The 56,607-nt window shown below is 31.2% G+C and overlaps 3 protein-coding genes across 4 annotated transcripts; all 3 read left to right on the top strand.

Moving 5' to 3' along the window:
• Positions 1-201: 201 nt before the first annotated feature.
• On the top strand, positions 202-18,052 carry LOC144834942 (acyl-coenzyme A amino acid N-acyltransferase 1-like). The gene is made up of 8 exons (XM_078689945.1): positions 202-361; positions 515-666; positions 856-972; positions 1,160-1,245; positions 1,539-1,638; positions 2,071-2,275; positions 2,369-2,466; positions 17,966-18,052. The coding sequence occupies exons 1-8, from the start codon at positions 202-204 to the stop codon at positions 18,050-18,052; spliced, it is 1,005 nt and encodes a 334-aa protein (XP_078546071.1).
• A 294-nt stretch (positions 18,053-18,346) lies between these two features.
• On the top strand, positions 18,347-20,633 carry LOC144834935 (acyl-coenzyme A amino acid N-acyltransferase 2-like). Its single transcript, XM_078689931.1, has 6 exons — positions 18,347-18,563; positions 18,835-19,004; positions 19,200-19,316; positions 19,503-19,588; positions 20,024-20,123; positions 20,397-20,633. Exons 1-6 carry the CDS (start codon positions 18,347-18,349, stop codon positions 20,631-20,633), a joined length of 927 nt encoding a protein of 308 aa, XP_078546057.1.
• A 1,135-nt stretch (positions 20,634-21,768) lies between these two features.
• LOC144843175 (cGMP-inhibited 3',5'-cyclic phosphodiesterase 3A-like) lies at positions 21,769-53,098 on the top strand. Of its 2 annotated transcripts, XM_078699937.1 has the most exons (13): positions 21,769-22,667; positions 28,562-28,819; positions 31,668-31,743; positions 36,378-36,784; positions 37,990-38,130; positions 41,637-41,748; positions 45,716-45,838; positions 47,083-47,285; positions 47,513-47,716; positions 48,395-48,556; positions 48,826-49,012; positions 49,507-49,620; positions 50,305-53,098. In XM_078699937.1, exons 1-13 carry the CDS (start codon positions 21,864-21,866, stop codon positions 50,589-50,591), a joined length of 3,078 nt encoding a protein of 1,025 aa, XP_078556063.1. In that variant the 5' UTR covers positions 21,769-21,863; the 3' UTR covers positions 50,592-53,098. The 2 variants fall into 2 exon arrangements, with proteins under 2 accessions (XP_078556063.1, XP_078556072.1); XM_078699946.1 differs by lacking the exons at positions 47,083-47,285; positions 47,513-47,716 and having other exon boundaries at positions 45,716-45,790; positions 48,414-48,556.
• The last annotated feature ends 3,509 nt before the right edge of the window (positions 53,099-56,607 follow it).

Genomic DNA, 56,607 nt, shown 5'->3' with positions numbered 1-56,607 from the left:
ATTTCTATATATTTTCATACTCTCTGAAAAAAAATATTAAACGTTTTTGGATTAGAGGACAGTATACCTAATTAGGTATCAATGGAGGCCGAATTATTAATTTATTGGTATCAACTATAGGGTTGGACAATGCTGGAGTCTTCAATGTATGAAACAAGTTAAGGCTACAATCTTGATAGAGATGTTCAAAGGCCATTGAAGATGGTCTTCAGTCTTCACCAAGGTGCACTAACTAAACAAGAGATCGACAAGTCAGATGCAATGACATCATGTCAATTAAATAGGAGGTTTCTTTCTTACCATGTAAAGACATATGATGTTTCAAATGGGAATCTTCGAGGAACAGTTTTTATACCAACTGGTAAGTGTTGCCAGAACCAGGAACATAAAAGTAAAACATAGTCCTGACATGTTATATATTACATGTATATTTTTGTTTTTAAAATCATAGCCAATTTGTAATTTACTTGTTATGCAATACTAATGTACATATTTCGTATTTTGTATTATAAAGGAAATGTATGTATGTATGGTGTGAGTGGTGGTTTAAAGCCATCCAGGGCAGCTCTGTTATCTTCATATGGTTTTGTAACCTATGCATTGCCATACTTTGCTTACAAAGATCTTGTAAAAGGCGTTGCTGATGTCGATTTCAGATATTTTGAGGTACTGTAATTTTTACTCGGTGTTTTTATCAAACCATTTTCATAAGCTCAATTGTAATCAAGTTCTTCCAAAAAGATATGAACCTTTACATTTAAAATCATTTCACATCAGATTGTGACTACGGGTAATACCTGTGCCTTCAATTTCATAAACAAAAAAAAGTTGTCTACTTTGCTTATATTAACTTAGGAAGCTCTAAAGTGGTTCTCTTCTCAAGAATATGTGGATTCTTCTAGAATAGCACTTGTCGGTACGTCACTCGGAGCGATGCTTAGTATTGTTATGGCAACGTACTGGCCTGATATGGTAAGTTTCTAGTTATAAATTATCTATCCACTATCTGAGAGAATATGGAATTTTTGCAATTAGAATGCCTTAAGGACATAAATCAAATGTTGTGAGCATAATAACAGTCTTTGTCCGCAATTAAATAAATTATCTTGTTACTCCAACATACCTTTAATTATTGTAAAGAAACTCTAATATTTTACAGATACGCGCAGTAGTTTCGTACAACGCTCCCCATCATCGAACGATTACACCCCGTACATATTATGGAAAAACATTACCTTACATAAAGTAAATATCGGTACAGTATAACAGTATTTACACAAGACTTGTGTTAAAATATATATATATACAAGTATGAAATGCATCCGGCAGCGAGCTCTCATCAGTTTAAGATGGTTCTGTACAGAATCAGTGCTTCAGGATTTACGATCCTCACTGGTGACATGCACTGATGGGATAGTGAATTAGAATCAAAGATGAACCAAGAGAATGATAGTCTCCAAAGCAAACAATGCCATCTTAATTTTCATCTATTTAAGTGCTAAGTTAAACATTTAAAAAAGTTTTATCTTATTCAACAGCAGCAATGGGAATCCAGTTGTAAATATAGATGGTGCATTAAATTACCTAAAATCTTTTAGTTGTAAATTGTTGAACAAAAGTGAATCAACTGCTATTCAGGTAATACTAAAAATAATGCACAATAATAATTGTATTTTTAAATTACACACTTTTTGCGGATCCATGGCAGGAATTTTTAAACGGAGAGAGCAAACATTAGAGTCTTCGAAATAGATATCACAAATAAAAGTAGTTCATAACTTCATTTTAGATGTGAAAAAGAGCCCATACACACTCCCACCAGAGGATCTGATCCAGTGATGGTCTACATACTTCATTATTGTGGTTGGGTCACTATTGAGTTTGGGTTTCTCAACTTAACTTTACAGTATCTTATACTGCTTTTCTTCATTTCTTAAAAACCTAAGATCGGCTCGAAAACAATCGATTTACTGTATAGACAAAAGAAACGTTATTACAGCAAACAGTTTAAACTTTAATGAACCATTTTTTCCCTCGAAACATTTATTATAATTAATGTTGTTATACTAGATCGAAAAAGCCAAAGCTGATTTCCTTTTTATTGCTGGAGAAGATGATCAAATTATTCCAAGCGTATACTGTACTTCTATGCTGACTGATAGGTTGAATCAGCATGGCCATCGCAATCACAGGACATTGGTCTACCCAGGAACTGGTCATCTTATTGATCCTGGATTACTACCAGTCACTAATATAACGAGGAACCCATTTAACGGTGACTATTTTACTTTTATATGTGTTTTATACATCTTGATGTTTTCTTTTGTCTGTGAAATTTACTAGAATTGTTTTTAAATTTGTATTGTAGTCGATACAACAATTACTTATGGAGGAAGATTACCAGAGCATGCAAAGGCACAAGAACATTCATGGAAAATATTGAAAGAGTTTCTAAGGAAAACATTGGCCATTCAACATTATAATAATAAAAATAATAATAATAATAATAATAATAATAATAATAATTCTCAAAAAATTTCATCTGGTTTCAAATATATATTAAATAAATCAATGTTAACTTTTTGGTTAAACCAGTTGACAAGTACTTACTTGCTACGTTTCAGCTACTTTCAGTAGCCTTGATCACGCAAATGACGTTGACATGATGTTCTGTCATTCGTCATAGTTCGGTGACTTGCGCCATCTTTCGTCTGATGTTCAGCTTTCTGCTGGTGTCCCCCTTTGGATGCTCGGGTGTCCCTTTTTATTAAGTCATCATAGATGTGGCTCAGTTCATGTCCTCCCTGGTCTCTGTTGATGTTCATATTTGTTTTTCTTATCCAAATGGCTTCTTTTATTTTTCTTGATAAGTAGTGTTGTTCTTTGTCTAATATTTTTGTATTTTCAAAATCCGGTATGTGGTTTTCTATGGTGGCGTGATCTGTGATAGCTGATTTGTGTAGAATTTTAGATTGTGAGTGGCGAGCGCTCCTGGTTCTTGTCCCTACCGTATTTTTTTCCACGTCTGTTTTGTGTTCTATTATTCTTGTTTTTAATGCTCTGCCTGTTTCCCCTATGTATACCTTCTTGCAGTTGTGGCAACCTACTTGGTAGACTATACCACACTGTTGATCTTTGTCAATCTTGTCTTTAGGATGAACGAGACTTTCTCTTAATTTGTTTTTGGGAGTGATATATAAACCACATACCGGATTTTGAAAATACAAAAATATTAGACAAAGAACAACACTACTTATCAAGAAAAATAAAAGAAGCCATTTGGATAAGAAAAACAAATATGAACATCAACAGAGACCAGGGAGGACATGAACTGAGCCACATCTATGATGACTTAATAAAAAGGGACACCCGAGCATCCAAAGGGGGACACCAGCAGAAAGCTGAACATCAGACGAAAGATGGCGCAAGTCACCGAACTATGACGAATGACAGAACATCATGTCAACGTCATTTGCGTGATCAAGGCTACTGAAAGTAGCTGAAACGTAGCAAGTAAGTACTTGTCAACTGGTTTAACCAAAAAGTTAACATTGATTTATTTAAAATAATAATAATAATAATAATAATAATAATAATAATAATAATAATAATAATAATAATAATAATAATAATAATAATAATAATAATAATAATAATAATAATAATAATAATAATAATAATAATAATAATAATAATAATAATAATAATAATAATAATAATAATAATAATAATAATAATAATAATAATAATAATAATAATAATAATAATAATAATAATAATAATAATAATAATAATAATAATAATAATAATAATAATAATAATAATAATAATAATAATAATAATAATAATAATAATAATAATAATAATAATAATAATAATAATAATAATAATAATAATAATAATAATAATAATAATAATAATAATAATAATAATAATAATAATAATAATAATAATAATAATAATAATAATAATAATAATAATAATAATAATAATAATAATAATAATAATAATAATAATAATAATAATAATAATAATAATAATAATAATAATAATAATAATAATAATAATAATAATAATAATAATAATAATAATAATAATAATAATAATAATAATAATAATAATAATAATAATAATAATAATAATAATAATAATAATAATAATAATAATAATAATAATAATAATAATAATAATAATAATAATAATAATAATAATAATAATAATAATAATAATAATAATAATAATAATAATAATAATAATAATAATAATAATAATAATAATAATAATAATAATAATAATAATAATAATAATAATAATAATAATAATAATAATAATAATAATAATAATAATAATAATAATAATAATAATAAATAAATAATTTATGCTTATAGCGCATATAAGCAAGCTATCAATTCGCTGTACATAAATAAAATAGGCAAGAAGTAAATTAATGAAAAACTTGAAAAGGAAAGACTTCGACTTGGTGTAAGAGTTTAGAGTAGTACACTGATCGTACAAGTTGAAATGGTTGATTATTGTACACCTAGATAGAATAATGTAATAGCGCATACAGTATAGAGTAGCGTACTGGCAGAAGGGTATGGCAAGCCTCAGCTGTCTGAAGTATTCAAAATATTATATTATTATATCATTTTTTTATTATATTATATATTGTATTGTAATGAATTATACGTTTTGCATTATATTACTTGGTTTTAGCATTATATTATATCTATTTCTAATATATTATGTGAAAAATGTAACAAATTATTGACTTTTTGTATTATATTATTCGGTTTTGGCATTATATTATGAACATTTACTATTATATTATTAATAAAATACATTATATTATAATATAATTGTATTATATTAAACGCATTTACCTTACTTTATAACATACAACATTATTATATTATACGGATTCGTTAGTTATATTATTATTTTGTATGATGTTTATTATACGTCACGACTTATTTCAGTTCTTCTAACTCTTTCTCTCCCTCCCCCTGTTCACTAGCAATCAGCGGCAGAATCTGAATTGTGTGACTGTTGAAGAATAACTAATTATCTTTACTACGTACTAGGCCTAGGCCTACTAGGGGATCTAGCCTAGACGTAGCTAGTTAGACAAGTGACCAAGGACCACCGGACAGCTACAACTAATACTACAATACAATAATACTACTACAACTAGATTTTAACTCGTCACTTCGACGAGTTCGGGTTATCCGCGCAAACGCAACATGCACATACTTTAAACTATATGAACTTCGTCAATTATTATACCATCCTATGACATGAATGAAGTATGTTTACAGTGCTGAATTGTACCTATTTTGTAGCATACAGCATATTACAGTATTTACAGAATACACTGTATGTTAAGTTATATACAGTGTAGCATAGACGAAATTACGAGACCCATCTTTTAAATCCAATTATTAACACGGTGATGTCATCAAATTGACATAAGGAAAACAATTTTAGAAGATAATTATCTAAATAATTACATTAATACAAATTTGAAGAATTTTGAAAACGTAAAAGAAAGATGCGCTCTCGTTTAAACGCAATGAACTTTTACGCAAGAGATGAAAATATGACTTTTTGAATTCAACTGGCCATAATGATGACGTCACAACATCTGATTGGCAAAATATTCACATGAATTCGTATCTACAATCCAATAGCTTCCAGAAAACGTTTTAATCATGATTATCACTTTTTATTCTGACGAGCTATAACAGATTGAAATTTACTGTAAAGGTAAAAATAGGGGACCCACGTTATTTACATTTTTAAACATGATGACGTCATAAAAATTAAAATATTTTTAACTCATGCGAAAGACAGTTGATTGACCTAGAGAGTATTAAAATATCTGTGGAAATGGAATACGTATTAGCGAGATGCGCTCTATTTAATGTGATGAGCAATAACGAAAGAGTAAAAAATCCTATATTTTAGATTCGTGTGGCCATACGATGACGTCATAACACCCGAGGGATAAAGATTCTGCATGAATTCATATCTACAACATATCTGCTTACATATTAAATTTAAAAAATTGGGTGTCATGGATGATCCTGAGGAGCTATAATGGATTCAAAATAGGCATAATTTTGACAATATTTTGTCATTTTTGTAACTAAAACGCGCGCAAATTGTCTAAATCAACGTGTTCGTATGACGTCATTTTAATTTGAAATGATGTCAATCTTTTTTAAAATGATTAGGAAAAACTGTAAAATCATAATTCAAGAGAAAAACACATGATTTTCATGCTCCGTGCGCACCTTACGCGTAATTTTTTTCGCGCGCGTGGGAATTTTTGACATGCTCAAAATGTCATGATCAGGGTAGAAAGTTGATTAGAAATTAATTTTGCGCATTTTGAAATTTTAAATGCGCGTGCGCGCGTAACTTCTTGTGAAACATGCCATTTTTAATCCATAGAAAGTTCGCCCTTGATATGAATTAAATTTTCACCAAGTGTCAATACAAAATGACTTTTGGTTTATAATCTATGATCAATCATTAAAATTCATAAAATCGCACGTAACTTACGCTGCGCGACTCTAACGTCATATAACGAAATTGCTTGCACATCTACAGCTACAGGTCAATCTTATGACAAAGTTATGCAATCTTATGTTGACCATAATTAGAGATACGCTGCGAACAAAATTCCGGGAAAGAAAGAAGAATAACAAAGAAGATGACTAGACATGAAACTCGTCACTTTGACGAGTTAGTTATCCGCACCACGACAAACGCCACGTTCACATCATACGTTGGAATATTGCACACAGATAAAGATTATGGCATTATGACAAGAACTGAAGAATATGATATGCTGTTAGTGCTGAATTCTGTCAATTTTGTGTCATATAGCATATACATGCAAACAGTATAATCTGTATACATATTACATACAGTGTAGAATAGGTGAAATTACGGGACCCGCCATTTATTCCAATTTTTAACATGGCGACGGTATCAAAATGAAACACTTGGATAGCAATTTCAGAAGGAAATTATCTCAGGAACAACATATTAACGTGTAGAAGAAATTTGAATACATAAAATATAGATGCGCACCCTTTTAAATGTGATGAACTATTACGCAAAATATGAAAATTTGACCTTTTTAATTAAACTTGTCATATGATGACGTCACAACATCTGATTGACAAAATGTTCACATGAATTCGTATCTGCAATCCAATAGCTTCCAGAAAACGTTTTAATCGTGATTATCACATTTTATTCTTACGAGCTATAACAGATTAAAATTTACTGTAAAGATAAAATTAATGACCCACGTAATTTAAATTTTTAGGCATGATGACGTTATAAAAATTAAAATATTTTTAACTCATGCGAAAGAAAATTGATTGACCTAGATAATATTAAAATCTCGGAGAAAATGGAAGACGGATAAGCGTGATGCGCTCCATTGAATGTGATGAGCAATAACGAAAGAGACAAAAATCCTATTTTTTACATTTGTGTGGCCATACGATGACGTCACAACATCCGTAAGGAAAAAATTCTGCATGAATTCATATCTACAACATATCTGCTTACATATTAAGTTAAAAAACTTGGGGGTAACGGTTGATCCTGAGGAGCTATAATAGATTCAAAATAGGCATAATTTTGACAATATTTTGTAACTTTTGCAACTAAAACGCATGCAAATGGTCTAAATCAACGTGTACGTATGACGTCATTTTAATTTGAAATGATGTCAATCTTTTTAAAAATGACTAGGAAAGGCTGGAAAATCACAATTTAATAGAAAAAAACATGATTTTCATGCTGCGTGCGCACTGCACGCGTAAAATTGTTCGCGCGCGCGGGAAATTTTGACATGCGCAAAATGTCATGAATGGCGTAAAAAGTTGATTAGAAATTAATTTTGCGCATTTTAAAATTTTAAATGCGCGTGCGCGCGTAACTTCTTGTAAAACACGCCATTTTTAGTTAACTAAAAGTTTGCCCTTGATATGACTTAAATTTTCATAAAGGGTAAAAAAAAAATTACGCTTGGTTTTTAAGCTATAATCAATCATAAAAAATCATAAAATCGCGCGTAAGTCACGTTGCGCAACTCTGACGTCATTCAAAATAGGAGGTGCACAACTTCACGTAAATGCCCATGTGTTGACAAAGTTATGAAATGTTATGTTTACCCATTTTAGAGAAACGCTCCTCACAAAAAGGAAGGAAAGAAAGAAGAACTAGACATGAAACTCGTCACTTTGACGAGTTAGTTATCCGCACAACAAACGCCACGTGCACGTCATACGTTGGAATAATAGCACACGGAAAAAGATTATAGCATTATGACCTGAACTGAACAATATGATATGTTGTTAGTTTTGAATTCTGTCAATTTTGTGTCATATAGTATATACAGTATAAACGGTATAATCTGTATACATATTACATACAGTGTAGAATAGGTGAAATTACGGGACCCCCCCGTTTATTCCTATTTTTAACATGGCGACGGTATCAAAATGAAACACTAAGATAGCAATTTCGGAAGGATATTATCTCAGTAACAACATATTAACATGTAGAAGAAATTTGAATACGTAAAATATAGATGCGCGCTCTTTAAATGTGATGAACTATGACGCAAAAGATGAAAATACAATTTTTTTTGTTCAACTGGCCATATGATGACGTCACAACGTCGGATTGGAAAAATGTTGATATGAATTCGTATTTACAATACAATAGCTTCCAGAAAACGTTTTAATCATGATTACCGCTTTTTATTCTGACGAGCTATAACAGATTGAAAGTTACTGTAAAGATGAAAATAAGTGACCCACGTTATTTACATTTTTAGACATGATGACGTCAAAAAAATTAAAATATTTTTAACCCATGCGAAAGGTAGTTGATTGACCTAAAAAATATCAAAATCTGGGTTAAAATGAAAAACGGATAAGCGAAGATGCGCTCTATTAAATGTGATGCTCTATGACAAAAGATACAAAAATCCTATATTTTATATTCGCATGGCCATACGATGACGTCACAATGTCCTGTTAGCAATATTGATGCATGATACGATATCTACAACTCATCATCTTCCAGAATACGTAATAAAAATAACTTTTACCGTTTAGTTTAGAAACTACGACTGTTTTAAAAAAGGTATAATTTTGACAAATTTTAAGGAATTTTTGAACTTTTTCATCAAAAACGTACGTAAATTATCCAATTCGACGTGCTGGTATGACGTTAATTTTAAGTCGAAATTGTTTAAAAGTTGGTAAAATTACTTGAAAAGGCTGGAAAAACATAAATCACGCGAAAAAAATTGTTTTTAACGCTACGTGCGCACCGCGCGCATAAAAATATGCGCGCGCGTGGGAATTTTTGACATGCTCAAAATGACATAAAACGCGTAGAAAGTTGATTAGAAATTGATTTTTCGCATTTTGAAATTTTAAACGTGCGTGCGCGCGTAACTTCGTGTAAAACATGCCATTTTTTTCTCACAGTCAGTTAGCGCAAGATATAACTTAAACTTTTTCTAAGTTTCAAATTAAAATGTTATATGGTTTTCGATCTATGTTAAATATGCGAAATTCATAAAAACGCGCGTAAGTCACGTTGCGCAACTATGACGTCATTCACAATAGCGGGTGCACAACTTCACGTGAACGCCCACATGTTGACAAAGTTATAAAATGTTATGTTTACACGTTTTTGAGTTACGCGTGACACAAAAATGACAGAAAGAAAGAAGAATACAGAAAAAAAAACTAGACATGAAACTCGTCACTTTGACGAGTTAGTTATCCGCACCACGACAAACGCCACGTTCACATCATACGTTGGAATATTGCACACAGATAAAGATTATGGCATTATGACAAGAACTGAAGAATATGATATGCTGTTAGTGCTGAATTCTGTCAATTTTGTGTCATATAGCATATACATGCAAACAGTATAATCTGTATACATATTACATACAGTGTAGAATAGGTGAAATTACGGGACCCGCCATTTATTCCAATTTTTAACATGGCGACGGTATCAAAATGAAACACTTGGATAGCAATTTCAGAAGGAAATTATCTCAGGAACAACATATTAACGTGTAGAAGAAATTTGAATACATAAAATATAGATGCGCACCCTTTTAAATGTGATGAACTATTACGCAAAATATGAAAATTTGACCTTTTTAATTAAACTTGTCATATGATGACGTCACAACATCTGATTGACAAATGTTCACATGAATTCGTATCTACAATCCAATAGCTTCCAGAAAACGTTTTAATCGTGATTATCACATTTTATTCTTACGAGCTATAACAGATTAAAATTTACTGTAAAGATAAAATTAATGACCCACGTAATTTAAATTTTTAGGCATGATGACGTTATAAAAATTAAAATATTTTTAACTCATGCGAAAGAAAATTGATTGACCTAGATAATATTAAAATCTCGGAGAAAATGGAAGACAGATAAGCGTGATGCGCTCCATTGAATGTGATGAGCAATAACGAAAGAGACAAAAATCCTATTTTTTACATTTGTGTGGCCATACGATGACGTCACAACATCCGTAAGGAAAAAATTCTGCATGAATTCATATCTACAACATATCTGCTTACATATTAAGTTAAAAAACTCGGGGGTAACGGTTGATCCTGAGGAGCTATAATAGATTCAAAATAGGCATAATTTTGACAATATTTTGTAACTTTTGCAACTAAAACGCATGCAAATGGTCTAAATCAACGTGTACGTATGACGTCATTTTAATTTGAAATGATGTCAATCTTTTTAAAAATGACTAGGAAAGGCTGGAAAATCACAATTTAATAGAAAAAAACATGATTTTCATGCTGCGTGCGCACTGCACGCGTAAAATTGTTCGCGCGCGCGGGAAATTTTGACATGCGCAAAATGTCATGAATGGCGTAAAAAGTTGATTAGAAATTAATTTTGCGCATTTTAAAATTTTAAATGCGCGTGCGCGCGTAACTTCTTGTAAAACACGCCATTTTTAGTTAACTAAAAGTTTGCCCTTGATATGACTTAAATTTTCACAAAGTGTCAAAACAAAATTACGCTTGGTTTTTAAGCTATGATCAATCATAAAAAATCATAAAATCGCGCGTAAGTCACGTTGCGCAACTCTGACGTCATTCAAAATAGGAGGTGCACAACTTCACGTAAATGCCCATGTGTTGACAAAGTTATGAAATGTTATGTTTACCCATTTTAGAGAAACGCTCCTCACAAAAAGGAAGGAAAGAAAGAAGAACTAGACATGAAACTCGTCACTTTGACGAGTTAGTTATCCGCACGACAAACGCCATGTGCACGTCATACGTTAGAATTTTGCACACAGAAAAAGATTATGGCATTATGACCTGATCTGAAGAATATGATATGTTGTTAGTGCTGAATTCTGTCAATTTTGTGTCATATAGTATATACAGTATAAACAGTATAATCTGTATACATATTACATACAGTGTAGAATAGGTGAAATTACGGGACCCGCCATTTATTCCATTTTTTAACATGGCGACGGTATCAAAATGAAACACTAAAATAATAATTTCGGAAGGATATTATCTCAGCAACAACATATTACCGTGTAGAAGAAATTTGAATACGTAAAATATAGATGCGCGCCCTTTTAAATGTGATGAACTATTACGCAAAATATGAAAATACGACTTTTTTTATTCAACTGGCCATATGATGACGTCACAACAACCGATTGGCAAAATGTTTACATGAATTCGTATCTACAATCCAATAGCTTCCAGAAAACGTTTTAATCATGATTACCGCTTTTTATTCTGATGAGCTATAACAGATTGAAAGTTACTGTAAAGATGAAAATAAGTGACCCACGTTATTTACATTTTTAGACATGATGACGTCAAAAAAATTAAAATATTTTTAACCCATGCGAAAGGTAGTTGATTGACCTAGACAATATCAAAATCTGGGTTAAAATGAAAAACGGATAAGTGGAGATGCGCTCTATTAAATGTGATACTCTATGACGAAAGATACAAAAATCCTATATTTTATATTCGCATGGCCATACGATGACGTCACAATGTCCTGTTAGCAATATTGATGCATGATACGATATCTACAACTCATCATCTTCCAGAATACGTAATAAAAATAACTTTTACCGTTTAGTTTAGAAACTACGACTGTTTTAAAAAAGGTATAATTTTGACAAATTTTAAGGAATTTTTGAACTTTTTCATAAAAAACGTACTTAAATTATCCAATTCGACGTGCTCGTATGACGTTAATTTTAAGTCGAAATTGTTTAAAAGTTGGTAAAATTACTAGAAAAGGCTGGAAAAACATAAATCACGCGAAAAAAATTGTTTTCAACGCTACGTGCGCACCGCACGCGTAAAAATATGCGCGCGCGTGGGAATTTTTGACATGCTCAAAATGACATAAAACGCGTAGAAAGTTGATTAGAAATTGATTTTTCGCATTTTAAAATTTTAAACGCGCGTGCGCGCGTAACTTCGTGTGAAAGATGCCATTTTTTTCCCACAGTCAGTTAGCGCAAGATATAACTTAAACTTTTTCTAAGTTTCAAATTAAAATGTTATATGGTTTTCGATCTATGTTAAATACGCGAAATTCATAAAAACGCGCGTAAGTCACGTTGCGCAACTCTGACGTCATTCACAATAGCGGGTGCACAACTTCACGTGAATGCCCACATGTTGACAAAGTTATAAAATGTTATGTTTACACGTTTTTGAGTTACGCGTGACACAAAAATGACAGAAAGAAAGAAGAATACAGAAAAAAAAAAAAAAAGATGATGAAACAGGACAGTTACAAGGAGTTATCCGCTACTAAGCGGATAACTAATAATACAGAAAAATATTGATCCAATACAATCACAAGGAGTTATCCGCTACTAAGCGGATAACTAAAAAAAAAAAGATGATGAAACAGGACAGTTACAAGGAGTTATCCGCTGAATGCGGATAACTAATAATACAGAAAAATATTGATCCAATACAATCACAAGGAGTTATCCGCTACTAAGCGGATAACTAATGAAGATGAAAAAAAAGATATTTACAATCACAAGGGTTATCCTGCAACGGGCCTGCAACTAAGTTGCGGATAACCAATAACTAATACTGCTACTACCTAGGCCTAGCTAGTAGAGTACTAGGTAGCTACTACTAGGCTCTAGTCTAGGGCGTATGTATGATGTTAACTACTAGGCCTAGGCCTACTAGTACTAGGCTAGGCCTAGACTTAAGTTGTAGTAGGCTAGGGCCGGGCCTGCTGCCTTAGGCTAGGCTACTACTACTACTACTAGGCAGTCAGCCCATGATGGGTACGAGTAAGCCAAAATGTTGGATAAGTAAACCAAAATTTGGGTACGAGCGAGTTGGCATGGGTACGGGTTGACCTGTATCCTTCTAGCTAATTGTACTAGGCCTAGGCCTCAAGTAAGTCTACGCTACCCAGTCCGGCTACAATATGGTTTATTTTGTTTTATAGCTTTATTGATAGCTGGGTTCAAATCTGGGTTGGGATGGCTTTTTCTCATTCAAAAACAGATTTCCTTATCATAATAAAATAATATATGAATTTATTTGTAATATTGTAATGTATACATAATATAAGTAATTGCCATTGCATTTATTATTATTTATTATATATTATACGGTTACCCCTTAATTATACTATAGTATAATTTCCTTGTTATATTTTACAATATTTTCTTCATAATTCTACAATTTTGTCTTTCACAGCACAAATTTATCATACTGAATCATCACACACCAAGTCTCATAAATTTCTACTGTATTTGTCCAAGCTACTCCAGCTACATGGTATTGCCTTGAGGCTAAACTACACGGTATACTGGCACTACCATTATTCCTGGCTCGTCAACCTGGACCACATAAGCACAGTTTCAGTTTCAGTTTATTTACCATTTCAATTTCTGAACATAAGAGATGAACAACTTATATGGATGGATAACCGTAAGAGCGAAGCTCGTTTACCGGTCACCCGTTAGTGCAGTAACATTACGGACAACATAAAGACAGGACAAAGGTGCAATACATGTGAACACTTGTGTTTGCAACCCCTTGGATAAAATAATATATTTATATAAAGGAGAAAGTTAGATATTATAATATTTCTTTTCGATCATACAATGATAATTTTAAAATTAATTAAATCCTAAGAAGTCATACTACTGATTCAAAATAGTGACTGACTTACACCCTGTGGTCAAGACTTGCTCTTATGCTTATTTCCTCCAACATACAGAGTACATAGGACTATTTTTATTCATAACTGTTGAATTGCATCCCAATACACAGTACCTATTGGTATTACAGTATAACTAAAAATACAAAGGCAACTAACACAGATAGTTCCATATATACAGTACTCTCTTATAAATAGATGTATCTCTCCAATCTACTCCCAACTACCTAATCTAATAATAGTACTATTAGCACACTACTATACACTTTGTAGACAAGAAGTAAGTTGTATACACCTAGAGGACTTATGGTAGTACAGTCGAACGCCCTCTCACTGGCCCGGTCAACATAATCTATACCTAGATTATTGCAGTAATTAAAGTACATTATTACAGAGATTTTTTTTTGTTGCAGAAATCAAAGTTATGTGTATAGAAAGCAGTACTCGTATTAAAAACTAAGCAGGTTGTACTCTTGAACGCAAACTGGCAGGATATTTTGAATATTTTTTATTGTTGAAATGAATGGAATCCTAACTTCATTTTCTACGAACTGGAGACGAAGACATATTATGACCCTTTTATTTAAATTTATTTGAATAGACCTCCATGTAAATTCATTAAAGGCTACATGATTGTTTTATATTTTAATATGTGATACTAATAGTAGAAAATTATTGTGTATAATGAGGACTAAGAATCTGATATTCACTTGCATTCTCATCTTTTTAAAATTTTATTTATAATGCTGGTAATGAGTTTAAAATTTAATTATATTGACTAGTTTTGATAATAATTATGTCCTTATAAATTCATTTACATTTCTTTTGTGTAATATAGTTCATATATTATGTATTAAATAAATTGGTAAGGCCCTGTACTGTTATTATTTAAGGAAAGTTTATATACACTTATTTTATGCCTACCAATATTAGTATAATTGTTTATATAAATATTTTGTCTAATTGCCTTGATTTTTTGTATAGGCCAATGGCATTAATGTTTTTCTCAAAGCAAATTAGCCTAATAATGCCACATTTAGACACATGATTCATTGATTTCTGATATTCTGTACTTGTGTATGCATTACTAAAATAACCTAGTAGTTAATATATTTCATTTGTAATGTATGTATAAACATTCATTTTTTTTTCACATTTTTAAATTTAAACATTATTACAATACCTACCTTTCTGATATTGTTACTATTGTATGATATTTTTTGAGGCAGATTGTTTTCAATAAAAAAAAATTTTAACAAACAATTATTTTGACTTATACTGTACTATGTTAGTTCAGGAGATGAAGTGTGTGTGGGCAGAATCTGGTGTGAGGTGTATATTTGTCACTTTAAGACCTAAATTAGATGTTTTCTGAAGAAAAGAAGTAAACGGATACGCTTTCAAACAACTCCAAGAAGATTCACACAAAAATAATTACTTTCCAATAAAATAGTATAACAGTGTATATTACAGTACATTGAATAAACTCGAGCGGAAAAATAACGCACATAAAAAAACATTCATTTTCTTGTCGAAAGGTGCCCTCTCTAGTTTTCTATTAATTTATTAATAATTATTATTAATTAATGAGTAATATGAACATATTTTTAACATTCAATGCTGGAAACTGGTTCTACTCCTAACAAAGTTTCATACCTCCAAATTTCATCAACGTATTCAATTAATTATTCATATTCACTTAAATAAATATCATTTAACATTACAAATCCAGGTTTTGATAGAATTTTGCTTAAAAACATATACAAAAAACATCGATAAAAAATACTTTTCGTATTCAAAAACATTTGATACTTGGTATAAATGTTCAATATAGGTTGCTCCATCCATATTGCAAAAAAAAAATAACTATCAAGCCATATCACTGATTTTTTTAATTTACGTTTTTACAAAATGTACACTTATGAAAGACTATACAATTCCAACTCATTTTTTTCAAGCTAATAACTATTTTGAAAAAACAACCAACAAAAAACGTTCATGAATGCAATTTTGTTTCTGTGAATAGAGCAACCTATAGTGAACATTTATACCAAGTATCATCTGTTTTTGAATACGAAAAGTATTTTTTATCGATGTTTTTTGTATATGTTTTTAAGCAAAATTCTATCCAAAACCCGAATTTTTTATGTTTGCTAGTGAACAGGGGGAGGGAGAGAAAGAGTTAGAAGAACTGAAATGAGCCGTGACGTATAATAAACATCATACAAAATAATAATATAACTAACGAATCCGTATAATATAATAATGTTGTATGTTATAAAGTAAGGTAAATGGGTTTAATATAATACAATTATATTATAATATAATGTATTTTATTAATAATATACTAGTAAATGTTCATAATATAATGCCAAAACAGAATAATATAATACAAAAAGTCAATAATTTGTTACATTTTTCACATAATATATTAGAAATAGATATAATATAATGCTAAAACCAAGTAATATAATGCAAAACGTATAATTCATTACAATACAATATATAATATAATAAAAAAATGATATAATAATATAATATTTTGAATACTTCAGACAGCTGAGGCTTGCCATAGAAGGGAATCATCTCGAATGTTATCCTTCTAACGTCCTAATTTAACGGTAAATTAGTAATCTCTTATTTTTGTAGAGGTTTATGTATGTTATGTATATATTCTGATAGAAATAACAAATTTGAACCTAGTGGTTGTGTCTTCTGTTGCTTTTACCATTTATGTACACCAAAATCAATTCAATTCATCTTTTAAGTATATTTTGTTCTAAGCGAAAACACATTCAACATTTTTTATTCGTTAGTTTAAATGTATGTTTTATCGTGTTCAAATGTATCTTAAATGCTTTTTCTTTTATAAATTTTAAATGTTTTAATATCTTATCTCTTGCCAAACAAGAGAATTTTCAAAAAATGGTTACATTTTATACGAATAAGGTTTATCTGTCTCTGTCTATTTTGGTCCACTCATTACACAGTATTATGGTTCCCATATTGAAATCAGCATACAATCGCATGTCTGATTAACATTTTAAATAGCTGTTTTGAAATAAACAGATTGACGTACCTGCCATTAATTAATTGAGATATTTAACAAAACATACAGGTATTTTTTAAAAATTAATTATTGCATCAATTGTTATTCTTGTAGAGGTTTATGTATGTTATGTATATATTCTGATAAAGATAATACAGTACTGTAATACCAAGTCTGTAGCCTTTGTGCTTCTCGAGATATACACTTAAACGCGCAAACATGTTTAAGTCTCTGGTCTCCTACACACGTTTGTGCCAAGCATCGTTTGGCTTGACAAAACATAATTCTGCACATAAGTAAGTATACATTATCTGTTCATGTTGTTCATTTATTTGGTTAACCGTCCTCATTAACATCAGGTCGTCATTGACTTATGGTTTTCAGTTGGCATATGCATTGCCTTTGAGAGTGACAGAGACCAGTATGTGTGCCTTCCATTTGTATGAATGTTATCAAGTTTAGATTTCATGGACTGTCCAAAGGTAACCAGCGTTGGCTTTTTCTTTTGGTTTCTTTATAAATTATAAAGATTATAAAAAGTTGATTTACACTATACAAATCGAATTCATTTTGTCATTTTATTACAGGTTTGCCCATAGATTAAACCAATATATGTCAATACATATACAGGTTTCTCCTTCTTCTTGCTTGGTGGATGAATGTCCAAGGATCCGTGTAACGTCTGCTGAGCCAGATTCACTATACACCATAAAATGAAGTGTCCGTAATCTCGACAAAACTTTCGTTTCTTACGGCCACTTCAAATCATCCGCAACAGGCGAAATTGATCTTAATCAGCACTCGTCATTGGGCGGTACTTACACAGGTAAACAATTGACAATTTTCTATATAATTTCTATATATTTTCATACGTCTCTTGAAAAAAATATTAAACCTTTTTGGATTAGAGGACAGTATACCTAATAAGGCTTCAATGGAGGCCGATTTATTAATTTCTTGGTATCAACTATAGGGCTGGACAATGCTGGACTCTTTTGGAGTCTTCAATGTATGAACCAAGTTAAGGCTACAATCTTGACAGTTAGAGATGTTCAAAAGCCATTGAAGATGGTCTTCAGTGTTCACCAAGGTGCACTAACTAAACAAGAGATCGACAAGTCAGATGCAATGACATCATGTCAATTAAATAGGAGGTTTCTTTCTTACCATGTAAAGACATATGATGTTTCAAATGGGAGGCTTCGAGGAACTGTTTGTATACCAACTGGTAAGTGTTACCAGAACCAGGACTTAGTAGCGCCTAAAAGTTATATGGTTGATTGTTGTTTTTCTAAACTTTACTCTTAAAGGCGCCAAACTAATATTGAATAATCACCAAACGTAAAAATAAATAAAAACTCAATTATTGCCCCTTTATATTAAATCAGTTTATTAGTACGTATCGTACACATTTCAAGGCATAAGACAATGTGTTATTTGGTTCACTCGTGCATTACTAATACATATTTTATCTTTCAAATTCATCTTGTATTATAAAGGAAAAGGGCCATTCCCAGGAATTATTGACATGTATGGTGTCAGTGGTGGTTTAAAGCCATCCAGGGCAGCTCTGTTATCTTCATATGGTTTTGTAACCTATGCATTGCCATACTTTGCTTACGGAGATCTTGTAAAATACGTCGGTGATGTCGATTTAAGATATTTTGAGGTAATTTTGACTCGGTATTTGCCATTTCTATACGCTCAATTTAGTCTAATTTAGTACATGTTCTTTTTTATAATGTATATCTTTGGTCCATTTCATGATATTATTTATGACTACGGTTGATACATTTACCTTCGTTTTTATAAAACAAAATATATAATGCATTCTAAATCATCACACTTTGCTTATATTACTTAGGAAGCTCTAAAGTGGTTCTCTTCTCAAGAATATGTGGATTCTTCTAGAATAGCACTTGTCGGTACGTCACTCGGAGCGATGCTTAGTATTGTTATGGCAACGTACTGGCCTGATATGGTAAGTATCTATAGGCCTAGCCTCCACTATCTGAGAGAATATTGAAAATTTGCAATTGGTATGTCTTCGCTTACGGACAATAAATTTGTCTGTGTCCGCACTCAAGCTAATTATTACTTGTTATTATTTATTACAATCAGACTTACCAGTAATTTTACTAACCAGTAATCTTACTATATGTTACAGATACACGCAGTAGTTTCGTACAACGCTCCCCATCATCGAACGATGACACCACTCACATATTATGGAAGAGCATTACCTTACATAAAGTAAATATCGGTACAGTATAACACACAAGACTTCAGAATAATATGTACAACAAGGCCATGGCTGCAGTCGCGTGCTCAAATGTGTTTACCGACCAACCGACCGACCAACAGACCGACATAGTGAGCTGTAGAGTCGCGACTAAAAATTGTTAAAAGGCAATTGAACCTGTAGCCGGTAGTGAGCTCTGTATCAGATTAGGATGATGAGCAAGCAAAGATGGTTCCGTACAGAATCAGTGCTTCAGAATTTACGAGTCCTCACTGGTGACATGCACTGATGTGATAGTGAATTAGAATCAAATATAAACCAAGAGATGGCAATAGTCTTCAAAGCAAACAATGCTAAGTTGACCTAGGAGCGTATTAAAGAATACGTCGTAATAATACGATTGAAAATGTATAGAATAACATTATATACCTTTACCTTATTTACAGCAACAACGAAAACCCAGTTGTGGATAAAGATGGTGCAATAAATTACCTGAAATCGTTTGGTTGTAAATTTTTCGACAAAAGTGAATTAACTGCCATTCAGGTAATACATTGTATTTAAATTATACATATTTTAACTGATGATTCTGATATGCTTAGTGAATATTCTATATTACTACACTTGCCAAACCTGTTTACTATTACGGTATTTTTAACTTGTAGACCTATCTTTAATGTTTTTGTCTTGGTAGCAGCCTCAAATCAGCTCGAAAAAAAATCATGTGTTTGTGTAGACAAATTCATCTGAATGAATCTGAAAACAAATCTAGAATGAATCATTTTCAGACTTTTAATAATAATAGAGAAATGTTCACAGATCGAAAAAGCCAAAGCCGGTTTCCTTTTTATTGCTGGAGAAGATGATCAGATTATTCCAAGCGTATACTGTACTTCTATGCTGACTGATAGGTTGAATCAGCATGGTCATCGCAACCACAGGACATTGGTCTACCCAGGAACTGGTCATCTTATTGATCCTGGATTACTACCAGTTACTAATATAACGAAGAACCCATTTAACGGTGACTATTTTACTTTGGATGTTTGTTTGTAGGCCTAAATACATGTTAATGTCTTTTACTGTCTCAAATTGTTTTTTTTTTATTTGTATCGTAGCCGATACAAAAATTACTTATGGAGGAGGCTTACCAGAGCATGCAAAGGCACAAGAACATTCATGGAAAATAGTGAAACAGTTTCTAAGGAAAACATTGGCCATTTGACGTTATCATACAATTTAAATGCGTTATTGTATACCATGTCATTGACAATTAAATATTAAGATTAATTTTTTTTCTCTCTTTGGTGGGTGTGTCCCACATTTATTCTTTCCATTTAGGCCTATACATAAATTACATAGAATATAGCTTTTTAAACTTTCTTCTTACACACATAATTCGTATAGTATTATATTTTTATACACATTAAATATAAGTAACATGCATGTATAATTAATTATCGAACTGTCAGAAGGGAATGATCACTTGATGGTCGATTCCATGTAGGCCTATAATTTTGAAAGTAATGGACATTTTGATAAAAGGATTGTCTGTCTTTAGGAATCTTGAAAAGGAGTTATCATAGAATAAATAATATTATATACTATGAATAACTCCTTCAAATGAAATCAAATGTTATTTAATATTTGTTATTATTCATAATCATCATCATCATCATCATGAAAATACAAAAAAAAACAACAAACAAGTCGATACAGAGTTGAAAGGAAACACAGAACTCAAAAGATTTTGATGAATTGTGTACCTATTAGCCTATAGTTTATAGTATATCGTTTGTAGTAGGCCTAATAGCTTTATATATATATTTTTTTTTCCATTGCTTTTGTTTTGTTTTCTTTCATTATTATTGCTCATTTGTTTTATTTTGGTTGCACCATAAACGACAGTGTGTGCCACTGATAAAAAAAAGTGATGACCAATAAATAAATAAATAAATATTACAAGAAAAAACTCGATCCGTGTCAGAGTTTTATTTGCTCTCATAAAACCCGCAATATTTACACCTTATTTTTACTGATCGACAACAATAATATTTTTTAAATCAGAATATCCGTAAATTATTATTGTAAATATTGTTACTGTATCTGAATACTTTGATATAATTATGACGAACGCCCTCAATTTTAAGCAGCTGGTAGGAAGGTTGGAACAACGAGTACGTACTTACGTTAGCCTCGGTTCCATGGAAGTCGGAGAACGGACGAAAAGACCATCGCGAAAAACGACTGAATCAAGCCTATTGTATCATTTTGGAAAATTAAAAAATGGCGACACGAAAAAGTGGCTGTGTTCGCTACGGAGGAGTACAGAAGCCTCAAAACTATGACAGAGATGCCGAGGATAATAATGGATATATGAAATCTACTGTTTCACCGATTGAATACAGTTACTATAATCCGTATTTACCGTGGTTAGGTTTGAAGCCTAACCATTTCACTCGAACACAAACTGCGGCGTTCCTAGCGGCTTCTGTTGGCTGCATCAGTTGCGGAGTTTACTTCTTCCAAAGCAGTGTAATGAATTTTTTTCATCTATTATGTGGATTGTTCGCTCCAATGTTTAGTATTGTATGCGCATTTTATTGGCTCTCATTCTATCTGCGAAAAACATGGACGAGTACAAGTGTATATTTACTGTTTCTGGGTTGCAATATTGGAGAAATTATGGGCCAAATTATTTTTGGTACAGATACTGTTCTGAGTACATGGCTCGTTGCAACTATGCTAGTGTTCTCATGTTTAGCTAGTACAACATCTAGCCTAAAAAATTCATACAGTGTGTTTGTATTAATTTTTTTAAGTATCATGCGCTTTTTGAGTGTGTCCACACTGGGGTCTCTACCACAATGGTTACGCCCTTTTATTGCCTACTTTTGTGGAATTTTTGGTTGCATTCTTGCAAAATACATGGAAACACGTATGAGACAAAATTTGTCAATACAGTTTACACACGATGAAAAGATTCCAGTTATTTGTCGTCGTCGAACGTCAAGCCAGTCAAGCACAGCATCATTACACAGCCAGAGAACACGAAGAACATCTCTTCCTGCCCTTATTCCAAAAAGCCAGGTAAGTTTAATGTACTCTAAAAAAGGGTTTTACTGTCACAAAAGTATCAATTTGTATTTTTTAAATGTAAAGTTACAGTGAAATCTGATAGACACTATATTTGCTGGACAATTAAATAACTTTTACCTTTGCTTTTTTAGGACAGATATTTTGATGCGAGAGGTGAAAATGTAGTCATTTTTAAATATTAAAATGAGGAGTTACAATCTTAAACCACATTGGTTTAAAGTTACTATATACTTAGTATGACTATTTTTAGAATTATGCAAATAATAAATAACAATGACTAATAGTACAATGCAGCTTTATCGTACTATTAAACATACACAATTTTCAATACATGCATTATTACTAGGCCTATACATATATGCTATTAGTATTATGTATGTGCAATGCTAACTGTAAATCTGTAAAGAGGGCGTGCTTTTATGCAGAAAATAAACATTGGTAGTAATTATTAATAAGTTTCTATAGTAACGTTAAGGTACCATCAAACATTGACTAAAATTGAGTGTCCTCCAATGACAACAGTATCATAAGTACCGTAAAGTGCTACAGGTACTTGGTTTAATTCAAAAACAAATATCATTTATTACAGGTTTTTGTTTCCAACATAGTTGCAGAATGTAATTTAAAAGGACCTGTACTACTATGTCCTTCTATTCTTTTTTTGTGTATGTCTGGTAAATTTACCTTGGATCTAGTGTCTATGCCCTTAAGTCTTGCCAATGTTGGTATGAATATACAGTATGTTCTGTAAATTGTTTTAATTTAATATTGGCCTCATGCCCTCCAAAAATAGAATAGACAAACTCCTAAATAGTCATGAAACCAATATTAAGGTATACAGTATGAACCAAAATGATACAAGTTGGCCGTACTCAACATGCTCTAAAGGCAGTCAGTCACCACCATTTCTTCAGTCCTTATTAAAATGTCAAGATTCAAGACAATGCTGTACTCGGTAAAACATTAACAGTTTTTATTGTACCAATGTGTATACAGTACCTCATTATGTTAATCAAAGAAAAGGTATTTTTAAAGATTGGAGATTTATGTTGATTATTGGAATTAATGGAAGGGAATTCTTGGTAATTGTTTTTTTATTGTAAATTTGTATCACGCTAAATATCTTGATATTTTGATGTACACCTTTTTCTTAGTAGTGAGTGCCTCTACGTAAATGGCATGTCAATATTATTATACAGTCTAAATGTCTAGGTCAGTCTATGGATACCAATTGTACGCTAATAAAATACCTCTGCTGAAATGGCAGCGTCACATTTGTTCGAATTTTTTTAGTCAATTCCATAAAAAATAATAAAGATTCATTTCAAATATCATAAAATTTGTTTACACACTTTGATTCACAAATGATAATAGTGGATTAATTGGTTGATCAGTGAAAGATGATACAAGAAATCATCTTGTGTTTGGTGAGCCTATAACTGAAAAAAGTGTGATGTGCTCAAATATGGTAGTGATATGTTCAAATATGGTAGTGATGTGGATATGGGCACATCACATTTTGAACATAAAGTTTGATATTGTAGACAGTAAGAGAAAAATGATTTTTAAAATGGATTGAAAACAAAAATAAGAGTGTTTGCATTCAGATAATTTGGACAAATTTAATTACATTTACTAAATATTTAGGAGTTTTTTCATGGTTTAATAGTCAACTTGATTGATTTTATTCACTTGAACTTTGTATTTTAACTCATTATTATTTAATGTGTTGTCCAAGAACACTGTATTCTGAGTAGGTGTGTAGGTGTTTATTAATAATCTCAAGTCTCTGTAATATAATGTCTATTTGCTCTTTCAACAATTGTTAGTTTTTTTTTTTTATTGAAATATTAAATTGATGTGATGATTGATGCTTTTTTTCCTTCAAATTTAATATAATATTGAATATTAACAATTCTATTTACAGTATAAAGCTCCATTCAAAATTCAATTCTATGATTTACCATTATTTAACATAACAGTACCGTCTTCCATTCCATACAAGACTGTACTGTATGATACAGGTAGCTAACTGTAGAGTAATCTACAATATAATTAGCATTTTCTCATCACAAATTTCTATTAACTTTACAGTATGTGAAGGTTTTTCCATTTTTTCCAATATCAGAATTTATGTCATCATTTGTACAGTACATTGATGATTACAATAACTGATAGTGCTTTAATAGAAATTAGATTAATTTTGAATTTGTCAGTGGTATAGGAGTCCGTACCATGTATACATAATACATATTGTACAGGGTTGAGTCATGATTTACTCCTACTACTGTAGGCAAGTTAAGTACCGTATTGTTCCTAATAAACGTCCCCGGGGCCTTAAAAAGGTGGGCGTTTGTTAGGGGTGAAATGTAAAAATCATAAATAGAGGCCTACCTAGTCTACCCTAAACAAGTTGCTTCAGACGGTCAATCAATGTTTTTTTGGGTGTGCAACAAATAAGTTCATAGGATACCTCCAAACCCCCTGCTATGCTACTGTGCCTGTGTTTAGCTGTAATTTTTTTTTTTTTTTTTATTTTCGACTTTATGTTCAAAAAAGAAATTAAAAATCTTGGATTGCTCTTGTGGCAAATGGCCTACGATTGTCTGGTCCCCGTTGTTTTCCTGGTTTTTAAAGACCAGCGATGTATGTTGTCGCGAATTTTAAAAAAACTTCCAGTGTCCTACACGCGCGAATTACCCTACGCGCCCGGTGTAGGCCTACATGTTTGTCACGCTGTTAGCGTACATCGTTATCACAGTCGCTTAAAAATGTGACTTTCCGGGCTGAACACCAATTCTAAACGTGAGAATCCTCTGTTTATATAGATTGGGCACTATATAAGGTGTGTTAATTAGAAAATAAACAAAAAATGAAGGGGGCGTTTATTAGGGGCGGGGCGTTTATTAGGAACAATACGGTATGACCCAAACTACCAGTAAATACTGATGATTTCTTGACAGCTGAGACTACAGAATACCATGCCTACAGTGATTTCGATCCAAGTTGGCCCTAAATCATTAAATTAGTCACCAATTCCTTGGCAGCAGAAACAGACAAATTTCAAATTATTACTGCTTTATGGCATTTTAGTAATTGTTAAAAACTTTGCCATTTAATTAAATGTCGATCTTAGCGCTAAATGCACAAAGCCTCTAAGCATTTCACATTATTACCCCGGTTATGTTTTTTGGATCAAACATGTCTTGAGACGTACTGTACTTCAATAATGTTGCAATGTTGCTAAAACGTAAAGTCCAGGTCTAGTGTCTTTAACAAAATCTTTTTTCAAATGAATGGCTATTTAACGTAATATATGCAGGAAAAATAGGCCCATATATTTAATATACTGCAGTTATTGAGTATGGTTTCAGGTATGGAATAGAAAATTTGAGTGAACCTCTCAATCCTAATTTGGCAAGTGGTATCTACACACTGTACTGTTGGCAAACTTTTCACCATTTTTTTTCTTGGTGCAGACTACAATAGGAATGATGCTAATCGTGGGTTGAGATCTTTAATTAATTGTATTTTTTTCTGTCCTTTTAAGGTTTAATTTATATAGTTTCTATCTTTTTTTATGGAATTTTATTTGCTTGGATGTCAATATCTATCTTTGTTAACAAAAAATCAAACCCAACACCTTCCGTGCTTATAGTATTCAGTTTCCGATATTTCTGTTACCTGATCTGCCTCAAAAAGTCTTTTGAATACTTTGGTGTGTAAACTGAACTGTTCTTTGCCCGAGGAAAACAACAGTTTAGAAATGTATATCATCATCATGATCAAAGTTAATTGAGGATGGTTTACTCCCATTAAAATGCACTTTTGTATTTTAAGTATACCCCACATACGTTTTTGTATTCTTTGTTGCGATCAGACCACAGAGATAAGCTAACTATTCATTATGGAAAAAAAGCAAACCTGGACCCATTATATCAGTAGGTCAAATCAATTTTGCTTTGAATCTAGTCAGTTTAATAGTGGATTAATGGATATGGTTATTGCTTTTAGGATAATATCATACAATGAAATTAAGTCAGTGTTTACAGCATAATATAAATTGAAAGTTGTACTGGTATTGCAATTATTTGTAAAAACTGCATGCCTTTCATTTATACTTAAGTCATGCCTCTCCCCTGGAGACTTTTGATTTATTTGTGTAACACCATATTCAAACATTGTAATTTGTTGTGATATAATTAGTGATGATTGAATTCAGAAAAAGGTTTATGCACTATTTTGTATGTAGTTATATGAACACAGAGATATAGATAGATATTTATAATAAATGTACAGTACCTCTCTGATGAACACCATTTACTTTCAATAACAACTATTATAACTGCTCAAAATAAACACATGTGAGACAAGATGGAAACATTATTAATACATCCGCTTTACATACCCTCATGGGATTTGCAAGGCATTATGGGATATGTCACAAAAGTGGTGTTGACAGGTTAAAAATATCTGGGCCAAACCGAATTGTTGTGTTTAAACCTAAGCCTGCTTTTCACCACAGTATACTGTACCATATTAAGCTGTAAACTTTATTAAAAAGATCAATTAATTCACATTTATTCACATCTTTGAAGTTCACACTATAGAAAGATACCATGTGCAGTTCTGAACTAACAAACATGCATAAAAGAAAGACCATTATTTATTGTTATTAATGTCATGTCCTAAATACTGTAAACAACAAAACATTGATGTGATAATATCTGATTATTGATGACGTTTATGATAATGTACACTGGGCCTACAGTATGACGTTAAATTTATTGATTTAACATTAAACCTGCCTTGATTGACAAATCTACGTAGTATTATAACCTATTAATATTGCTATCACCTAATACCGTACATGAAATCAACATGTCTGTTTAATACTGACGTCAAAAGCGGCTTAAGTTTCTCAAGTCACATCACAAATATGGCAAAAGCTTGAGGTCTTGCCTGATAACACTAGGTTCTGATTACCGTTGATATTGATTATTTTACATTCAATCTTTAAGTTGTGAATATATCTTGACAGAAGTTTTCAGAAGGCTATTACAAGTAGTATGAAGTACTGTAACTCATTAATAAAAAGCAGAGTTTTTTTAAAGCTTTTAAAACTATAAAAATAAAAATTTAGTTAAAAACAATAGAATGCTTTGAATGGAGGTTTTCCATACAAAATAATTATATTAGGCCTATAACCATTGTAACACCAGCAAAATGGTTTAAATATTGAAACTCATGTTTATACAGTAGTTAAATCTAGTACATTCTTTATGTTTATTATGTTATATAAAACAAATTTAATTACTCAATATCAATCACATTCTGTGTAAAGCCAATTTTGACATTTTTCTTTATAAAATGAGATTTCTTGATAATTTAATAATCAATTTCAAATTTTACCTCCAACATTCATTCATGATTCCGAAGGCAATTTACTCTATAGATATTGAAAATATTTTAGGTTTGATTTTGCTTACAAGCATGTTAATAGAATAATATTGCTAATATTAATGTAACATTCTTACATCCTAGCTTACTTGGATCAAAAGACATGTTAAGTTGATCCCACTTTGGCTGTTGCAAGGGTTGTGAGTGTAGTGGTTTTACCGACAGTGATCTTCAATGATTTTAATTCCCTTTGATTGTACTGTAGCTTTTTATGGAATTAGCTTATCACAAACATAGTGTTTCATTTGTCGTATTTCGTCCAGAAGTCTTGTTAATGTTTCCTGGCCTTTTACTTTTCAACAAAACCTTTTGTAGGCCTACATGCAGTAGGTACTATACAGTTAAGTTTCTGCAGTACTAACAGTTTAGGATAAGCTCACAGTTTCATTCAACATTATCTTACAATTCTGTTGTCTTTTTTCCAGGTTTCAAACTCTGTGGTTGATGTTGCAGTGATGCAAGAAGCCCATGGGCTTATAATGGACATGTTAGCAGATACCACATTACCTGCAAATGTTATCGGTGGTCTTCGAGCAGTTGGAACACTTATAAGTCCTCCTACAAGCTACAGCACCCTACAAAGACCAAAGATTAGTCCTCTAGTGGCCCTTACACAAAGTAATTATACAACAGATATGGATGACTCTCCTTATGTTGGGGATAAACCAGTTACTCTGCCCAAGGTATGTATTGACAACATCAACCAGGTCTTTTTTCAATGACTGCTCTCTGGCTTTGTTTCAGCCCCCTATGAACCAACTATCCTGCCACTGTAACAGTAGCTGCTTTTGTGAAGTATATATTGTTGTTTTCCATCAAACATAATTTATTTAATAAACCTCTAAACATTTGTAGGATTCAGTCAACTACATGGATAAGAAGTACATGGATAAGAAGTACATGTACGTGACATTTATAGATAAGAAGATGACATTTAGAATATGACATTTTATAAATGAAGAAGATTCAATTACAAATAAAATTTTGGATTGAATTGAATAAAATGTAAATAACAAATCTAATGGATAAAGTTTAGATACTATTGGTGAGTTTAATAATTTAAGGATTATGTAAAATTTTTCTAGAATAAGATAAAACAATTGAAAAAGTTGTATTCTAAAGTTCATTTTTGTATAAATAGGCTACTGTAGCTAATTTAATTTACCAGCTGTGTAAGATAAGATAAGAAGATTCACATCTAGAAATAATTGGTTAATTAAACAGATCTAACTGTACTGTAGATGACACAATTATCATAAAACTTGGCCACCTACAGGATTGATTGATTAAAATTTATCATTTTTGATGATGTCATCTTAATTAGGAATAGTTGTGCTAACAAATGTTGGTGACTTGACCCCTAGATCTTCCACTAAAGCTTAGTTATAGTTTTAGAGCATTTTAAATAATATATTTAATACAAAAACGGGTACAAAAATCAGTAATTATCACCTTGACAACCTTGAAATAGGGTACCACCCTAATTGCTGTTTCCACCCATCCTTAAATGTTATCACCCATGAAAATAATATCACTCATCCTTTGTACATCGCTGCATGAACATTTTAATAAGAGTTTTACATTTTCTTAATAGTGATTAGTTACTAATTTTACTAATGTGAAAATTTCTTGATGGAATACTTTCCATATGGGTTTATGTGGCTTTGATTACAAGATGATCTTTCCATAAACATACTTTTTTATAGGGTGCAGCAAAAAAGATCTATGAACCCATCAATTTTACGGGTTAATGGTTTTAAAATCCATTTTGGAGATATTTTCTTCCATGCATTTAATATTCAAAGGCAAATTCCTTTCTTTAATTCATTCACAGCCTGAGGATAAGAAGGATTATATAAAGTATTGTGATGTATACAATTATACTGCATGGCATTTCACTATAAGCCATGCCACTCAAATTAACTATTCAACCCTTGTGAAACAGTTGATACTACAGTATATTTTTGTAGATGAGCTCACTGACAAGTATTTAGATGGATACAGTCGCTTAATTTTCACCAAGCACCCCATCTAGAATGCAACGCAAGGGTATAAGTCGCAACGCATATGAATTGACCAATCAAAGCGATAGATAATTTGAACTGTTGTTTGTGATTGGCAATTCGCTTACGTTGTGTTCAAATGGGAACCAGGCTTTAAACATCATCTGACCTTTACAACCTCCTACAGTACTGTATTACTGTTTAAAAATCATTGCCACCTACTGTAAACCTTTACTTATTTGAAAATCCACCACCTAAGCTACATTACTGTATCCCTAAAATGTTCACAATAGATGTTTCAGAATACATATGTTCATTAATTGATAATTAAATTGCATAATACTGTACACAATAAAATAATTATGATATAGAGTATAGTCAAGATGGTGATTTGGTTTACAGACAATGTAGTTCATTAATGTTAATTAACAGTATGAAAGTATACTATATTTAGCCTTCTCTTGCATAAAGGGATGCTAATGTTCAGTTTATTTGCATGTACTGTATATTGTTGAGTGTTTTCACCTTCATAAAGACTTCATAATAAGATGGATAAAGGCCATGAACTAAAGTGTAATTTACTTTAAAATGCTAATAATTTTGAGTGGGAATGAGTATTCTTTCCTTGTCAATAAATGGTATCAAATTAATTATGTAGAGAATTATTTTTTTTAAAAACACACTTCTGAAACTTTAAATTTATTGACATTTTTTAGAATAATGCGAAAGAAATCAAATAGGGATTTTCATTTATAAGCATGTATATCAAAAAGTAGGTTCATTGAACAAAGTCTACATAGATTAGGAAGTCTTAACCAATTATAATCACTTTCCCATCTTTAAATTTAATTGCAAATTTATCATCATTTTTCAGTGACAGAAATCATGAAATACAGTATTTTTCATTAAAACCATATTTACCTGTGAAAGGAGGTCTGTTGTGTGAAACATCTGCCTGTACTAATATATATAACCAATTAGTACATCACTTTCGCCATCTAAATGTATGTAGGGTCAAATTCAATGACCGCTTTCTGGAAAAAGTCAATTAATTTTTATGTGTATATATGCAACAAATGATTATTTATGATAAGATAAAAATGTCATAATATAAAGTGAACTTTAGAATCTGCATATCTAGGAAAATAGCGGAGTTGAAAGGTTTATTAGATAAAATGTGGCCCTTTCAATTATACTGTATACTACTAGTTTTATTTTATAAATAATACTAATTACTCCATGTTTATGAGACTCCTAGAGGTTTGACTGATTTGGTGTCCCAGACTAGTCCAAGACACAAAATACAAAAAAATATACTGTACACAGAGTAAACAAAGTTACTATTGATCTTTATGTTAAGTTTGGATTGAGCTGTTATAGCTACAGTGTACGATATTCAACCTGCGAATCACCAAAATCCAAGGGTACGCCGCGTAACAAAAACCAAACCCACATAATCAGTAAATTTTACTATGCATTTAAATTTGACATATAACCAAAACATGATTAACTTTTGTTTTCTTTGTAGCGGCTTCGCCGGAGTTTACCGCCAAGTCTGATCCGTCGCATGTCTACGACCTGGACAACTACTACCTCAGCCACAGGTAATATGATTATTCTACTGAGTTTAATGGCTGTATTATTTAACATCATTCAAGACATTAGTTAGAATTCAGAATATTAATGAGAAAATGTGCAGCGAAAAAACAAGATTTACAGCATTTCGTGCAGATGTTTCCAAGTCTAATAATTGGATGGTTTACTGAAAGTGATTGCATTTAATATTGCGCTTTTTATTCGTTAAACATAAAAAGGAGTTTTTATCTTGTTGTTTTTTAGAAAAATCTAACTGTCTATTTCATTGTTTTCTTTATCAGTGGATAGCATAGAAAACTCAAAGCTTTAGGTTTATGTGTCCTTTTATTCTGTAGTCATGAAAAATAAAATATTTAATTTTTCTAACTCCATTGAAGACCCTTCTAATTAAAAAACATTTTTTTCTCAAGGATTAAACATTTAATTAAGCAAATTTCATTTCTTTGATTAAATTATTGAAATCTGCAGAGCACATTATTACTTGACAAAATGGTATAAATTAGGCCCAAAGTACAACATGTGCTTTCCTGATATTTATAACATGTGCCTAATTTGTCTACAAATTTCCCAATAGCATACATTATGAAATATTTGTTATTTCCTTGTGGTCCTTAATAGAACGACTATAATGGTAATGAGTGTTGTTTGTTGTCTGAACCACATACATGATTACCATGAATCTGAATAAAGCCACAATGCACATTTTAGTGATCACTTGCGTTTTATAGTTTTTAACCAGATACAGTATATTCAAACTTCATTTAAAGATGTATTGTCCCCCAAAAACATTAAAAATGAAGATTAATTAAATCAGACTTTGAATATGTTATTTTGTAGTTTTAATCAAGTTAATCACTTCAATAGAAAAAAAACCGAAAAAAATCATGTTTTCACTTATAAAATGACAAAATAAATGGTAAAATTCAACCAAAAATCCATTGGCTGGCAGCCAATTTGACAATTTTTTGCTTTAAATTACATTTTTTTCAGGTAAATACATTTTTTTTCGATCCAATGTTTTGTCAAAGTGGATAACTATTATGTTACATTAAAATGGAATATTCAACAAAAATTTTTTTAAGAATTATTTTTTCAGGGGGACAATACATCTTTAAAATTAGCCATACTTGAAAGGTGACTTTTTCACAAATCTATCAACAGCTTAGTCTAATAGACAGGAAAATACTCCAGGTTTTAAATTATTTTCTCTTGCCCATCTGTCTGCATCCATCTCAATTGAATTTATTTTCAGTGTACCGTATAATACAGTATATCAACAGTCATTCTAGAGTAACCAAAGTACTGTGTCTGTACCCTGTGTTTTACCATCTTTTTTCTTAACAATTATTTTCGTTTTTAATACTGTACTGCAATAACAAAATTATGTACAGATGGGGCTATTGAAGAAATTAAGATATATTGCCCATATAGCAATATAAAATACTATATAACAGACGAAAATTAATAACGGGTCTTTATATGTTTATAAAAATTTAATTATAAATATATATGCTGTACAAAAACAGAAAATAGAATTGTAATAATGTTTTAATTGATCAGTCTTATTATTGTACATCTCAAAGGTGTGTCTTGAAGTTTCTGGAGGGAACTACATTTCGTTTTTAAGATATTTTTGTAGTATACGAAGAGAATTGGTTTTGTGACGACCATGGCATAAAGAAAGAATACTTAAAACTGTTACACCAAATAGTCGTGCAGCATTTTTTGTATAGAAATATTTCTTGTTTAATTTAATGGCAAGAATTAAGAATACTTATTTCCTAAAGCGATCATACTAGCCCAGTGGACTAACGAGAATCCAAATGATCAAGCCCATCTCCTTTAACAATCACTAATCAAAATTTAATCTTATGAATCACAAATTGGCCTTCTTGGCATCGATAATATTTATGTAAATTCTATTTTGCAATTTCTTTGAAAGCTTCCTAAACTAAACCCAAATGAAATTAGGGTCACTACGTTGACCTAGTTCAAAAGGACAATGCACTGTTTTTGATGTTTTCTAGTAAGATATAGATTTATTGATAAGTGACATGCGTCAAAAATATTAAACAATAGTAAACAATTTATTATTGATTAAGTATTTCATTTATGCTTTTACAGCAATACCGGTACTGCAAAATGTGTTAAATATCACAGATGTAACTACAGTAGCTGTCAGACCAACAGCCTGAAAAGATAAAATCTCAAAAAGATTTTTATATCATTTTATGAATATAAAAATGTCATATAGACCAAGCATAAGCCACACAGTAGTTGTAGATTGATTTGTCATAACAAAACTTAAAATGTCTACAGTAGTAGTTTGCTGTTTTAATTGCCCTCTGACATGAGAAAAGAGAGAATTCTAGTTTACATCGTTGTACTTCATATGATATATATAATTGGTGTGGGTTTACCATTGGTACAGTAGAGCAAGCAACAACATTTTAAACTAGACATGAAACTCGTCACTTTGACGAGTTAGTTATCCGCACCACGACAAACGCCACGTGCACGTCATACGTTGGAATATTGCACACAGATAAAGATTATGGCATTATGACAAGAACTGAAGAATATGACATGCTGTTAGTGCTGAATTTTGTGTCATATAGTATATACATGCAAACAGTATAAGCTGTATACATATTACATACAGTGTAGAATAGGTGAAATTACGGGACCCGCCATTTATTCCAATTTTTAACATGGCGACGGTATCAAAATGAAACACTTAGATAGCAATTTCAGAAGGAAATTATCTCAGGAACAACATATTAACGTGTAGAAGAAATTTGAATACGTAAAATATAGATGCGCACCCTTTTAAATGTGATGAACTATTACGCAAAATATGAAAATACGACTTTTTTTATTCAACTGGCCATATGATGACGTCACAACATCCGATTGGCAAAATGTTTACATGAATTCGTATCTACAATCCAATAGCTTCCAGAAAACGTTTTAATCGTGATTATCACATTTTATTCTTACGAGCTATTACAGATTAAAATTTACTGTAAAGATGAAATTAATGACCCACGTAATTAAAATTTTTAGGCATGATGACGTCATAAAAATTAAAATATTTTTATCTCATGCTAAAGAAAGTTGATTGACCTACACAATATATAAATGTAGGAGAAAAAGGAATACAGATAAGCGCGATGCGCTCCATTGAATGTGATGAGCAATAACGAAAGAGACAAAAATCCTATATTTTACATTCGTGTGGCCATACGATGACTTCACAATGTTTTTTTAGCCTTATTGATGCATGATCCGATATCTACAACTCATCAACTTCTAGATTTTGTAATAAAAATAAACGGTTAACGGTTTACTTTAGAAACTATGACTGTTTAAAAAAAGACATAATTTTGACGATTTTTCATAAAAAACGTGCACGAATTGTCTAAGTCAACGTGTTCGTATGGCGTTATTTAAACTGGAAAAGGTCTAAATTGTTTTCAAAATCACTGGGAAAGACTTGAAAAATATAATTCAAGAGAAAAAAATATGTTTTTAACGCTATGTGCGCACCGCGCGCATAAAAAATTGCGCGCCCGTGGGAATTTTTGACATGCTCAAAATGACAAGAAACGCGTAAAAAGTTGATCAGAAATTAATTTTGCGCATTTTGAAATTTTAAATGCGCGTGCGCGCGTAACTTCTTGTGAAACATGCCATTTTTAATCCGTAGAAAGTTTGCCCCTGATATGACTTAAATTTTGTCAAAGTGTCAATACTAAATGACTTTTGGTTTTTAATCTATGATCAATCATTGAAATTCATAAAATTGCGCATAAGTCACGTTGCGCAACTATGACGTCATTCAAAAATAGGAGGTGCACAACTTCACGTAAATGCCCATATGTTGTCGAAGTTATGAAATGTTATGTTTACACATTTTAGAGGAACACGACTCACAAAAAGGAAGGAAGGAAAGAAGAATAATACAGAAAAAAAATATTGATCTCATACAATTACAAGGAGTTATCCGCTTGGTATACCAAGCGGATAACTAATTACATTCAACATCTTGCAAACAAAACTCTTGTTGCATCATTCAAACATCAACTGAAATTATTTTTGTCAATCACTACAGTATCTATCCACTTTCTGTATCTTTTAATACCAAAACAAATCTTCAATTATTGTGCAGATAAGTTTAGTGCCCTTAAATTTTTATCTTTAATTTAATCATAATTACATACTTTAATAATAATTAATAGATTAAATTCAAGATGGCAATTTAAGGGCACCTAATTAGTAAATTACAATTAACACAAACGTTGGAAATGACAGTCCTACTCTGTAATTGTCATCTTCTTTTGTACCAATTTAGATAAGAGATACTGTTCTTCTATTAGATGTTTAAGAAGATATGCGCTCTCCCAAAGCATATTATTGATTCGTATTCCTGATTTTTGGGTGGCTTTCATGCATGCAGCCTTTGGCCTTAATGAAAGTCTCCCTGGTCCAACATTTTTTGCTATTAATGTTATATTTTTTTTCTGGATCAAATAAATCAGCTTGTGACTTCCGAACAAATCTGCCAATCTGGGGGCTTCGTGCATTTTACAAATATTAAAATTTCTAAAATTCACACAAAATGTAACATTTTTATTTACAGGTATGCCCACATTAGAACCACAACCTTTACGAACCAGAAGTTCCAGTTTCAGGCAAACACGAGATGTTTCTCCTACTCGAAGCCCTACAAGTACACAGTCTAGCACATTGCCATCTCAGTCAATTACCATTAGCACAAATGTTGGAAAATTACGTTCCTACTCCGTTGGCACCTCTCCTGCACGTGCACAAATTTCTAGTCATGCAGTTGAGAGGTTAGAAAAACCATCTATATTTAAAGTAAACAGTGATGAAGATGAGAATGACTTAATTGAGAACATTGAGGGTGACCTCACACCGAGTTCAAGCTTAAATAATGTATGTAAAGAAAGTGATGAATGTACAGATGCTGTACCAGAAATTCAGACACAAACAATTAAAGATGAGACTAATAATAACAAAAATGAGGTATGTAATTTGTTTAAATAATTAACAATTCCTTATTAACTATATCGTTTATATCATCATAGAATTTCTGAATTCATGTTAAATATCAGGGTGTATCAGTTTCATCTCAATTGGGGTTCCACCTATACCTTGTGACTGATGAATGTAGGCTGCTATCCAATCAGATTTTAACATAATCATGAAAGACAGTGCTCCTTTTGGCAGGGTCAGAATTTACGTCATAGTTGGGGTAACTTTATTCAATTCATATGTTATAATTTAAGTTTACAGTTACAGATATTCATTATGTATACATATTCTAGGTAGAATTATCATAGGTTCACAAAATCTACTTTTTACCTTTTACCCAAAGCCTTTACACAAAGCCTTTACACAGGAAAGAACTACACAAAAGCACATTAATAAATACCATGACACATGATTCTAACATTAATTGCGGTTTACATCCTGTCAGATAAAATCATGTGCTTATGTGGCAGTATGTATGTCTTGCTTTCTTTTAATAAAAAGAACTGGATGTAGAACTATACAACTTTAGTATATAGTCTTATGCATTTATTTACTAAACAAATACAAACTTAGAAGTTGGTGGCTGTATTCAACATTTACACTTGGCTATTGGGAAACACAAAATTTAAATATAAAGTTAATCCAATTTAAGGGAAATACTTAAATATTTGTTGAGTTGAGTAAAATACTTAATATTTAAGGGAAATATTTCACATCAGTATGATTGGCGAATACGTCCATTGGTCCTGGTAAATTAATCTTGCTACAAGGGGTAGAATTATATCTGGATTTGTACTATAAATAACAGTTGAAGAATAAATAGGAAACAACTTATTTTTTAAAAATAGCAATCAGAATATGACATTTATAAAGTAGAATATTGGTTGTCTCATCATAAAAATCCCTTATTTTTATTTGAAGCGATTCCTTTGAAAGAATATCAATACTATTTGTTGAGTGATATTGGTCTATTTTGTGCCTTGATTGATATCTTGTACATGGATAAATCAACATAGCCCTTCTCTCAGAATTGAGAGAAACATTAAATCACGATTTACATTTCTTTTACATATGTTGAAAGAAATTAAACTTAGTATTATGTTAAGTTTTGCATCAGAGGTGTGGTATAAAGTCTGTGAAAAATTTTTAGAATACTTTTAGTTTTATGAATATTTGTTATCTATTATTATAATTAGACTGTAGAAGAAGAAGAAAAAGAAGAAGACTTCTTATCGCCAATTAAACCTGAATGTAGAGAACTTATGGACAATGTAGAAGAATGGGATTATCCCATATTTGAGCTTGCAGAGAAAGCCAATGGAGAGGTACTAAGTCAGGTATGTTCATTTCAAATTCATAAACATTATTTTATTTATTATATTACTAGCCAAATTGCCCAAGATAACTATAATGAATGAATGAATGAATGTGCTTCTTCCACAGGGTTTATTTGTCCAATATAAAATCAGAAATTCAATACCATACAATATACAAATAAACAATTTCATTTGTCTATTTCGTGCCTGCTTACCTGGATAAACCGACAATATAGCCTCTCTCTCCGAAGAGAGGATACAATTTACGAAAAAGAAAAATCCGTATATCTATCATCGCACCCCTATCGGATAATGCACGCAACCGTAACCACGCCCTCAAGAGGGAGCCATCCAACGTAGTAGCGTCATCATTTCTTTTCGTACTGCCGTTGTGTTAGTACGTTATACAAAGAACGAAAGAATTCCAGGAATTCAAGAAAATACAAGCCGAAGCTAAGTTCCTTTGTTCAGTCAATATAGTGATTAGACAGGCTTAGCCATTGTTGTGTGTTGGATACGTTGAAATCCGTTATTCTAGGCTTATCTAGAGGATTAACTAACGGAGTAGATTACAACGTTAGCTAGGATATAACGATTCACTATTTCTATTCTAGGCCTAACAACGCTTTCAAACGTAACTAGAATCCTCTAGATAAGCCTAGAATAACGGATTTCAACGTATCCAACACACAACAATGGCTAAGCCTGTCTAATCACTATATTGACTGAACAAAGGAACTTAGCTTCGGCTTGTATTTTCTTGAATTCCTGGAATTCTTTCGTTCTTTGTATAACGTACTAACACAACGGCAGTACGAAAAGAAATGATGACGCTACTACGTTGGATGGCTCCCTCTTGAGGGCGTGGTTACGGTTGCGTGCATTATCCGATAGGGGTGTGATGATAGATATACGGATTTTTCTTTTTCGTAAATTGTATCCTCTCTTCGGAGAGAGAGGCTATATTGTCGGTTTATCCAGGTAAGCAGCACTCATAGACTACCAACACCACTGTTGGTTTGTGTAATTATCTTTCTTAAAGGTTTCACCTGATCAGAAACATACTACCTGATAGACCATTTGTTGTGGCCCACAAACATAACATACAAAATTAAGTTGTACGTGTTGTTAATTGGTTCTTTAGGTTGAGAAATGTTCGTTACTCCTAAAAGCCTAGTAGCCAGAACTAGCTTTTTAAAGATATTTACTACATCATAGTTTTGTGTAACATATTGAGTATTGAACAAAGAACTGTTTGCGTTTAAAACCATATGTCTTACTTCCAGTTTGAAAAGGCCATTTCTTGTCTATAACAAGAAACAAAACAAAAATAACCTTCTGTAGCTTTTCAACCTGTATTGAACTATAGACTGATTTCTCATCTTGCTGCATTTGGTGTATATGATTCTAAGCATTAAAAATTGACATATTGATTTCTAATGTATGATTTAGCGATCAGTCAATGCGTAAATAATTGAAGATGATATGAAATGTATATATCACTGACTGATATACTTGAAATTTAAAAGGAAAGAGATGATAAACATATATTTACATACTGATACACAATGTATTATTATTAGAAATCTAATAATCGTTCATGATGCGCTTGTCGTATTTTGCTAATATTTGCTAATACATATTTTGATTCATGAATTGTTTGTATTCTGCTTTTCTATAAACCTCATTTACTGAATTTATTTGTTTGTATATAGTAGAGGTGTTGACAAAATTAAATTAAGTATGATTTTCATTAAATCCCAGTTAAAGGTTTTCTTTTATAAACATAGCCACACAGTGCATTATGATATCCAAACAGCCTATTAAAATGATACATTTTCTTGAGAAACATACATCAAAAAGATAATTATATATTTTCTTGAAGTAGTTCTTGGGTATATACGTCAAATGAAACCTAGTTCATATAAAAGTGTGTCAGATATTGTACATGTAAAGACATTCTAAATATTTAGCCTGAAAATAAAATCACTATTGATTTTATACAAGCATGAACAGTGGGCTATATTGTAAAAGTTAAATTATTATTGATTCATATACTGTAAAGGAAATGTTTAAGAGCTCTGCTTTATAAATGCATCGTAACATTGATTGAACAGTTGGTTTTGTATAATGCTATAGAATGTACAGTCTCATTTTTAAAAAAGGCCTATTTCACTTAAATACCATAGCTCCAGGTTACTATTATTAAGCATCTCCTCTCCTTTTTTGTGATTAAACAAAACATACTGTAGAACAACCAATGTATGTTTAAATTTTATGTAACCCACCTGTAAACAAATAACCAAGCCCGTAGCCAAGGTGTTTGAAAGAACCCCTTTTTTTCCTGAAGTTCCCTAGAGATCAAAGTAAATGGTAAAAGCCTATTAGCCTAGCTCATGACGATTTTTGCCCCTTTTATGGAAAAATGAACCTCCCTATAAAAATATTGCTTACTTGGGGCTTTAATCCTAGAAGAATGTTTGTTTCTCATACAGTATACTGTACTGTACATTTGTTAAACTATGGTATTATATATTAAAACCATATGTTAAGTTCAACGTTTGCATTGAACATTTGATTGAATGGTAATGTGCTGATATTAACTGCATACTGGTCATATTTGATTTCCATGCACCAGTATTGGCAGGCTACTTATAATGTTGTTTGTAGTTTCGCTGCCGCGGCCGCCACTGATATTACCTCACCATCAAGCAGGTCATGACCTTTACTGTAAGTGGCTAAGTCTATCTTGGTAAATACGTCCTACGCTGTGAAACTACTGGACATGACAAAACAGCTGAATTATTCTTATATTTTGCAAATGAAATGAAGTTTGTCATTGTTTTGATTTTCAGTCATTCTATAGATTAATTAACTTTGAATTGAAAATCTCTATTAAATCTTGTTTCTTTTCAGAGGTAGATACAAACAAATTATTATGTAATGATATTATTCATATTGAGTGACATTGTTTGTTGGTTTCATTGTTCTTCTGTACATAACTCTTATTATACATTCATTTCATAACAATTTGTATACTTACCCTAATTTTCAATTCTAATAGTTCAAACATTTAAATACCATTATTTGAGTGAGTATAATCCTTGAATATAACCCTACTATAATAGCTAAGAATATATATCAGAAAAAAGAGCAATCTACTTTAAACCTGAAACTAAAGAATACTAATTCAACTTTATAAAATGTCAAATTAAATAGAATTATGATTATATATTTTGCAATATATAAACTTTGATGTAATATATTTAATAGAAAAATCAGTAATTGCTCATTCTTCTGATATATTCTTTGCTAATACTAATAATCTCACCATACAAACTGTATATTGCGAAAGCCAAGTCTACTGTAGCTCAATTTTCATCAAAATTTCATCATACTCTCTACCAATATGTGGGTAATGTTTTATTACATAATTGCTTAAATGTTTTTGTTTCACTCTAATAATTCATGTATAACTAATATACTTAATACTAAATCATATATCATCTTTTCTATACTTTTCTTAGCTTGCATATAAACTTTTCCACAATGCGGGAATATTTGAGACGTTTCGCGTACCAATCAAAAGCTTTATGCTTTACTTTCGAGCACTAGAAAATGGATACAGAGACAACGGATGTAAGTGAAAACTTAATTAATACTGTACATGTCTCCCTGTAGTTAAAAACCTTTTTTTTTTTTATCTCTAGAATAACTTTAAAACTACATATTTAAATATAAAACTGAAAGTGATCTATGAGAGTGGTCTTAAATTAGAGGAAGACATAGGTTTAATTCATGATTAAAGAAAGTTTTTAATTTATTAATTGTAACAAAGTGTAAAATGACGATATTTGTATTTTATCAACAAGACACTCATGGTGCAAGCCACAGTATACTTGGTAACCACGATTTGTTTATTAAAATTCAATTCCCTATTCTTTTGAATAGAGAACTCACTTGTATAATCCCATTCAAAAAAATGAGGCAATAAGAGTAAACATCTTTGCCGAAGGATGCAAGCATGACAGGCACTGATAGGTTTCTATTAAGCTGCATTGCATTTTGTCACGAGAATGTGGTTCTTGCTGACAAAACATGTGCATGTGTCGTAAGAACATCAGATAAATGTATTTATACTGGTCCTCAAGCTTAACTGGAAACTGAGGAAATTTGGATTAGACCTTCTACGGACCAACAATGACCAGCAGTGCAGGTTCAACCAGATCAACACATCGGGAGACGATCACACTTTTCAAATAGTGTACTAAGTTCTTTAACATGCACTATATGTCCACGGGACCAACAGCTTTACGTCCCATCAGAAGGATGAGGCAATGAGAATAAAGCATCTAAGGATAATTAGTATGCTAAAGATAGGCTCGAACCCATGCCTATCACTTGCTAGTCCAATATTACCATTATACCATCACTCTCTCCACTATATAGTGCACCCAACATAATCCAAGATGGTCTCCCATCCAGAAATTTGCTTCGGTGATATGATGAGAACTGTGTTTCATCGCCGTATGTCCTATATGGCCATATTGGAGTGTGGTGGGACACAGTGGAGATCTTATGGATCATCTAAATGATTTATCTTACAAACAGAATGCTGTGCTTTAACTACAGTATACTGTACTTCACAAGGACACTAGGACACAAGTTTCTTTCATGTGATCAAGTCAAAAGGTCCTTAGATTCATTAATACTGTTATTTTCATGTGAGCATTCTCTACTGCATAATTACTCTATTCATTCTTCTCTAATGACATCCAATTCAATTCTTTGACAAATTAATATGAAATGGTTTTAGTACATTGTGTCATCATTTACAATATTTTAACATTTTAAATGTAAAGTTATATCATTTTTATGTATAGTAATTGTAATTTTTAGTGTTATACATAATTCATGGAAATGTGCATGTCATTTACTATACTTTATTCATTATGTTGCCAGATGTAGAGATTATTATTTAATTATATTGAAGATATTATCTCTTACCAATTTGTAACAAGTGAACAATTGAAAATCATACATTAATTGAATTTAACATTCAAAGCGGAAACATAATAAACCGGCACTAAATTTCTACTGAAATTAATATAAATATGTTTTTTTTTTAATTAGCAAAGAAAATGTTTATTATTCAGATAATTCAAATTCAGCCCAGAACAAATATAGAAATCATTATTCTTATACTGCAAAGCCAAATGTAATTAACTAATAATAATTTCCAAAATTCTGTTTTCGTGTTATATTTTTCAAATAAAATTGTACGAAAATTTAATTTGTACTTAAAAGACGTATTGACAATCTGTAATTGAAGATTACACAAATTTATGTGCCATAGAATTTGTATCAAGCTGAGGTAATGTGTTTAGCGCTGACTGCATTTACATTATATTGTGATATAAGTCTACTTGTAATATTACGTTGATTTTGCTGCTGCTACTCATCATGATACCTTGCTGTGTGGGATTGCATTTTTTGACACCTGATGACTTGGCTCTTATCGATAATAAAGAAATATGGTTGTTAATATTTTCATTAGCATATTTCATCTTTAAATATTATTTATTTGTAAATTCTGACTCCATATTTATACCATCTGATTCTTGTTGAAGAGGAAGAAATATTGAAATTGCAATTGGTTTAAAGAACGGTATTCAACATTTCTGGGAATAATTATGTAAAAAATTATTATTTATTATTTAATATAAATATTAAATTTAGATATTACATTTAGATTTAACATTTAGATGTTAAATACAGCTCAATAAACATTATCTTTCACTAAACATTTTTAATCACCTTTAAATATGAAGGTACTTTGCATCTCTTTTTACAAGAATTTATAATCTTTGTGACCTTTATCAATGAAAATCATTCATTTATTTTCTTTTTAAATCCTTTGGTTTAATAAATTATTATTGTAAGCTTCTGGTTGTTTTCTTCTTAAATCCTATATTCATTATTGCCATATTTTCTTTTCAAATATGCATGTTCAATAAAATATTGCAATGTTTTTTTAAATCCCTTATTTCATTTATTTTTTATTAAAAATGTCATTTGAAAAAATATCAATTCATCAATTTAAATCCTCATTTCTTTATCAACCTGACTTTTGATGATTTCCTCCACCTAGGCCTACTTCCGTAATATACACAAAATAATGGGTATTCATGAGTAATGATTCTTTATAACACTTGACATTTAAATCTTGATCTTCATCAGTGCTAGCAACGGTAATGATATGTTGTTTAGGGTTTTATTAAAATATCTGCATTTAAAGTTGTTTCTTAATACTGGTAGTATTATATACCTTTGTATTATATCATCTCAGTAACAACTTAAATTTATAAATACAGTTAGTTGATTTTGTAACTCATCTGTCTAGCTTACAGTATACCTGGATAAACCGAAATTGGCATTTTTCGCTTTGAGAAGAGCACTGAAATACTGTACTGTACATAAAAATTCATCAAATACCTCTATCAGACAATGATACATTCCATGAAGCATGTCCCCAAGTGGTAGTATCCAAATACACCACTAATATATATATATATATTTTTTTTAGACATGGTAGAGGTAATCATATCGGAATGAGGAGCTACCATTTAAAGCTCATCTTCCAACAAACTTTTTAATATAATTTTTTGCATTAAAGTCATTTTGTACTAATGCCCTGTTGTCTGTCAACAACTTTCATCTCATAGGACTCTCTGACTCTTCTGTCTTGTTTTCTGCTTGCATAGATTCATCAATTTCCCCTTATATAATTTTCTCTTCTTGATTGACAATAATTTACGAAACAAAATTGCAAAGACATAAAAACGTAGTACAAATTATAATTGTACTACAGTACCCTGCAATCATGCTTGTCGAAAAATGTCTCAAAATGCAACACAACTAGGCACATTGAATCAGGTACCTGGATTGGCAAAAATGAGAATTATAAAAGGGCGATATATTTTATTTATTTATTGCTTATAACTGAAAATATTGGTAAATTTTCTATACTGTAAGTGAAAGTTGATTTCAATTAATAAAGTAATAACTTTATAAATATTTTCATATTTTATCTATATCATTGAATAAATAGTTGTTATGAACTTTTTCTATATAAATTACAATAAGATCAATCTAGTTTTCCAATTAATGTGTGCATCGGTCTATTCATTTACCACTAGTTAGTTTTTTTTGTTTTTTTTTTTTATTGGCAGTGGTTCAATGATATTAATAATGATTGATTTTTTAACTGCTGGTTGTTATGTGTTTTATGTTTAATATGTTTATTTAAAAGTGCTAAATTGACTATAATTGACTGGCTGGCAAATGAATTATATTGAGATAAAACACGGCTAAATAAACATTTTGTCGCCATCCAATCAGAATCGAACCATACCATGAAAGCCCCAGTGGTCTAATGATTGAGTGTTTACTTCCTAGTTCGAATCTTGGTTGGTGTGGCTTTTTTAAAATTCGTTCTTTAATTAATTAATTTTCAGTATATCACTGAGTAGTTTAGAGTTTCTCTATTCCTGTATATTTATGTAACATATTTTTACTAGAATACTTGTTTATCAATTATTTACAGATCACAACCGAGTGCATGCCGCCGATGTACTCCATGCTGTGTACTATCTATCTACTCAACAAATCCCTGGATTCACTCAAGTCAACGTTGATGATCAGGACAACATGAAAGAAGGATCAGATGGTAAAACTCGCATCAAATTTGCACCAAATTTGCATACCAGCAAATATTTTTTCAGCACTGTTGCACATAAATTTGCATAATTATGGCATGACAGAATGAAATCTTATACCAACATTTTAGTATAAATGTTAAAGCAGACTTTTAGTAGAGTTAGCATATATCATCTCCATGTAATCTATACAATTACTGAATTTGACCTATTAAATGCCCATGGGTTTCAACTACAAGATTTGATTAGTATTTTTACAAAACTATGGCTTTACTCAATATTTATTATACTCCAATCAAGCATTGTGTCTTAAAAGAAGCCTAATTTGTGAGGTTGTTTTATATTTGAGTATTGTATTATATTTTACCAAATATGGTGATTATGCTGCTCTTGTTTGTAGTTGAAAACAACAACAATGCACTTTACGTCATTCTTTCTTCTAATCCACACTCGCATTGAATTTATTTCCAAATACCAATTTCTTCTTATTTACGTCAATATACTGATGAAATGTTTTGATGTGTTTAAGAGAACGCATCACATTTGAAAGAAACATGACGCATTGCCTTGCTATCAAATCTACTTTACAATTTATATTTCATGTTAGAACATACGGCTAGAAGCCTGCTGCCTATTAAATCACTTAAAAGCTCAGATAATTACTTTTGCCAGGGGTATTGTTTTTGTCCTTGTTTGTTTGTCCTGCCTGGTGATTTTTTTTTATTTCTAGTTGCTTTAGTCAGTGATAAATTGCTGTTTCTTCAATGTGACTTAAGATTTATGTTATAGTACAATTCATAAATAACAATTTTGATTAATATTTTGGATTACATTTGTATTAATGATTATTTCTACAGTATATTGTACAAAACATTTTGTTTGTATACAGTATATAAAGTCTCTTTGGAAAATATTATGCTTAAATTTAAGTTCCAAACTTGGTGCTAAGGTTAATAAACTACAAACCCTAAATCCATCTTTTTTTCTTTTTTTTTCAAATATTCCACTCCCTTGTTATAAAATGTTTTCTCTGTACAGTGAATATCTTTTGTGTGAATGGATTGCCTATTAGAAAAGTGATTAAATTTGCTGTTGGCAATATTTAGAAATATCACTAAGAAATAATAAATGTACCTAGTTCAAGGCAATATCAAGTACTGCTTCTTGTGTAAGTAACTGTACAATGCATATTAATATTACATATTTTATATATATGTATTAACTAATAAAGGTTTTGTAAAAAAAATATTTTTAGTGCTTGATGAAGTAAATATTGCTGCCCATCATACACCGACCGTGACACCAAGGGCTAGTTTTACCACAGATGTAAGCTATGGTATCTTAGCACTAAATCTACCAGCTCTGGAGCTTATGGCACTGTACACAGCTGCAGCCATGCATGACTATGATCATCCAGGAAGAACTAATGCTTTCCTGGTTGCTACCAGCGCACCTGAGGTATAAGTTATTTATTGATAATGATTATTATTATCTAAAAATGACACTTCAATCAAGACAAAAACATTTTTACAAAATTAATTCCATCGAGATCAATATTGTAAGATACAAATTCTTAAATAATTGTCCACATCATCTAAGTGTGGGTTCAGGTGGAGAGAGGTTGGCTTTTGGCAAAAGTTGTGGTTGATCCAAAGGATTTAACAATTTCTATATATGTTTTGCAGGCGATTCTGTATAATGATCGATCGGTATTAGAGAGTCATCACGCTGCTGCCTCGTGGAAACTACTCCTGTCAAAAAGTGAATTCAACTTCTTATCGTCACTTGATCCTGCAGAATTCAAAAGATTCCGATTTCTGGTTGTTGAGTATATCTTAGCGACAGATTTAAAAAGACACTTTGATTTCTTAGTTGAATTTAACGCCAAGGTGAGAGTTTATAAGTTTGTGTTTAAATAGATCATGGATATAGCTGCGTGTTCAAAAGAATTGAGAATGAAAACTTTGACATATAAAACATTTTTAATGCTCTCTGGGGGGTGCTTAATTGAACGAGGTACTTAAGGAAATTATTGTTATAATTATGTATAACTTCAGATAGTAAGTATTTATGTTTGAGAAAATGACATGCACTGCTATTCATAGACGTAGTTAAATTCTAGGATATACAGTAGTAAGGTTGTAGTTTATGGCATCATCATCATCATCATAGGAATACAAGCAAACAACAGCTTTTTCCAACAAGGGGTTTATCTTATATATTAAAGGTAATTCACTAAAAATGTGTAGAATGGGCAAATGTTTTTAATAATATTCTGCCAAAAGTGAAAAAACAAAGCTTTCTATGCTTCTTGTCGTACATTGCGCAACAGACATGCATGTAGAGAGTAGTTAAGTATCACTCCGTGTAATATTGTATACTACAAATATATAATGCTTTAATTAAAATGCCATTCTACTTTCAGTGTCCTATCATAACACAACATTATTTATTGCACATGTGAAACTTTCTTTTAATAACTTCCTAATAAAAATTAAACAAATTTATGTTAATAGACAATAGCAGGTGCTGTACCATTTGATTATAAATATATTGTCAATTCGCAGGTAAATGATATTGATGCACCTGGCATCAACTGGGCCTCTGAGAATGACCGGATGCTTGCTTGCCAGATGTGCATCAAGCTAGCTGACATTTGTGGCCCAACGAAAACCAAAGATCTTCACATCAACTGGACAAATCGTATTACTGAAGAATTTTATGATCAGGTAACCTCTATTCTGCAATTTGGATCATTTTATCTTGTAAATACGTATGTTTTAGCCAGTTTCTGTATTGACAAATTCCAACGTCTCTTTCTAATATCGATCAACTGTACACTTTATTAAAAAAAAGAAAATTACTAACAATTATATATAATTCCATTTTGTTATAAATGTACATAGAAAGGGTAATAATTGAATAATATAATGTTCATGATTATTTTTTTTAAATACATCACTCATTAAAAAAAATTGAAATTATTTTTAATTTTAAGGGTGACGATGAGAGAAAAATGGGTCTACCTGTCTCTCCTTACATGGACAGACATAACGCCCAGCTACCAAAATTACAAGAAGGGTTTATAAATCACCTAGTGGCACCGCTGTGTAACTCTTATGGGTCGGCCGGTCTGCTGCCAGGAGTGTGGGTCGACGAGTCCAGTGACAGTGAAGATGATGATGGTATGTGTCAATAATTTTATATTCTATAATTATCATACAGCTGTGTAAAGATGATTTAATTAGGTCAATAATATATTTCAAATATTTGTTATTTTTTCTGTCCATTTGGTTTCCAATTAAAGCATTTTTATAAATAATTAATTTATTTGGTTGATATGATTAGGTTGATAATGGAGATATTGAGGTAACTATAGATATTGTATCTTATTGGTCTTTATGTACTACAGCTGGTCTTTTTCTCCTGAAATTTGGAATACTTGTGGCCTAAATCATAGTGGCCTGAATATTCATGATTATCTTGAAATAATTATTATAATACTGTATTTTTAGTATCTTTGGTCAATGTAATAATCATAATAATTGTGGTTTAGAAAGTACTTATTCGTGAAGCAGCTTCAATCACTGTGCATATACTCACATGGTGTGGATCTTTTATAGGGTTATGTCATTAATACATTTATGTTATGAATTATTAGTGTTATTATTTTTTGTAGAAAAAAGCAAGAAGTTACCTACATTTGACGATTCATTTCCAATGCCGAAGGTGAAAGAGGAAGATGATGAGGACGAGATTGAGGAAGAGGACACATCAAGTGATGGTGCTACAGGTAAGTAGAAGTCATCTCAGGCTTAAAAGTGATTATAATCACCGGACAAAATAAGTTGTATTTCCCATTTTTCTTGTACTCTAAATCCAGAGTTTTGTTGTTTTTTTTTACTTTCATGCCATAAAATGCAGATGTTCATATCATATTGAATATAAGAAAAACAATTCAAAAAATGTGATAATTATATAAGACATTTTTTAAAAGTGTGTTACCATACCAGTTCATGAGAATGGAAAACTGAATTGACCTTGACCTTAAACAGATAAATTGTGACTGTGACAAACTTTCTTATCTTTGGATTATTCTAGATTAATCGCTATGAGAATTGCATGTTTCATAAACTCAATGTGTATCCAGGGATTACATATTATTTTTTAGTCGCATTCCACAACTAACATCTTAATACACTTTTACTTATTAATATAAAAGGATTTGGAAAAGACGTCTGTGATGTAATATTATGTTAAATAGCGTCTCGTTCAGATGTATCGGTGAATTCCAAAAGATTATTTTAGTTACATTTCTACTTACAAACATTTTAATACTGTATATACATACTTAGGTTTTATATTCTAATTTTATTTCTAATTACTGTAGTAGAAATTATATTGTTTTTTTTATTGTATCAAATATTATTAAGAAATGGCGCACCTTTAATTTCTTAATTAATTTATATTTTTTCAGGAAATGCTAAATTCCGAGTAAGAGGAGGAAACAAAACCAGAAAAATGACAAGTATTTTAACAAAACACTTAAAAGAAAACCATGAAATGTGGGTGAAAATATTAAAAGCAGAAGAGGAAGAACAAAAAAGGAAAGAAAAACAAGAAATAAAGGAGAAAGAAGAAAGCAACAAGATGGCTATAATACAGGAGGAGAAATTAGGTTGTTGTGAGGATAACAGTGAAAGTAAAGAGAATGACGAACTAAAGAAAAGAGCTTGTACTACAGAAATTAAAGAAGAAACATGAGACAAGGTCGAAGTGTAAATAGCTATCAATTAATCAAACAACTGTACTTATTTTACTATTAAGTTATATAGAATATTATATAGATATACCTCTGTGGTGGGTCAAAAACAGGGAGTAAGGGCCAAAAAAAAACAATACGGAGACAGGGTCCAGAAATAGTAGCTAACGAATAGGGAAGGTGGTTTAAAGAAACATGGGTATTTAAGTAGAGGGCCTAATCCAACAATTTGTGGGTGTCCAGTTTAAACTGAGGACTCAAAAATACTTATGGGCGGAGAAACTAAAATGTAACATAGTTTGTATAGGTAGGATTTGCCAATGTGTATTACAGTATTGTGTATATTTTATGTTAGATATATGTAGACGTTGTGTCCATGTGAAACAAGTGGTTTTAAGCTTTTTATTAAATTTTATTTGTCTTAAATTATTTAAATGAAATTTAACAACTATAAATTTTTGCCACAAAATTTGATGCCATGCTATATGAATATTATATTGAATTACTATGGTTTTAATTATTAATAATAACAATCATTAATATTTTTATTTTGTTCTAAAAATTTATTTTATACTGAAATGATTATTACTTTTTAAAACAACCCATTTTGAAATCAAATTGTACAATTAATTCAAAATTTGTCTTTCCTTTTGTTATTTTTTGTAATATTTTAAAAATTAATTGCAATACAAATTATGTTTTTCATTGAGTTTAAGTTAATTCTTTAATTTAATTTAATATATAATTTTATATTCAATCTATTTTATTTTTATTCATTATCAAATGTACAAAAACACATCAGTATTTTTTACAAAATGCCAAGCATATGAGGAATAGCTAATTGCAAAATAGACAATTTCCTCATATACATACTGACAATGATACTGCATTTCACTACTGCGTTTCCGGAATATATCCATTCATGCCTTTACAGGAATACAAGCAGTTTATAAATACTGTTTAGTTTATAAACTTGACTGCATGACATAATTTAGCCGCAAACATACAGCAAGTTCACTAAATAAAACTGTGATCTTTTTCACAGTAAGTCAGTCGAATATTCTACGTTTTTTACCAGAAAAAAACCATACTGGCATAGTTATGGAAAAATAAAATTACCAGAACTTTATTCTTGTATTTAAAAACAATTCATTCAGAACAGGAACGAACAAAAACTGTTGCATCTAACTAATGTTTAACTGATATGTTGTGCAAAAAATGAAAATGAAAAACCGTCTGATAATCAAATGTTTCAAATTTGCAAACAAAAAATGTTTTTACACAAAATAAGGTTATAGCTACGAACCAGGGGGCAATATTTCGTTTATATTCAGTTTGTAATTTTGAGAATTAACCTCTAAAAAAAAACACACAATACAATCTTATTGATATATTTATTTATACTTGTTAAACACAATCCTATTATCTTATAATAGTATGCATTTTAGATATTATTTCAGAGATTGTTGTCTACACATATGCATCGATGTATGGTTTAAATTTTATGGTGTGTGGTCTTTGATAGAATTTTAGTCCAGAATAGTTTTAGCAGTATTAACATTCAATCAAATATATTTTGTACATAAGCATACACTTTTCCTAGCTACAATATTAGTAATGTTAAGATAAATTCTATTTTAGATTTAGTTTTTTTTTTCTTTTCGTCAAGAGAAGATCAAATTATATTTTATTCTATAGATCAAATGCATTAATACTTGTACGCACAGAATTTAAAAACAATTTGTTCTTTATATCGAACATTAAATATGGTAGAACCCTTATTAAGGGGCCACCTTTGAAACTGATGTCCCCTGAATAGAATTTAGCCATAGTTCTTAATCTTATTGTTGGTTTCACTGAAAAGTGTCCCTTTAATAAGGGTGTCACAAAGGAGGGATTCTGTTGTAAATCCAAAATATCTATTAATACAAAACATACAAACATTAGCTCTCTGAAGCATTCATAATGACAGAAAAGTTCTATTTTTTTCTATACCTACTTTAGATTTAGGGTTGAAGTTTACTGTTGATGTAAATATTTTGTGATAGCAGATAGTGTAAAAATAGTATTTTTTCAGAATAATTTATTGTAGTGTAGCTCAGATTAGATGGTTCCCACAAATATATTTAGTGTAATTGTCATAAACGTGTGTAGAGCATCTATCAGGTGTAAAACATGTTCAAGAGATTCTACTCAGAAGAATACATATATATATAGCTTATGTAATATATTACCTGGTAATATTGAATGTAATCGCTCTGGCATACCAACTCAAGATTTAACAGTTTTTTGCAGGTACTGAGTAATAATTATATAGCCAAACAATAGATAATATAATGTGTTTATCACAATATACACATATGTGATATTGTTGAACATTTTTTGTTTTGCATATTGATATATACTGTATATATGGAATATGAATGAAAACAAAGATAGCCTAACACCAAGTTACCCAGTGGTAATTTAATAATAAATAAATATGTAAATGGTGAAAATGAAAACGTATTTCTATCAAAAATGATCAGTTTTAGGACACCATATATATGGTTATGGTAATTGTAAATAAGGAAAATTTGTTTATATTTCTCGGTGCTCCTACCACATTTTGTCCGGCAACAATGTCTGCTTTTCTATCTCCTGTGCAATAATGTTGATTGTAGCCTGAATTCAAGTAAACATTTATTCAAATCAAAAAGTAAATTACTTGGGAAAAAAGTGAATTTTATAATATTTAAAGCAGGATGTGAACAATTATTATGATTTATTGTTTTGAAAAATTGTAACCAGCTTTGAAGACTTTATAAGTTCTTTTTAAACGAATTATCCGTCCCAGAGCATGATTATGTTGCGTCAACTGTTTACATCATTTACATATGTGATACATAAATGCAAATTTAGTGAAAAGTAATGATCATAGCAGCTTGACCCAGCACCAAGCATTGTGGTAGTTGAGTTATATTTTCACTTTTTTGTTAAAATATGTTAATATTTACGAGTGATCACGTTAAACAGTATTTTAATGGTAAGGAGCGTGCTCGCGAAATATGTTTTACTGAATCATTGTAAAGATGTTTAGAAGACAAATCTATATTAAATAACTTGTTACTTGAAAAAGTATTATACATGGTTGGTAAACAAATATGTAATCAAGTAATTTACAATTCTGTTTTTTTTTTAATTATCTAAAGTAACTGGGCTGTAGCCTTGTTGTAATAAGACAGTTTATATCCAGCTTATCGTGTCTACTGCAAGCTCAACAAAATGAAAGGCCTACCCGAGAATTGTATTTTAGTAGGTATAGTTGTGAATTGAGTCGTTTGTAACATATTTTACATTTTCAAATAAATGAGTGTGATTAGGCTAGCGCCCTCTTTAAAGGCTAGTTTTTACCTAGTTATAATAGTCGCTAAGCTCCGTGATATGTATAGCTCTGTATATATTTCAATTAAATTGTAATAGTTATAGAATTTGCCTACATTTTATTTACTAGACTTACCTACAGTATGACCATCTAGGCACATTACTGCCTTGTTATGCCCCAAAATACTGTGATTATATCGTATATACAGTATAACTGTATATTGCGTGTCTGTGGGATAAACGACGTTTTTTAAAAATTTTGTGTAAAAAAAATAAACTCGGTTATAATTTGGTAGAAGGAAAGGATTCACCACAGAATCTTGTAGAAAATTACAATTGAAAATTTACTTGTACACATTGGAACAATTAGTGCTTTAAAAGACCACATCAATTAGCAGTGCAACAGACAACACATAATATAAGCGAATAAATCCTGTATCGTTGCATAACAAACTACAACTCACTCCCCGGTCCACATAAATGAAGGTTGTTCAAGTTAGGAAAGTGTAGTCGAGTGTTTTTGTTTAGTGGTAATATCAAAACATTATTTTTAGAAGTATTTTGAATAAGGGCCGGTTACAAGCCTTTCGATAGGGCAGGCTAATATGTGTTGTGACTATAGTTCTTATAAAATGAAGGTAATGTTTTAAGATGACTTTTGCAGGCCTATTGCTTACATTGTAAATAGTGGTAGAACGACACAAGTAACCCAGTGGAAGTCTTGTAGGAGAGCAATAAACTCGTCAGTATTTATGAGCTCGTCAATCGTAGTCGTAGCTTGTTTCGTTCATGTCTCTTGTTTATATAGTTTCATCAGGGAGTTGTTGTTTATCGTCTTCTGTTCATTCTATCATCATATCAACAATTATAAATACATACAATCTTCTTCGCTAGCGCCGCTAGTACCATCGTCGGACCACTGTTAACCCTGTCGTCGTCATAGTTAACATCATTTGGTCGTCGTCGTCATCGTGGTTAACATCATTTGATCGTCGTCGTCGTTATCGTGGTTAACATCATTTGATCGTCGTCGTCGTCATCGTGGTTAACATCATTTGATCGTCGTCGTGGTTAACATCATTTGATTGTCGTCGTCGTCATCGTGGTTAACATCATTTGATTGTCGTCGTCGTCATCGTAGTTAACATCATTTGATCGTCGTCATCGTGGTTAACACCATTTGACCGTCGTTGTCGTAATCGTGGTTAACATCTTTTGACCGTCGTCGTCATCGTGGCTAACATTATTTGATCGTCGTCTACGTGGTTAACATCATTTGATTATCGTCATCGTAGTTAACATCTTTTGTCCGTCGTAGTCATCGTGGTTAACATCATTTGATCGTCTTCGTTATCTTTTCTAACACTATCCGACACCGTTGTATCTATCCAGTAGGTTTTAAGCAATAATATAAACGGTTAATTAGATTTAATATCAATAAACTGTGCGCTTATTTGCTCCGAGCGCTTAAATCGTGCAGGATCGGCAGCACAACGTAAATCAGAAGTTAGTGCTGAAAAACGTGGGCAATCACGAAGTCAATTGCCAACATTGATATCAAATCTAAATAGATTATTTAAACAATTAATCAGTTTTGACTGTTCCGAACAATATTTCTTTGTAACAAAATTGTATTTGACTTTGAGCGCAATGCTCTTATTTACTACTGACTGCGAGTACTGCGTGCGTTGTTTACCGATTGACGGGCTCGTCGCCACCAACATACACCGAACGCGAGACACTACAATTTAGCCACGAGTCGTACACAATTCCAACATAAACTTCTCTGCTTACATTCAGGGTGATGTCTTTATACATTACTGTGATTTCAAGTAAACGAATATTGCTGGTTAAACAATGTTTGAAACAAAAGAACTGTCGGTTAATTAATCAAATCGGATGGAAGAAAACGATGATGTACTGGTAATATTTTAAGTGTGTTTGTTTTGCACTTAATACACGCTTATTCAGGGAGTATTTCTTGTCATCTTATAAACTCAGATACGTGTGTTTGTAGCAATGTTTACCCAGCAGTCGATAACTTATACCCTCTTTGCTACTTGATTATATTTGGAAAATGAGTTAATCAAAATTAGGCTAAAATTATATTATAGAAATCGATAACACCCGCAAAATGTTACATCGGCGGTATAAAAATGAAAAAAGAAATGTTGAAAAAAGTATAATGGTAGCAAAAGTAGCTTGGCCCGTACTGTGAATAACCACAACCGGTTGATTAGGCATTCACCAGAGACGCAGAGAGGACCTGTTTGTCTGTCTGTCAACTCCACAACATAACAATAGTGAACTTTGAATATAGTTTTGGTTACTTTTGTGTCCAACGTGAGGAGGTTACGTGGTTGTCAAGTTGACTGCAGTCCTTATCCTCAATTTTCCAGAATCGTTAATAATGATCGCATAACGAACATACTGCTGTAATGTCTTACTTTATTAGTGACGTGATGTGGCTTAATATACCGTTTAATCCATTTACGGCATGTTTTACTCGGTTCTACATCACGTTTTACATAATCATATCGTTTTTTAAATGAAACGTTAAGCCGTTGGTGGCTAAGTTTATTCTAAATTGTATTTTTGGAAGATGGGCTCACATCTCAACATTTACTAGTGTAGTAGGCCCTACCTACTTGTATT

The sequence above is a fragment of the Antedon bifida genome, chromosome 1 (genome assembly GCF_963402885.1).
Source record: "Antedon bifida chromosome 1, ecAntBifi1.1, whole genome shotgun sequence".
NCBI classification, from domain to species: domain Eukaryota; kingdom Metazoa; phylum Echinodermata; class Crinoidea; order Comatulida; family Antedonidae; genus Antedon; species Antedon bifida.
The sequence above is the reverse complement of the archived record's forward strand: the minus strand, read 5'-3'. Positions and strand labels throughout refer to the sequence as shown.

What these genes read in the sequence shown, in the direction of transcription:
- LOC144834942 (XM_078689945.1), top strand. Translation starts at nt 202, where the DNA reads ATGGTCTTCAGTCTTCACCAAGGTGCACTAACTAAACAAGAGATCGAC. An exon ending in AACAGTTTTTATACCAACTG is followed by an intron (nt 362 to 514) that starts GTAAGTGTTGCC and finishes TGTATTATAAAG; the next exon opens with GAAATGTATGTATGTATGGT. An exon ending in AAAACATTACCTTACATAAA is followed by an intron (nt 1,246 to 1,538) that starts GTAAATATCGGT and finishes CTTATTCAACAG; the next exon opens with CAGCAATGGGAATCCAGTTG.
- LOC144834935 (XM_078689931.1), top strand. Translation starts at nt 18,347, where the DNA reads ATGAACCAAGTTAAGGCTACAATCTTGACAGTTAGAGATGTTCAAAAG. An exon ending in CAACGTACTGGCCTGATATG is followed by an intron (nt 19,317 to 19,502) that starts GTAAGTATCTAT and finishes TATATGTTACAG; the next exon opens with ATACACGCAGTAGTTTCGTA. An exon ending in GTGAATTAACTGCCATTCAG is followed by an intron (nt 20,124 to 20,396) that starts GTAATACATTGT and finishes AAATGTTCACAG; the next exon opens with ATCGAAAAAGCCAAAGCCGG.
- LOC144843175 (XM_078699937.1), top strand. Translation starts at nt 21,864, where the DNA reads ATGGCGACACGAAAAAGTGGCTGTGTTCGCTACGGAGGAGTACAGAAG. An exon ending in AACCAGTTACTCTGCCCAAG is followed by an intron (nt 28,820 to 31,667) that starts GTATGTATTGAC and finishes TTTTCTTTGTAG; the next exon opens with CGGCTTCGCCGGAGTTTACC. An exon ending in CTGAAGAATTTTATGATCAG is followed by an intron (nt 48,557 to 48,825) that starts GTAACCTCTATT and finishes TTTAATTTTAAG; the next exon opens with GGTGACGATGAGAGAAAAAT.